The sequence below is a fragment of the Euphorbia lathyris genome, chromosome 1 (genome assembly GCF_963576675.1).
Source record: "Euphorbia lathyris chromosome 1, ddEupLath1.1, whole genome shotgun sequence".
Lineage (NCBI taxonomy): Eukaryota > Viridiplantae > Streptophyta > Magnoliopsida > Malpighiales > Euphorbiaceae > Euphorbia > Euphorbia lathyris.
In genome coordinates, this window is record NC_088910.1 from 95,921,496 (window position 1) to 95,993,584 (window position 72,089).

The following is a 72,089-nucleotide window of genomic DNA, read 5'->3' on the forward strand; positions in this document are numbered from 1 at the left end:
TGATGACGATTAACACATGATTAGTGTGGAGTTAATGATAATTAATGCGGGACTAATGCAGGGATAAATATGTAATAATGAATGAAGGAGTCTCTAGCATTACGCCATGCCATGTGGGCCATGATGAGACACACCATAATAAGATACGCCCCGATGAGAATGGGTAAAAAAGACTCGCCAATGTTCTCAAGGAGAGTGTACATATACCTCGACAATTCAAAGAATACCAATGGACGCCTTTATAACCATCCATAAATGGGAATAAATACATTTAAATGGAAATTAATAGCCATCAGGGGGAGTATGACATGACTGTTCGAATGCAACGTCATTAATGCCAAAGGTTACAAAAACCTATATAAATACCCACACTCTGAGGTATTCTAGGTATGCTTACTAATTCTCCTAAAGCTCTTGTCAATTATTTTTATTATTCTCAAATAATATACTAACTTTAGTATTGGAGTGTCCCCTGTTGATCCCAACGGCACCTCACATGAAGGAGATTCCAGCCAAGGAAATTTACACAATTATCAACTTCTCCCAAGGGTTGGGAAAGAAGTGCTTCGAAAAATTGTTCTTCAAGCGATTCCCACCTATGCGATGGATGTCTTTCTTCTGCCTTTGGGCATGTGTCAAGAGCTCGAAAGAATATTTAATTGATTTTGGTGGTGTTCTAACGGTAAAGGTATTCGTTGGCTAGGCCAAATAAGTATGGAGGGTTGGCTTTCAAGAAGATTTGAGAATTTAATCTTGTGATGTTGAGCAAACGGGGTTGGGGATTTATTTTAGAACATTCATCATTTGTTTCTCGTATTTTCAAAGCTCGATACTTCAGAGATTGTGATTTCTTAAATGCTATTAAAGGGTCCAATTTGAGTTTTGTGTGGTCTAGCATTCGAGAAATGTAGAGATTATCACAATAAGGTTGTAGGATGAGAGTTGGTAGTGGTTTGAACATCAAAATTGGTTATGATTCATGGGTAGTTGGCAATCAGTTGGGGATAATTACTTTTAATCTCCATCTTGAAATTTATGAAACGATTGTTGCTTCCATGTTTGAGGTGGTGATAGGGGTCAAAAACCCCTATCTTTGGGTACGGTTTTAGGATGGTTTTTAATGTTATTTCGTGAATAAGCGAACAATTTTCGCATTTATATGCTTTTGTGTGAGTTAGTTAGAAATTGGAAATGTTTTATTAACTTTTCGTTGTTTAGGCTCGTTTTCTGATCATTTTAGGCAAATATGGCCAAAATGGCATGTATGTTATAATTTCGTTATCTTTTATAGCTTATTGATTCGCCAAAAGTCGCACCAAACAGAGCGTTTGCTCAAAATGAGCGATTGGCGGGTCAATTTAGCCTTGAGACTAATGCTATTTGGAGTTTTCGTGCATGCGCAGGGATAAGTTTGGACGAAAGTTACATTATGGGACATCGAGCAACCGCGCAGAGGCGTGCAGGGCAAAACTGCTCGTCGGACTGGCCTTTTTAGGCCAGCTCACCGAGCAGGCCTCCTGGGGCCAGCTCGCCGAGCAGTGCGCCCTGCTCGGCGAGCTGACCTGCGGGAATTGGTCAAAAATCTCAATTTTGCCCCCACAACTCCACGATCGATCCCACGACTTCCTACCTGCATAAGGACACGAAATAGGTCAGAAAGAGGGCTCGAGCTACGTCTATAAATAGAACTTTTTCATTGTAAATTAGATATCTTTTATCTTTGTAATTTTCTTAGCTTTCACCTTGAGAACTCCTCTCCACCTCCTCCATATCCTTCAAACCTCCATTGAAGACACCTCCGAAGCTCCGCTCACCGAGGATTGCTCAAACTCCATCCTTAAGTCATAGGAAGACGCCTGCATTGGTAGACAGGTTCCCTGAAAGGGATTTTTCTTCTTTTATATTCTGTCTAGCCTCTGATCCATGTTATGAATCCTAGGCTCATTGTATCTTCGTGACAATACTTTTCATCTTTGATATATATTATAGTTTTGTTTATTCAATTGTTTTATTGCTTTAATCTTTGTCTTACGCTTTGTCTGATTGGTTTAACTCATTCGATAATCCCAAAATTAAGTTGGCACATATTGCGAGCTGAATCTGACCTAGTCAGTGCCTATAGGATTGACGACCCTATAGAAGATTAAGCCCAAATTGCTGAGCCTTAGAGCTAGTTTCGGCCTTACAAGAGAATCACGAACTAGGGACCTCAGGAGGATAGGTAGGGTTAATCGCCTCGGACACAAGTGACTTAGATTAGGTTTTAATTCCGTTGTCTAAACAATCTATTTTCATTATCATCGTATCCCCTCATGTTCCTTCGGATAATTACATTGGTAAAAGATCACATAGGAGTAGTTTAACTTAATTAGGGGTAGAAGTAACTTAATTAGGCATAGAATAACTTAGTTAGAATTAGATAACTTAGCTAGGAGTAGTATAATTCAACCTAGGAGTAGATTAACTTAAGCAAAACCAAACTCAAAACCCCCAAAGCCTAGATAACACCTGAGACCAAGTAGCTTGATACTTGCAGAAATAAATCCTATGGACGATACCTGAACTTTTTCAGAATTTTAAACGACGGGGTACACTTATCCCTTAGTGAGTCTTCACCGAAGGCGCATCAGGTGGGTCGAAGAAAGTGGGATGAGGTTCATGGATCTTAAAATGACCGTTTAATTAAGACGAGTACAACGGTATAAAATTTTTTTAAAAACGAGGTTGAAAAAATCGGGAAAATGCATTTTAAAGAAAAAAAATAAAACAATTTTCTCTTTCATTTTATTTACAAATTTGCCACCTCCTTTTGGTTAATTATAAAATTGGTCCTTGTCACACAATAAAGCTTGTCACACCATAAGGGATGTGTCACACCTGATCTCTCCTCTATATATATATATATATATATATATATATATATATATATATATATATATATATATATATATATATATATATATATAAATTTAGGGGATGACTCTTCATCCCCTTCCTCACCTTCTTCTTCTTTCTTTCTTTCTTTCCTGCTTTCTCTCTTTTCTTTTTCTCTCACAACCTAACCCCCCAAATCCACCATACTAACCCGAATTCAACAAACAAGGTATGGATTCTTACCTATTTTTGATTTCTAACATGTTTCTAGGCTTAGATTTTAGTTTAGGATGTTGATTTTTGAGATTTGAGGTAAACCTAGGTTTTGGGGGTTTTATCTTTTTTCTCAAATAATCTCTTATTTGCTTTTAATTCTTGATCTTCTTGCAATATATGTTAACATTATGATCAATATGTGCTTTGGGTATGATTTTGGTTCTTAATTTGTGAATATTTGGAGAAATTGCTCAATTTGGGTAAAATCTCCATTTTAGCTCAAAGTTCAACTATTCAGTTTATAGTTGAAGACTTGCCAATGAGGTTCTATTTCACATTCTTAACGCATCTTGGTCACTGGGCATCTTTGATTTTGCACGAATTTGGAATTACGGGTAAATTTACTTAGGGACTGAAAGCTTATGGTTTTGGTCCCTAAGTTTCTAAACTATGGTTTATGCCTGTTTGTTGGTTGTTTGGGGGTTTATGTTTATATTTTATGAAGAAATTCTAACTAGTCCGTTTGGTCTATCTCTTAGGTACTATGGGCAGAAAAGGCAAGGCCAAGGTCATGATTGACAATGAAACCGATTCTGACATCGAGTTCAACGATGCCCTGCAAGCTAAGTATAATCCTCCTTTTGGATTAGTCAATGAGTGTGAGGGGTTGTTATATGATCGGTTTTCTAAGCAAGACCTTGCCACACGAATCGTCATTGATCCGAGGTGTCTAGCATCTCTAGGTTGGGAAAAGGATTTCATTTGAAATCCTGAAATTCCAGGGGTGGTATAAACTAGCCACAAAAAGGACCCTAGCCTATTATGCATACACCATAGAATTTCTGACCACCTTGAAAAAGGAAGGACCCATAGGAACTGATAAATACTCCTTCAGACTGAACGGTACACCTTATCATCTCAGTGATACTACGATAGCAGCTTTGATGGGAGTCCGTAACTCACCAGGGGCAGTCTCGGGATTTGAGGAACCTGTGACATTGTCTGATGCTTGGCTCTAATTAACAGGGTCATCAGATTATGACTCCCGCACTGCTAGCCCTGTCTCTCTCCTAGACCCAATGATAAACCTTATACACAAGTTTGTAGCACACAACTTACTAGGCAAAAACGAGATCAATAAGGTCTCGTGCACAGAATTGCTCATACTGTGGTGTGTGGCCAATCACAAACCCGTTGATAATGTCAAAGCTATCTTCGAAGGCTTTCAAAGCCAAACAAGTAGGAAATGCGGGTCGATTAGTCTTGGATATTTGGTAACCAACTTCCTTAGTAGCCAATTCAAAGATTTGGAAATTAACGAAGATGGTTTCCACCCTACTTTGCTTGACTCCAAATTTTTGGGGAGATCTACTTTTCATGCAGTTGTAAATAGGGACCCATCTGGAGGAGCAAGCTCAAGCGGAAAGGCACAGAAACGAGCACGGAACCCACCACGGCAGGGAGAGGGAGAGCATGAAGAAGCTGAAGAGGAAGGAGCTGCAGCTGCAGCAGCAGGAGACCACGCGAAACACCAAGAGCCGGGGACGGAGGCCCAGTTCCAAGCCATTAACACCATGATGGCAGAGATGAGAGACCTTAAACTTCGGACTTTCAACACTGTTCAACAAATGGACCAACGGTTCACCAACTTCGAGCAGAACATGGATCGGAGACTCACAGGTCTCGAATATGTGGCGGCAGACTACTGTGACCGCTACAACATGCCTTGGCCATACCCCCCAGCCGATCAGTAAGTTATCTTCTCCACCCTAACTTTTTGCACTTGTACTTCATGGTTTGTGATGCAATGTTGGAACTTATTGCATATTTTTAGTGTGAGGAGGAGGGGTAGACAAACTTACAAAAATTGTATATTTTTAAATTTTTTGTTGCGTCGTGTCTAGTTTAGTTTAGCGTTTTCGGGTTTTATTTATGTTTTCGCATGTTTAGGACCTAAAACCGTGAACCTCCTTCGAATCTAAACTTCGTTATTTGTATTTAAGGGCCGAGAACCGAATCTAAGATTGCATGACAACTAGTTTAGGTGTAGGACACAATCCTTGTATCTGTAGAAGCATGAGCTAAAGTTTGCATTTAGACCCTACTTTTGAAGAAATGCCAAAATCATTACTTAGGTAGATAACTTAAGAATTGAAGGTATGTGATATTAAACTTGAGTTTGGGGAGAACTAGTAAGCACAAAATTGAAACCCAAGAACTGTGAGTTGAATTTGAGCCCAAGAGCGAACATCAAAAAGCTCTTTTTCTTGACATTTTTGTGTGAATGCTTTGACTTGTGTAAAGATTACAGATTTTGCACCTAATACTGAGTTGAACCTACATGCGGTGATTTGAGATGATAAATGATGAATCGGCCTCATTAGAATTAACCTTTTTCTTTACCTTATTTTCTCTTTTTCATCTACTCTAGGAAGCCCCTTTGAGCCTGTATTTTTTGTAGTTTATAGATTTTTCTTTCGTGCTAACCCATATTTTCGCAAACCATCACTTGGTTTGTTGCTTGACTCGAGTTTTTACAAAGCCCGTATCAAGCCTTTATTTTCTTCTAGCGCTTTATCCTTGTTTATGGCACCATAGTAGCAAGCCCAAAGGCTAAGAAGTGACTGAGCATCACTACCCAAAAGAAAAAAAAGGAGAAAATTAGAAAAGGAAAAGAAAAAGAGACGAACAAAAGAGGAAGAACTCTATCCCCCAGTTCTAAAATTAGAATGTCTCAGAAAAATATGTGAATAAAAAGCTCAATCACTTCACAATTTGCTAAAGCCATTTTAAACTTTGTTTTTCTAGCGCTAGAACTCCTAACCCTTGTCGTACCTTTAACCCTCTAACCATATTACAACCCCAATTCGAGGCTGTTTTTGATATCATCGGAGTCATATAGCATAGTAGAGGAACTCGGATGAACATACAAAATCAACGTAACCCTAAGCAAGAACATAAGCCGAGAGTAAACACTTTAGCCACCAAAATTGTGTGAATTGAGTGAACTACATATGGTGAGGTGTTTTACTTAGCTATCCCCTTAAGCTCGTTTAATTGAACATGTGTCCTTTTTCTTAAACATATGACCTGTGATAATTGAAATGCGGCTTTTGGATATCGTGTCTCTACTTTGTATTTCCGAATGCATGTAATTACAGATGCTCGAAATTGTGTCAAGCACCTAGTCAAACCAGGAGGTTTTCTAGCTTGCTTGTGATTGCGGGTTTAGTTTTTTAGTTTACTTGGGGACAAGTAAAGTTTTAAGTGCGAGGAGATTTGATAGGGGTCAAAAACCCCTATCTTTGGGTACGGTTTTAGGACGGTTTTTAGTGTTATTTCGTGAATAAGCGAACAATTCTCGCATTTATATGCTTTTGTGTGAGTTAGTTAGAAATTGGAAATGTTTTATTAACTTTTCTTTGTTTAGGCTCGTTTTCTGATCATTTTAGGCAAATATGGCAAAAATGGCATGTATGTTATAATTCCGTTATCTTTTATAGCTAATTGATCCGCCAAAAGTCGCACCAAACGGAGCGTTTGCTCAAAATGAGCGATTGGCGGGTCAATTTAGCATTGAGACTAATGCTATTTGGATTTTTCGTGCATGCGCAGGGATAAGTTTGGGTGAAAGTTACATCATGGGACATCGAGCAACCGCGCGGAGGCGTGCAGGGGGAAAACCGCTCGTCGGACTGGCCTTTGTAGGCCTGCTCGGGCGAGCTGGGGGCCAGCTCACCGCTGGCCTGCAAGGGCCAGCTCGCCGAGCAGCTCGCCCTGCTCGGCGAGCTGACCTGCGGGAATTGGTCAAAAATCCTAATTTTGCCCCCACAACTCCACGACCGGTCCCACGACTTCCTACCTGCATAAGGACACGAAATAGGTCAGAAAGAGGGCCCGAGCTACGTCTATAAATAGAACTTTTTCATTGTAAATTAGATATCTTTTATCTTTGTAATTTTCTTAGCTTTCACCTTGAGAAATCCTCTCGACCTCCTCCATATCCTTCAAACCTCCATTGAAGACACCTCCGAAGCTCCGCTCACCGAGTATTGCTCAAGCTCCATCCTTAAGTCATAGGAAGACGCCTGCATTGGTAGACAGGTTCCCTGAAAGGGATTTTTCTTCTTTTATATTCTGTCTAACCTCTGATCCATGTTATGAATCCTAGGCTCATTGTATCTTCGTGACAATACTTTTCATCTTTGATATATATTATAGTTTTGTTTATTCAATTGTTTTATTGCTTTAATCTTTATCTTACGCTTTGTCTGATTGGTTTAACTCATTCAATAATCCCAAAATTAAGTTGGCACATATTGCGAGCTGAATCTGACCTAGTCAGTGCCTATAGGATTGATGACCCTATAGAAGATTAAGCCCAAATTGTTGAGCCTTAGAGCTAGTTTCGGCCTTACAAGGGAATCACGAACTAAGGACCTCAGGAGGATAGGTAGGGTTAATCGCCTCGGACACAAGTGACTTAGATTAGGTTTTAATTCCGTTGTCTAAACAATCTATTTTCATTATCATCGTATCCCCTCATGTTCCTTCGGATAATTACATTGGTAAAAGATCACATAGGAGTAGTTTAACTTAATTAGGGGTAGAAGTAACTTAATTAGGCATAGAATAACTTAGTTAGAATTAGATAACTTAGCTAGGAGTAGTATAATTCAACCTAGGAGTAAATTAACTTAAGCAAAACCAAACTCAAAACCCCCAAAGCCTAGATAACACCTGAGACCAAGTAGCTTGATACTTGTAGAAATAAATCCTGTGGACGATACCTGAACTTTTCCAGAATTTTATTACTTGATAACGACGGGGTACACTTATCCCTTAGTGAGTCTTCACCGAAGGCGCATCAGGTGGGTCGAAGAAAGTGGGACAAGGACATTATCTGTCATCTGCTAAGATCATTGTAACATCCTTAACACTTAACTTGTTAGGCATACTAATATAGACACTTAACATCCCTAAAGTTCGTAATTTGCTTGTTGCTCTTCTAAGCAAACGAATTAATCTTAGCCCTATGTTTTTGTTGTGCAATTCTGAGGTTGAAACTAGTATGCATGCTTTTTGCTACTACCCCCATGCTTTAGCTATTTGGAATATCTTGAGTACCAGTAGGATGGTTGAGGTTCAGTTTGATAGCACTATGGTTTGGATGGATTTTGTCTTCAAACAATTGTCTCCTAATAAATGTCCTATATGAACTATGATGGTTTAGGGAATTTGGACATGAAGGAACAAGTTCATTTGGGTAGGGTTGTGTGTGCCTGCTAGTGTTGCTTTTAATTTGATTTGTATGTGCTTTAAGGATTGACAAGATGTTTAACTCAAACATTCTATCAGTATTGCTCCAAACTATGGAAATTTGGGTGAAGGGGATCAAGGTTTGACTCGCTAGTTTAAGCCAATTTCTTATGCATTCAAACTAAATGTAGATGCGCATGTGGTCCTAGGGTAAGTTCTGCTCGGTTTGGGGGTGTTATTTGCGACATGAATGAGGTGTTTAAGCATGCTTTCTCTAAGCTGATTCATGGTAATTTTTCTCATATGGATGACGAGGCTATTGGTATTCGAGAAGCCATCAGTTGGCTCAAAATTTTTGGTCGAGACAGTTGTGTTGTGGAGTTTGATGCAGCACTGATGGTGGAACATTTGCAGCAAATTTCTTTCATCCCGCCTTATGATCTTATTCTTGATGAGTGCAAATGTCTTCTTCAATCTTTTTATGATGTTAGGTTCAATTACATAGGTCGCTCTACGAATAAGGTCGCCCATCAATTAGCGGGTGTTTCTTATTTCTCGTCTGGGCTTTCAGTTTGGTCCTAGCGACCTCCTTTTTTTTTGCTTAATGCTTTGTGATATGGTAATTAACAGATTATAGGCTTAACAAACTAAGACTCAGGCCCATTAAGTAACTAAACATTGGGCCAGCCCACTAAGAAGGCTGTTTCCAGAAACATGAGTTGAGGGGAGTTTCAGGCTTCAAAGGATGCGCTCAACTCTATTCATTGTGGAATTATAGGGTCCGAAGCCTATAAGGAGTTGACACGTGTACAAACACACAAACCCAAAGGTAAAGAATGATCTATAAATAGCACATAGATGGAAACAATAGGTACATAATCTAATATCACTTTACTTCTACTATATTGCTTTCAAGTTAGTATTCTCCTTAGAATACCTTCACTGACTTAAGCATTAGAGAGGATTCGCCTGATTCCGACCCTCTGTCTGACGGTGTTTTATGTTCTTAGGTCACCTGAAGTCATCTCTCAAGACAATTTGGATATTTTGATGTCACTTTGTATTTTAATTCATCTTAATAACATGTCTTTCAGTTAAAAAAAAGCTCACGGTTATCATAAAAATCATTTTTGAATATAAAAGTCATTTAACAAAGTATTATTCATTTTATCTGTGGTCATAATATATATTTTTAACCAATTAAAATAAATCATTTATATATATATTATATATCGATAAAAAAACTGTAAATTTTTTTTTATTTCAAACAGTAAAAATAATAATTTTATACATTTGAATTAAATTAAATATTCCCAACAAATTAATTAAAAAAAGTAAATGCTTAGTATGAGAAAAAAAATGATAACAAGTCAAATATATTAAAATAAAATATCAAAGATCATTTTTTTGAAAAGAAAATATCAAAGATTTAATCCAACAAAATTAGATTAATCAGGACTTAACAGTACCTTCTATGCTTACTTTGTTTTTTCTACTATTTGATAAACTTACTTTGTCAAAGTTCATCACTATTAATGGTGAAAAAAATAAAGTAAGGTTTATTTTGTCAAAAACAAAATAAGCATCGTCCTAACCCAGGACTCAAAATACTACTCCCAAATAATTATACTACTCTTTTGAAAAAAAAAAAAAAACTAAATTATACTACTTAATTGGTTTTTTTACTAGACTTAATTGGTTCAATGAGTATTAAAACAATAGAGATTTTATTTATTTATTTTAACTAAAAAAAAACAAAAACAAAACCCTCCCTATGCTTTCATCAGTACTGTGTCATTTTCATTTCCATCTCCATTCCAATCAGTTAATTAAATACTCACCGACGCGGAAATGGATCCATTTTAGATCTCTTCTGTCTTCTGTCTGTCTTCAATTTTCCTCACTTCGTTAGCATTTGAACCAACCCACAAATTCAGATCCTCAACTTTCTATGGCGGTCGCCGTCCGTGGAAGCCGAGGAGTTGGCAACGGTGGATTTAATGCCGCTCTTCGCAGCTTCTTCTCTTACCGGATCTTGGTCTCCGCCATGTTTACTCTTCTCTTCCTTGCTACTCTTTCCGTTCTTCTTACCTCTCGTCCTCCTACCTCTCATGATCCTGTAAGTATCTCCTTCCTTTTTACTTTCTTTTAGAATTGCGGCTTTGGAATGATTCAATTGTTACTTATTATGCTGAATTTCTTTTTCTTTTGGCTCTTCACAGTCGATGCCAATTAGTGGTAATGCTTATGTGCAGCGGACTTTCTTTGCATTGAACTCGGATCCTTTGAAAACCCGGTTGGATTTGATATATAAACAAGCTACTGACCATATGACTTTAGTGAATGCTTATGCTGCCTATGCTAGACAGCTTAAGCTTGATATCTCTAGGCAATTGAGAATGTTTGATGATTTAGCTAAGAATTTTTCAGATATAACAGCTAAACCCAACTATATATCTTCCTTGTTTGAGTCCGAGGGTGCTGTAGAAGAGGACGTTTTGAGGCAGTTTGAAAAGGAGGTGAAGGAAAGGGTGAAAATTGCACGGCTGATGATAGCTGAGACCAAAGAGAGCTATGATAATCAAATTAAGATTCAGAAGCTAAAGGATACTATCTTTGCTGTCAATGAATTGTTGATCAAGGCAAGAAAGAATGGGGCTTTTGCCAGCTTGATTGCTGCCAAATCGATACCCAAGAGTTTGCATTGCTTGGCAATGAGGCTTGTGGAGGAGAGGGTTTCGCATCCGGAGAAATATAGGGAAGAGGAGCCTAAACAAGAGTTTGAGGGTCCAAGTCTTTATCATTATGCCATATTTTCAGATAATGTTATCGCAGTGTCTGTGGTGGTTAGGTCTGTTGTGAAGAATGCTGAGGAACCATGGAAACATGTTTTTCATGTGGTTACTGATAGAATGAATGTAGCAGCTATGAAGGTGTGGTTTAGGATGAGGCCTGTGGAAGGAGGAGCACATGTGGAAGTTAAGGCAGTGGAGGATTTTAGTTTTTTGAATTCTTCGTATGTTCCAGTTTTGAGGCAACTAGAGAATCTTAAACTGCAGAAGTTTTACTTCGAAAATCAGGCAGAGAATGCTACCAAGGATGCCAGTAATATGAAGTTCAGGAATCCTAAATACCTATCTATGTTGAATCATCTTCGATTCTATCTGCCCGAGATGTATCCTAAGTTGCATAAGATTTTGTTTTTGGATGACGATGTTGTGGTTCAGAAGGACTTGACTGAGTTGTGGAAGATTGACTTAAATGGAAAGGTGAATGGGGCTGTTGAGACCTGCTTTGGGTCATTCCATCGTTACGCACAGTATTTAAACTTCACTCATCCTTTAATTAGGGAGAGATTTAATCCAAAGGCGTGTGCTTGGGCTTTTGGAATGAATATATTTGATCTTGATGCTTGGAGGCATGAAAAATGCACAGAACAATACCATTACTGGCAGAACTTGGTATGTATCTGCAGTCCTTTTAAACTCCTTTCGTTTTTAATGTTTATAGGGAAACTGGATGTGATGTTTTCAAAAACTTTCCTGATTTTATTGGTTAAATGGAAGTAATCCATACAAGAGCTTGTTTATTTTGTAAATGATAATGACTTGATTGCATGAATTTTGACTGCCACGGAGATATATAACGAATTAACTTTGTTATTTTCAGAATGAGGATCGTACTCTATGGAAATTGGGTACACTCCCACCAGGCCTGATCACCTTTTACTCAACAACAAAGTCATTGGACAAATCTTGGCATGTACTTGGTCTTGGGTACAATCCAAGTATTAGCATGGATGAAATCAATAATGCTGCAGTCATTCATTATAATGGAAACATGAAACCTTGGCTTGACATTGCCATGAACCAATACAAGAATCTCTGGACTAAATATGTGGACAATGACATGGAGTTTGTTCAAATGTGCAATTTTGGCCTATAGATTAGCTCTGCGCCTGCTTCATTGGCTAGGTACACAGGTAAGTTGTAAGTGACTAAGCATTCATACTAGGTTGCTTGTAATTCTTACAACATTTTGGGTATCATCATTAGTTGTCCTTGAAAGTGGTTTAATTGTATTCAACCAAAATGGTTATATATACGCAGAAACAATTCTTTTGAATTGAAAATTGTTTCTACTCATGAATGAATTGACACGGAAATTTTGTTAGTCGTGAAACTTGACCAAGTTTAGAACATTCAATTTAATCTATTGATTGAGGTGCATTCTCGTTTCTCAGTGAGAAAGCTGGTGATCTTGGCATTACAAACAGGGTTAGATCATCAGTTTGTACTACAAAGATATAATATTATATATGATAGTAATTTCCCGTTCAAAACATTATTAGCTTTTCCGCACTGGAGTCAATTTAATTATACTAGTCATTCTGCTTGTGGTTGCCAAAACAGTCACTGGTGTTCATCTATGGGCAGAAGATTTTAAACTTGTGTTCCCATCCCACCTTGGCCACTTTTGTTCATGCAAAAAATGTTTGTGTTTTACTTTTTCCGAGACTTACTCAATGGGCATCCATGTTTGCAATATGATAATAAAAATTTGTTACAGCAATTAGAAATTTAGAACAGAATTAATTTGTTTGATTTAGTTATTGTGATATTGATTAGTGGATAAATGTGAATGACTTCGTATTTTTATTATTATATTTGTGACTCATATTTTCATGACAAAGATGGGGCTTTCATGCAGAGGTGATCAATTAAGAAAGGATTAATACATCAGGGCCCTTTGTAATTGCCAAGATTATCAGATGGTCAGAATTTTGGAGATGTCTTGTTGGCCATCTGAATTTGTATTTGTTTAAAGTGATCTATTGACTCCTTGAATTTGCTTAAAGTGGCCTATTGACCCATTGAATTTGTTTAAACCGATGCATTGGTCCCTGAACTTGCTCAAAGTGATATGTGCTTCAACTTGTTCAAATCATATTTTGTTCTGCTACGTAGCACTTAAGAGGTTAATTATGTCACTTCAAACGAGTTCATGAGGCTAATAAGACATCTCCAAAGTTCGGGGCAATAGGAAGATGCTGAACTTTAAGTAACTGTAACTTAGGATTTTGAATCATGAAATCTGGAACATTTGGATTGGAAATACTTTGTTTATTCATGTTTTTGTTGGCGCTTTGAAATTTCATTACCTTGAAAAGTGAGTTCCATAATCCCTTAGTGTCTGCTTGGATGGGGGTTAGAGAAGGTTCATTAAAGGGAGGTTATTTTCCTAACTTTGTTTGGGAAGGAGTTTAAATGGAGGTTATTTTTTTAACCTTGCTTGGGAAAGAGTTTAAGTTTAAATGAAGGTTAAATGAGGGTTAAATGGAGGTTCAAAAATCTTGAAATAACCTCAATTTCAGTCCCACCAAATTGGTAGGATCTTGAGGTTCTCTAAATAATCTCCCCTCCTCTTCCTTTAATGAACCTTGTGAAACCTTCATCCAAGCAAACCCTTAAAGACTGACACATGTTTTGGACTAGAATCCCATAATGCTTTGTCTCCTTCCAATGGTGTGAATAAAATTGCGTAACTTTGTGTTATTGAAAGTCTGCAGGTGGTTTAACATTGGATGAATGAATGTTGCGAAACTTGGGTTTAATTCCACTCCATTGGATGAATTTAGTATGCGAAAATCTAGGTTTAATTCCACTCCATATTTTTTGACAAAACTACAGGAATAAATTAAAATATAAACTCTGTGGTTTAAAAGTTTATAATCAGATATTTTGAGGTTCATTTTGTTAGTAAATACAAGGGTTAATACACATATTTGCCCTCGTGTTTTCTTGGAAAAACACATATGCCATTGTGTTAAATAAACTCACTAAAATCTCATTGTACTTGTCACAACCCTACAGATATACCCCACACTAACGGAATGATGATTTGACACAAACGTCGTTCCACGTGGAACGCCACGTCATGCCACGTCAACTGCCAACAAATTAAAATGAATCCTACGTGGCAAAATAAAAAGGGTTAATACACATATTTGCCCTCATGTTTTCTCGGAAAAACACATATGCCCCTGTATCAAATAAATCCACTAAACTCTCCTTGTACTTGTTAATAAGTTATCATGCCACGTCCCTTTTTTAAAAATTTAAATAATTAAAAATATGTCTACATGGCAGTTCAGATAAGTAGCAAAAATTAGAATGACTCTCTCTCTCTTTCTTTCGACTTCCTAGGAGAACTAAAAGAACCCTTCGACTCCTCTCTCTCTATCGCAGCGCTTCTTCTTCTCATGGATTGACAAAAAAACGAGTGCGAAACCCTATCTTCTTCTGGTTTATTCGACGCAATGGAGAGTGAATAGTTACTCTGCAGTGGAGTGAACAGTGGATTTATGAAAAACGAGTGCGAAACCCTATCTTCTTCTCCTTGGATTTATGAAAATATTACAGCAGTTGCTACATTTGAAAAAATTGTTATAAGCAAATAGAGAATTGAGAACTAACATGGATGAAATATTATGCTTATAAATCCAGGACGATTTAGAGGCTTTAGGGCAAATTTTTGCACTGCTTCCTCTTCCAATTCTTCAGCAGCACCACCACCAATTTTCAGCTTTTTTACCATTTCCAAAGCGACATCTACATTTCAAATGCTGATAACTTATTAACAAGTACAAGGAGATTTTAGTGGGTTTATTTGATACAGGGGCATATGTGTTTTTCCGAGAAAACACGAGGGCAAATATGTGTATTAATCCTTTTTACTTTGCCATGTAGGATTCATTTTAATTTGTTGGCAGTTGACGTGGCATGACGTGGCGTTCCACGTGGAACGGCGTTTGTGCCAAATCATCATTCCGTTAGTGTGGGGTATATCTGTAGGGTTGTGACAAGTACAAGGAGATTTTAGTGGGTTTATTTGACACAGGGGCATATGTGTTTTTTCGAGAAAACACGAGGGCAAATATGTGTATTAACCCTAAATACAATCTAAAAAAATAATGGTATGAAATAATGATGTGTCAAATTTAATCAAACGGCCAAAGGGGCTACAGACACGGGGTCGGAGGACCGATGAAGAAAATCTTTCGATAAAGGATCTGAATCAGTCGATTTAAACGAACGAAAATCTGTAAGAGAATAAACAAAGAGCAGTAATTAGACGGGCATGGTAACTCGGGTTGGTCAGGCAGTATATTACAAACCTGAATCGGACAAGTGACGAATGAGAAATTAATGCTCGAAGTGAGCCACTTGAAACAGTTTTGGGCAGAAAAAAGAACAAAAATAGGCTTTCTAATTCCACATAGGAAAGAAATGAAAATGTGAGAAAGTTTATAAGCACATGGCTTTACAAACCCCTAACCACCTACTAGAGGAAAGACTATCTCATGCGCATGGGGGAGGAGGGTGCAGCCAAATAACCGTCGGGTTATGGGTGTTCCAACGGTGATTTAGGCACGCACTTGTAAATAAATGGTTTTGGGAGAAAGATTAGCTTTAGACTTTGACGTATATAGCTTAGGGGTATATACCATTTGTTGTAATTTATTACGTTGATTCACGTTTCTACTTCTCTTCCCTCCTCACGTACATTAATTCATTTATTCAAAATGAGTGATTCTTCTAACTAAAATGACTTTCAATTAAGATGCTCAAAAACGATTTTCAAAACGAGAAAAAAGGGGTTTCAAATGAATTTAAAACTTAAAGAAATATGTGATTATACCGTTAGCGTCTAGTAGTGTTAAGTAGGAGACCGGTGGTTCAAACCGGGCGATATCGAGGTGCCTAATAGCTTTTCTCCGGAAAGGAGCTAACCTTCTCGGCTCGTACCCAATTTTCCGAACCCAACCGATCTCCCGCAAGGAATCCGGTGTTCATTTCCCATTAGTGAGTGACGACTCTTCCAACTCCGAGCTCCGGTCCTGCCGAGTAGCTTGATTTCCAGATTGGTTGCTTTCGGCGTCAATCACATCATTGTCGTCAACGGTATCATCCCCTCGGGTTCACCGGGCGAGGCTTAACACCTACAAGGGCATTATTGTCTCTTTTATTTATTTTATAATTCAACATTTATATAATATTTTCTCACTCAATTTACCATCTTCAATGGCAAAAATCATGTCTTCATCATCCTTTAAAAACTCATATGCTTTTTTCAAACTTTCTTCACTCAATTTGGAATTGACTTGAGATTTTGAGATCTAGAATTTACTTGAGATTTGAAAAAAAAAGGAAAGAAAATTGTAGGATATAATAGCAACTTTCGATTTCAAGCTATCTACCTTGTCGGAGCAATCACATCACAATGGTCTCCCTATATGTAGTGGTTATCGCTTTTCGATCTCTTTCTACATATTTATTTTTGCTGGGTATTTTCGATTTCTCCATATACGGTGGTTGTTTTTGCAGAGGTTAAGTTCTTTTATCTGCTCTTTTTGAGCTAGGATTATGTAAATATGATAGGTACGAGGAAGCGAAGAAGTTACTATTTAGAGTGGTAGATAAAAGTATAAACACTAATGATGTTAGTTTTACTATTTTAATTGACATATATTGCAAGGGAGAGATCTTGGTTGAACTAGAGAGGCTTTTTCGAGAAATGAAGAAGAAGCCAAAGAAGTCAAATGTTGTTACATATAATGCTCTAATTAATGAAGGTTATCAATTAAAAGACATACATGGAATCGAATGGAGTGAGTGCAAGCATTTGTACATATACATCACTTCTGCACGAGGAATGCAGGTTTAGAAAGATAAAGAAGGCTCTCGATTTGTTTATCTGAACCAAATGATCTTCCAGAATCAGACTGTTAGAGAGATGTATTGTTATTATCTAATCTAATGTGAGATTCTACATTTCTTGTTGAAGTTCTTTTATCTGGTCTCTTTGGCACGCCCAATGTGACCAAGTCACAATGTCGCCAAAGAAAAATGATAAGAGCAACAAAGATCCTCTAACCAGCGCATCCAAAGAGGAAGAGATCATGGCAACATGAAAGGTTCTACGTCTAGTGGAACAAATTAAAGAGAAAAGAATGCTAGCCTCAAAGGACAATCACATATCTCTACAGAGATAAAAAAAAATTCACCATTCTTAGAGAAATGTTTCAGTTCCATTGAAAGGAACATAGAATACCTAAGGAGTGACATGGACCAAAAGATTGGCTCCATCCAAGGGAATGTGGAAAAGATCCTCCAAAAGTTGTTTAAGTTAGGGGTGATCAAATGCCGTCCTATTGTAGATGGAAACCATGCTTATAAAGGAACCTTAGAATCAATCTTGCTAAAAGGCTGGGTGTTAAGAGGCTCTCTGTGGAGTCTGATAATTTGGAAGCAATCAAAATGATTTCTGAGAATCATTCTATGGGTCTTAACAGTCGCAACCTCATCAAAGCTATTATAAGGCTTTGCTCCTCCTTTGAGTTCGTAGAGTTCAGACACATTTTTAGAGAGCAGAATCGTGTTGCTGATCGCTTGGCGGCGGCGGGCCATGAAGGGACGTTAGGCGTTACTACCCTTCCTGTTTCCCCTAGTTTCATCTCTCATCTTCTCTTAGAAGATAGGATTGGGGTTAGCTTCCCTAGGCTAATTCCTGGGTAGTTTGTTGTTATTCGTTTTTCTTTTCCTTTTCTACCAAAAAAAAATAAAGGAACCTTAGAGTCCAATGAAGGACATGGTGTGTCTAGAGCTAAGAAGTATCAGATTCCACCATTGAGGAAGACGATAATCTTGCATAGGTTCGCTAATTCATCAGCCCAAGAAAATTCTAGAAAGTCACATATTCCTCAATATTTTAGAAACACTAACCCTACTTCCCACACAACTTCATATCACGAGGAGGCAACATGTTATCATATTACTAGGGAGATATGGGGAAACTATAAAGGAAATAGGAGGAACATTGGATCCTTCACATATCATACAACAAAATGATATCCATCAAAAAAATCACGCATTCATTATGGAGACAGTCAGAGAAGTTGTTCAATATTTATATGGGCATAGCCTCCGTCAAGTTGGATTCCCTGAGTTCCACAAGACATACCCTTATGCTATTGACATGGAGAAAATTTATCTAAAAGGATACATAGTACCTAGCTTCAGTATATTTTTTGGGGAGGGTGGTTTGTCAACCTTGGAGCATGTATCAAGATTCACAATCCAATGTGGGGAACTTTCCAACTACCCCAACACCAACCATCTTAAATTGAGGCTCTTCCTAAATTCTCTAACGAGAGCAACCTTCACTTGGTATGCTACTCTTCCTAGGAACTCCATTGTTGGCAAGATATGGAAAGCCAATTGCACACTCAATTCTGTAAGCCATAGTTAGAAGTATGTGTTGCTGAATTTCATAGGCTTACTCAAACAGAAGGAGAAAGAGCAGACTAATTGATTGCTCGTTTCAAAAAGATGAGAAATAAATACAAGTTTATCTCCTAGAGGTGGAGCACATAAAGATGGCCTATAGGAGACTTGACATCGAGCTAAGGAAGAAGTTCCAAGGGATGAATTTTATGGACTTCTATGAGTTAGTTGTTAATGGGATAGAGTACGCAGATCTGTTGAGGGAAAAGAGTCAAAGAAAGAAGAGTGACATGGGAACCTATTGTCAAGAAGTATATCATAAGGTCGTAGTGGTAGATCTCAAAAGTAATGGGAATCATGTTTCCTTTTATTATCTTAGCCCATCGGAGGACATGAGACATCAAAGAAATCTTTTAATGATAACCCTCTTTAGTTCAACTTTGATGTTTCTACGGTTGAGATTCTCTTTGACTTTCTCCTAAAGGAAATGTTTGTTACTTTGTTTGTAGGTTATACATTACCAACAAATAAGGAAGCAAGAGGAAAAACATACTGAAAATACCATAATTCGTGAAATCATTCAACCAAACTGCCGGGCCTTCAACAATGCTGCCCAAGATAGGATCAGAGGGAGAATACTCAAATTCCTAAAGAAAAAAAAGAACCAATGCTGGTAGATAAAGAACTTTTTCCCTCGTGGTAACTATGAACATAGTGGTTGTAGATATGCAAGAAGTCATCAACTAAAGGAAAGAATATCTACATGTGAAGCTTATAGAGTCGAAGAATGAGAAGGACATAAATTATCATACATGGATCCCTAAGGATTACTTCAAAGGTAATGAGGAACCTCCACCCAGCAATAGCAAGCAAGAGGAAAAATACCAAACATTCGGTAGAAGTGAAGAGTGTCTGAAGAAATCCTTTCTTGCATATCTATAACCACAATGTTCATAGTTATCATCAAAGGAAAAAGATAGTTATTTACCAGCATTACTTCTTTGAAAGTTTAGGTGAGGAGGGATCAAAAGCCTCAAAGAAGAGAAGTTCATCAAAAACTATATAAGGTTCCATCATCAACTTATCAGAGAAGACATCACTTTGGGTGCCTCCTCCGAAAAGTTTTGGTAACCAGTAGCACATAGTTCACCATAAAAAAATTCCCTCAACCTCGTATGAGAACATAAAAGAGAAGGAAGCAATGAAAAAGAGCAACTAAAAGGAACCATTCTGAGAAATAGGATGGAGAATAACCTGTGGCAAAGGAAGAGGTGAAATCATGTGAGTCAAAGGATTTAGAGGAGAAGTTTACACAAGGAAGCCAAAGGAAAGCATTCAAAAGGTGCATGATTATATCTATTAGATGTGCTATACCCTTAGTGACATTGCCAATAGATTTCCAAGGGTCTCCAAGTAATGATCATGTTAATGAAAAGAAGAACCAACATATCCATGATAAGAGGGATTCATTCACTAGTAGAGTCATTATTCAATCAAGTGGCCTAAAAGAACCATATAGATTAGGGTTTGAGAAACTTGCAGATAACATGGCCAAATACATCAGACCTTTATACATTAAAGCACACTTAAATGGCAAGCCAAAATGGAAATTGTTGATCAATAATGATTTTGTTGTGAATATCATTGCCAAGTGTCAACTTTCATAGGGGAAACCACCTAAACATCAGGAGTTTTGCTAGTAGAGGTCACAATTGGAAGCAAAACATCTATGACGACATTCATTGTCATTGATTCAACAACAAGACACTAAATCTTGCTAGGGAGAGACTAGTTTCACACCAATTGGTGTGTGCCGTTCTCACTCCATCAATTCTTGATTTTCTAGAAAGGAAATAAGGCATAGGTTGTCTGGGCAGACGAGAAACTATTTGTTACCGAAGCTAATTCCTTAGAAACACAATATTATGGTGGAGGTGTGGATCCCATAAAGTTTATGGGTGAAAGCAAAAGAGGAGGACCCAAGAATATCACCTCGAGGAAACAGCTTCAATAGAAAGGGAAACCTATTGTCCAACTATCATCTGCCTTCCATGCAAATCTTTAGGGAGCAATGGAAGTACCTATCATTGAAGAAGTCAACGAGTAGTAAACACAAAGCGGACTCCGTGGTCTATATTTTTTTTGTCACTTAACGAAAGACATTGTGACACTTATAAAACCTAACGCCACGACTTTTGAAGAATCATGCATGAAATTTTTTTTCTAGGGAAGAATTTTTAGGAAACTTTTTATGAGAAGAACTTTTTAGAAAACTTTCTTGATGTTTTCCTAGTGCACCACATTCCATTCTTGATGCATTTCACTTCCTTGGTTCACCATCCCTAATGTACCCTTTTATTTGGACATTCCTTGGGCGGACCTCAATTTCCTTGAGGGAAACCACCCGATGGAAACCACCTAAAGGAAACCATGTAGAGACCTTAGAGAAACCTCTTGAGGAAAACATATGAGATCTGGGGGAAACCATATGAGGCAGGTAGATGCTTATTGATTAAGATAGTCTTCGTCCTTGTGAGACAACAACCAAAGGTGCATGATATCCATTTGGGATGAACCATGTGGAGACATGTAGGAAACCATGCGAAGACTTGAGGGAAACCACATAAGGAAAACCATGTGGAGACCTGAGGAAAACCATATGGAGATTTGAGGGAAGCCTCTTCAGGAAAACCACCTAAGGGAAACCATATGGAGATATGAGGGAAACCATGAAGATACATGAGGTAAACCACCTTTCGAAAATCATTTGAAGGGAACCATGAGGAGACATGAGAGAAACCACGAAGAGACCTAGACTAAACCTAGGGGGGAATCATCTATGTATAGGCTGTTGGGGTTTATGTCATATAGACAATTGTTTTAGGATATAAATATTAATGAATAAATTGTTTATTTAATCATTTGTTTAATCAGATATATAGCATTAAAATGTAACTATATATATAAAGGCACAAATCTTTCATAAAGAAAGCAATCCTAAGTTTATTTAAGTAGTTATAAAGTGTTCATACAAGCATGAAGTGAGACAATACTTTATAATAGATCAATAGACTTAAAATCAACCCAAGTCAAGTAATATGTTATAGGGGTTGGCATATTACTATTGAGACTTGCATGTAACAGTGTTTTCTGTCGAGACAGAAAGCTGATCTCACAAGCTTTAGATATTCAGATATCTAGACAGTTACATGGATCCGGTGAAGAAGTTCATTAGGATTGGGACCCGACTTGAGATAACAGAATGGATTGATTTATCTAATGTGTCAACTTTTCATCTCATTGGTATTAGTAGGTATAACTAATCCTCAGACTCAAACATTCGTTAATTAGTGATTCTGGATTATGGAGTCTGATACTTTGATTCTGTGCGAGCACGATCCAACAGGTGAGAGCCTAGGGTGTGTGAGAGCAGGGTTGGGTATCACACAAAGTAATTGCAGAATAGTTAATGTTAGATTGAGCATTCGTCACTCCCGATAAGTGGGAGATATATCCAAATGGCCGCTTGTGGTGAATTAACTGAAATCCTTGCAAGGTGATAGAGTTAAGAGTAGAAATGGATATTTCACTTAACTTATCTTTCAGAGTGAATTCAACCTGTACAAGTAAAACAGACTCTTTGTTATATGTAACCTTGACACGTTCCATGGTTATAAGGAATTGACCGACAGGATATAGTTGATGAAGGATCGTATTATACTGTACCTAATGCAGAAAGGTTAACGTCAATTATCAACCTGACTTCTTAATTGCTCTGGGGGAATATCATAGGTTCTGCTAGTAACAGCTCGCGACGGTATTCTGTTATATATATGTTGGAATTAATCGTGATGAATAATTTCAAAGGATATATACGGCTAGTGGCAATAAAGAACCTAATGGGTCGCATATGAGACTTGAAATCGGAGGACGAAAATGTAATTAGTGAGACACTATATATGGGACGAAATTTACATATTAATTAGGGATAAATTAATTTGATTAATAATTATAATTTGATTATGATTATGAATTAAATTAAAAGATTATTTGATAATATTAATTAGAAGTTTTTATGTGACTGAAACTCTAATTAATTATCCTTAACATTAATTAATTATTAATTTGATTAATAATAATTATCTAGATATAATTAGTTATTATTTAGATAATAGTAAAGTGTTTATTTAATTATCTAATTAGGAATCCTATTCCGAATAAGATTCCAATTATTTAATTACATAACACAACTGGGATTAGGGTTTAGAGAAGTCTATAAATAGACTCCCTAACCCCATAAATTCGGCCAACACAAACAGAAGGGCTAGAGGAATCGTTCCGCAACCGTCTCGGCTAATTACAATCTTTCTTACTCTCTCTTTGATCTCGTATCGATTTCTGTTAGAGGCAATCATTGTGATTGCTATTATTAAGGTTGATTACTAATTAGTTAACTTTTTCTGTGTTGTTTCTTTTGTTGTTCGTGCTACACGGATTAAGAGTTGTGGGCACTTCATTTACAACCGTAGATAGTTCTTCACCGAAGGTATTACTTTCTATCCCTCTTTATATGAAATAACAATTAACAGATCTTGGAAAAGGAAAATAGATAAAATAGATAAAATAGATAAAATTTTATTATCCCGCTGCGCCTAAGCTTGTCTATTTTCCTACATAGGCAATTTAATTTTTAAAACGTTTTTTCCAATTAAGAAGAAGGAAGTCAAAGATGTCAGAATCAATTCATCATGGAGATCAGAAACTATAGGATGGAGCAATTACTTAAGACGTGATCTGATGGTAGAAAATAAGACTTTGTGGAAACCAAAAGGTTACCTCTAACATCTATAAAAGGAGGAACATCACGATGAAAAAGTCTCTCTACACACACTCACATAAAAAAGACGGGAAATTCTAGTGATTTAAACTTCTAACAAATTTACTTTAGACTTTAGTTCATAGTTTGTCTAGTTTTCTTTTAAGTTCACTTGTCCTTTGAATTTCTTACACGGTTTGTAAATATTTAGTTCAGTTTCAATTTAAATACATCATATTAAGTTATTGATTTTGCTCTCTAATAATCCGTTTGATTTTAGTATTTAGTAGACCTACGTAATTTAATTCCATAATTTGATTATACTATTGATAACTTCCAAATATTATCTTTGGAGCAAAACCATAATACTCTGCAAATAGGAAGGATCAAACGGGGATAAAGCGCCGCTATCACACATGTATCCGCCATACGAGATAATGGTGTATCTCAGAAGCCATACGCTATGAGAGATCCTATGATGAAAACGCCATTCGCCACCTGAGGACCCATGTCCGCCAGGGAGACAGATATACACCATCACAGGGAGATCCGCCTATGGTGTCACTAAGTCGTTGTAAAAGGAACTGCCCTCATTAAATAACATTAAACAGTTCCTTTAAAGACGCTAGCAGTCAGACATAAAGAATGTAGCATTAAACTGCATTCAAGAGCATTCAATGAAAGATTACTCCGATGGTTACAGAATCCCATATAAATACACACACAATGAGGTATTCACGGTATACATTATTCTAACCTTACTTTGTGATTAATATTTTCTTCTCTCGAAAATATCACTGACTTTAGCATCAGAGTGTCCCCGGCCGATCCCAACGGCACCTCATAGGGACGTAATCCGATGAAAAAAAATCGACGAGATATCAACTATAATTCTCTAGCACACCAATAATTTTTTAAAAAGAGCCAAATGATTTCTTATCATTTAATATTGGCTTAAAGCACTATTTGGCTCCTGGTCTATCCAAAATTTTGTCATTTGGCCTCTGACCTATTATTTGGTCACATTTGGCTCCCGATGTATCCCAAATTGGTGAACTTTCACCCAATTTGGATTAAACCTTAACCGAATCATTATCTTATTGATAAGTAGCGATATTTTGACACTTGAACTTAATAGATTTTAGTTTAGGATTTGTTTTTTGTTTTTTTCTTTTTTTTAATCTAATTAATTATTTCCATGTGGAAAAAAAACTTTAAGAAATATCACGTTTCAAGTTTAAGTGTCAAAATATCGTTACTTATCAATGAGATAACGATTCCGTTAAGTATTCATACAAATTGGATGAAATTTCACCAAATGGAATAGGTCAATGGCCAAATGTGACCAAATAACAGATCATGGGCTAAATGATATAATTTTGGATAGATCAGGAACCAAATAATGCTTTAAGTCTTTAATATTTCAAACTTGATTTTCAAAATCGTTTTGCAATATTAATAAGTAATTTCTTTTCATTTAATGGGTCAATGATGTACCATGTCCATTGGAAAATGCTTTAATGGCAAGTCAATATTTAAGAAAAGGTCTAATGCTTCTCCAACCCCCTCAACTTATTCAAATTGGTCATTTTACCCCATCAACTTATTGAATATCCTATTTACCCCCTTAATTTCATAAAAGTGGTATTTCTCACCCCTCAACTTGTCCATTTATCCCCCAAACTCATAGAATGTTTTAATTACCTCATTAACTCAATAAAAGTGGTATTTTTCACCCCTTACAATCCGTTATCGAAGCCTAAATTGATAGTTTTTTTTAAACGTTAAACCTATATTTATGCTTAAATTGATAAATCATAGGCCTATTTTGGTACATTATCCATACATATAATGTATTTAACTTGTTTATATTAATGTTCTTGTTATTTGTATTTTTTATTCGTTCTTTCTCTTTTCAACTTTTTTTACTACTATAAATGGATAAGAAATACTATTTTTATGGAGTTAAAAGGGTAAATATTATCATAAGTGATGAGAAATACCACTTTTATGGAGTTAAGGAGGTAAATAGAATATTCGATGAGTTGAGGGGGTAAAAATTTCATCAATGGTGTACAACTTTTGCCCCATTTCACACTTTGGTGTACAACCTTCATTTTATCTCACTAATATGTATGAAGTTATAGGTGACTCCCACTTTGATGTACAACATGTGAAATATTTATCTATATTATTTGATTGACCCGTTATATTTAAATTTAAAATTTGACAAGTTAAAATGCATATTATCAATAAATAATTATAAGGGATAAGGTACCAAAGTACCAAAATAGTTTATAGTTTTTTTTGAGAAGTATCAATTTAGATTTCACGTATAAAATAACATCAATATAGCCTTAATGTTTAAAAAATGGTACCAATTTAGGTCTCGATAACGGAACGTGACACGTCATTCATATTACTCCGTTAAGTTCTGATTTCTTTCTCCACGTACAATTGATAGAACTTAACGGAGTAATATGAATGACGTGTCACGTTCCGTTGTCGATGCCTAAATTGGTACATTTTTTAAACATTAAACTATAGTGGTTCTATTTTGTACGTAGAGCATAAATTGATACTTTCCCAAAAACCATAGACATATTTTAATACCTTATCACTTATTATAAAAGTTAATATATTATTTTAAAAATTTAAAGAGTTAATAAATAATTGTAAATAAGTTCAAGAATAGATGTGACAAAAATACACACGATCTGATTACACGAGACGAAATCGACATGCAATTTTAGTATTTGAGTTTAACTTAGCAGGTAATGTATCATTTTAGGTTGACATGAAATTGTAATGTAAATTTTTGGATTGAGTTAGGGTTGACATGCTAAATCGAAAACGATACGAATATTTAATACTATTGTTATATTTTCTCATACTTTTATACGTCAGTTTATTATTAATAATAATAAAATTATAATTATTACTTGCAAATATGAATCGAAAATCCTAAATTATTATAAACACATTACATGATCCCCTAACACGATATTAGCAGAATTTTCGATAACATATTAATCTAAAAATGATATAAAATATTTAAAAATAGTATTATATTTTCTTATATTGTTAAAAGTTATCATTAACATATATTCATAATAAAATTACATTTAACTCGAAAACATGATACAAAAATGATACTAACCCATACAAGTTAACACGATTGTAACACAAAAGGCTTTAGATTGGATTTGAGTTTATTTTTTTTAACACGATTCCAAAAATAATACGATACGAACATAACTCAAACCCGATAATTACCAGAAGCTATTGAAAAGAAAATTGGTAGTGTCCGTATAAACAAAGTAGCCTCTAATATAATATTCACTCCGGTCCACAATAGAAGTCTTTTAAGGTTAATGCACACTAATTAAGAAATGCAATTAATTTTAAGTAAAAGACTTTGTTACCCTTGTAATAATTGTATCCACTTGTAACTTTATCTATTCCCAAGATAAAAAGTCAACTTAAATATGAGTATATTTGATAAAAGTAAATTAATGTGCATAGATTTAAACAAAATGTCATGTATTGTGGAACAAAAAAAACTCTCTAGAAAAACTTCTATTGTGGACCGGAGGAGTATTAAGCTTCTGTTTCTCATCAAAAAAACAAAAAATCTTCTGTTTAAAAAAAGTTTGAAAAAGAGAGACTTTTCTTTCTTTAATTAATTAAAAAAAAAGAGGGAGACTTTTCTAATTCAAAAGAAAATGCCATGTCAGCGAAATAAGATGGTGGAAGATGATGAGATGGCAAAACATGAGATGAAGTGTCAAAATTCAATTTTTCCAACTCTGCGCGTTTAACTACCAAAAAGAAATAATAAGTTAATAACAACTTAAAAAAGGGTCAAATTGGAGCAGCCAAAAAAAAAATGGAAAAATTGCAAAATTGGATCAAATATGAGACTTGTTTACATATTTAATCCATTTACTTAACCTACTATATATATATATAGATTATATTTGTGTGACTTTTTCAAAATATCCTTACCTTTTCCATCTTTCCCTTTCCCTCTTCTGGTTAGGCTGATTCCCATACCTTTAATCTTCATCTCTTCCTTTAAATTGTCTGAAATCTGCACTATTTCTCCACATCACCATGTATTTCTCTTCTTCATCTTTTCATCTCTTGATTCTCCACCTTCCTAATCCTAGAAAACGAAGTCATGATTCTTCATCTTCCTGTTCATGTTCATTGGTTTCTTTCTTCTTGTGACCATCGAAGAAATTGTGATTCTACGTTATTTTCATCGTTTTTCTCAGTTTATCATATTATTATTTTTGAAAAATGTAAGTATATACTATTTTCTCTATGTTTTTTTTTTCCAGAAATTCACCTAACGTATGCTGTTTTCGCGAATGTCTGCGAGGAAAAAGAACCTAAAAAGTATCGATTTAACTTCGCGAAACGATGATTACGTGAAGTCTGACTTTATCCTCGCAGACTTCACGTAATCATCGTTTCGCGAAGTTAAATCGATAAATTTCTCCCCGCAGATTTCGCGAAATCATCGTTTCGCGAAGTTAAATCATCCTCTTCCTTGCACATTCGCATACTTCGCGAATCCTCATTTCGCGAAGCTAAATCTTCATTTTTTCTGCCTAACACGATTAAATTTTTCTGAAGATGGTTGAATATATAACATCCCGCAAGAAGGCGGTGTCCTCCGATGCAGATGAGATGACTTTCCTTCTGATATAGGGAAAAATTCCCACCAAGATTGGTCACATTCACTTCTGTTAGGAGTTTATTACGATAATCTTATTGTGTGCCATGAGAAATATCCATCCCAACAGGGCTGAACTTCCAATACAGAGAGAAATTTTCGTCCAGATTTGTCACGTTCGCTTTGAAATGATTTGTTAGGAGTTTATTGTGGCAATTTTATTGTAAATTTTGATAATGTTATGATTTTAATATTGGAATCGCTTGTTGTTGTGCCTTTTTTTTGTTGTGATATACCACTTTGCAAATTTTATTAAAAACACATTCAGATTTTACTAATTAAAATCATCAACTAAACCAACCATTAGCTTCGTATACTTCGCGAAATCATCGATTTCGTAAAGTCTGATGGGAGGGAGGGAGGTGCACTATAAAATTACAAATATTTTAAAGGTATTTTGAAAAATTCGCATAAATATAATCTAGATAGGTAGTAGGTTGAGTAAATATATTAAATATGTAAATGAATATCATTTTTACCCAATTTTATAATTTTCTCTTAAAAAAAATATAGAGATGGCCATTGGCCTGGCCTGGGTCATTCAGTCAGAGATTCTATTTCCACCTACTGTTTGGACACGCTAACCAAACTCTTCCCCCACCTCACCTCTATATCTTCCCTGTGTCTTCCCTTCTTTTTCTCCAATTACCCATTCTCACCTAACTTCTACTTTCTCTTTTCGCTCCATTACCCAGATCTTTGATTTAATCGCTTCCTCTTCTATTTCTCCCAATTTCACTTCCCAGGTATGTGCTTTCATCAATGTTGTTACATTTTACACTTTCTTTGATTTTGTTGCTATATTCTTAGCACCCTTTTGACTTTACACTTATTCGCATCTGCTCGGATGATTCTGTTTTTCAATTTTTGAGTGTTGCAATGATAACTTGTTGCCTAAATTCATTCTTCATTTGCTGATCTGGTTCTTCAATGTTATCCACTTTGCAATTTGTTCTTAGATTTCGTGATTTGAGTTTTGCATGATCTTACTCGCCAATCTGGTGGTGGATTATACCAGATTTGAACAAGTTAACCATTTCTATTTTGCTTTTTCTTCTCTAAATTGATGGATTTCATTTCAGATTCCTGTGTGTCCATTAGTAACAATTGAACGTCATCTAAGTTAGAACTTACAGTTAGCCATGAAATTAAGTTTGTCCATTTAAAAATTTATGATTCTAGTAATAACAAGGAAAGTAACAGTGTTTTATTATTATTACTATTATTATTGCTTCCAAAATTAGATTGTGAGGATAACAAATTTTCTGTCTTTATTTTCATTAGTATATTTACTATATTAGTTTGAAAAGTATAGTTGTTTAATCAGATCAAACTCAAGATGTAAAGCGACATCCATATATCCCTCAAATGTGTATATAAACAGCTTCTACTATGACTCCCTACCAGTAAGCTTCTTGTATTGTTAGAAATAGCGATGAACATTTCCTCCTGATACTGGGATTCCAAAAATTTTACCCAACTTTTCCCTTTGGGTTAGGCCTGAGGGAATTGATTCTATTTGACATATAAATTGTAGAAAAATTTAATCACATCTAGATTTCAAGATTTCTAATATTCGCCTTCCATGTGATATTCAGACATTTTGATTTTCCTGTATATAAACATAAATACAAATTCTTCCTATTCTATTCTGTTTCTATGTCATTCATTCCTTACTCTATCATATCATCACATTGAATACAAATGGTACCATGGAAATCGTCATTTTAGACTATATGATGATGCTTAAGACTATTTTTGTTGAAAAGGAATGAGCATTTAGTATTTAATGCCTGTTTTGTTCTCCTTATAGTACTTCCTTTTTGTTGTTTTACTCGAAACAGTATATATAGCATTGTTTTGGTTAGTAGTGACATTAAGTTTGTTCATTTAAAAATTTGAGATTCTAGTAACAAAGTAACAGTGTTTTTTATTCTTGGCTCTAAAAATAGATTGTGAGAATAGTAAATTTTATGCCTTTGTTTTCATTAGTATGTTAGTTTCTAAAGTATAGTCGTTTAATCAGATCAAAACTGAAGATGTAATTGTCATCCAGAAATCCGTCAAATGTGTATATAAATAGCTTCTACTATGACTCTCTACCAGTAAGCTTCTTATACTGCCAGAAACAGCAATGAACATTTCCTCCTGAATGGGGTTCCGAAGCAATTTTTTACCCCCTTTTTTCCCATTGGGGAACTGATTGTATTTTGACATATAAATTGTACAAAAATATAATCACATTTAGCTTTCAAGATTTCCAATCTTCTCTTTCCATGTGATATTCAGCATTTTGTTTTTCCTATATATAAACATACATGCAAATTCTTCCTATTCTATTCTGTTTCTGTGTCATTCCTTACTCTATCGTCACATTGAATACAAATTGTAGTATTGTACCATGAAAAATGTCATTTCTAGACTATACGATGATGCCTAGGGCTATTTTATTGAAAGAAAGAGCATTTAGTATTTAGTGGGATGTGGAACCCGTGGCCATTTCCTAGGATCTGGAATGAATATGTAGAGACCTACTCATCAGTTACAGTAGTACTAGTGGCCTACTAAGTCATTATCTGTCTGTAGTGTTCCCTTCACAGATCAATTGCAGTAATTTTCTTTTTCTGGTGTTTGTTTATTTTTCCTGATATTGGTTAAGATTCCTATGCAGCCGACCCCGAATCATTTCGGGACTAAGGCTTTGTTGTTGTTGTTGGTTAAGATTCCTATGCAACTCTCATTGTTCACATTCAGTGTCATTCTGCAAAACTTGAATTTATTTTGTTAGTTTAAGACTTTAAGTTCAAAAGTCCATATGGATGCTTAAATGCTTGACTTCTGCACTAATTTCCTGTGATTTATCTAATTAGAGATTTTATTCGACAGGCAAAGGTATGGCTGCACCTCCAGAACCAACAAGAATAGGCCTTGCAGGTCTGGCTGTCATGGGCCAGAATCTTGCCCTTAATATTGCAGACAAAGGCTTCCCCATTTCTGTTTATAACAGGACTACCTCCAAAGTTGATGAGACTGTTGAAAGAGCTAAAAAAGAGGGTAATCTTCCTCTATATGGCTTCCATGATGCTGAGTCTTTTGTTCAGTCAATACAAAAGCCCCGTGTGATAATAATGCTAGTTAAGGCTGGGGCACCTGTTGATGCAACAATAAAGACCCTCACTGCCTACATGGAGAAAGGTGACTGTATCATCGATGGAGGGAATGAGTGGTACGAGAACACTGAGAGGAGAGAAAAGGCCATGGCTGAATTGGGCTTACTCTATTTGGGCATGGGAGTTTCTGGTGGTGAAGAGGGAGCACGAAATGGACCCTCTATGATGCCTGGAGGTTCTTTTGAAGCCTACAAGAACATTGAAGATATTCTTCTTAAAGTAGCAGCTCAAGTTCCTGACAGTGGTCCTTGTGTGACATATATCGGCGAAGGTGGATCTGGTAATTTTGTCAAGATGGTTCACAATGGAATTGAATATGGTGATATGCAGCTAATTGCAGAGGCTTATGATGTCCTAAAATCTGTTGGAAAGTTATCGAATGAGGAATTGAGAAATGTTTTCTCAGAATGGAACAAGGGAGAGCTTCTGAGCTTCTTGGTTGAGATCACGGCAGATATATTTGGAATTAAGGATGATAAGGGAGACGGGTATTTGGTTGACAAGGTTTTGGACAAAACCGGTATGAAGGGTACAGGTAAATGGACAGTACAGCAAGCTGCTGATCTATCAGTGGCAGCTCCTACAATTGCATCTTCCTTGGATGCAAGGTTCCTTAGTGGTCTGAAAGAAGAAAGAGTTGAAGCTGCTAAAGTCTTTAAAGCAGGTGGCTTTGACGATATTTTGAATGATCAAACGGTGGACAAACAGAAGCTAATTGATGATGTGAGACAAGCTCTTTATGCATCCAAGATTTGTAGTTATGCACAGGGGATGAATCTGATCCGTGCAAAGAGTATTGAGAAAGGATGGGGCTTGAAGTTGGGAGAATTGGCTAGGATTTGGAAGGGAGGCTGCATTATCCGGGCCGTGTTTTTAGACAGAATCAAGAAGGCTTATGATAGGAACAGTGATCTTGCTAATCTTCTTGTGGATCCAGAGTTCGCCAAGGAAATGATCGAGCGTCAATCTGCCTGGAGGAGAGTTGTATGTCTCGCTATCAACTCTGGTGTTAGCACTCCTGGTATGTCTTCCAGTCTTGCCTACTTCGACTCCTACCGAAGAGAAAGGTTGCCGGCAAATTTGGTGCAAGCTCAGCGTGATTACTTTGGTGCTCATACATATGAAAGAACTGATATTGAAGGATCTTACCACACTGAATGGTTCAAGATTGCAAAGCAGCTGAAGAATTAAAGTGTTGTTGTGAAGTGCCTAGATTAACCAGAACTCTGAATAAGCATAATAATTTTCTGCTCTGGATTTATACCGGGTAGAACTTGCACCAATCCTATTCGGTTACAATTTTTCTCAATCAAATTCATCAAAGCCAAATTATATAATCTAGGCATGTCTTACTCCTTGTTATGTTGTTGTGTCTATGTTTGTTAATTCTCCTGGTTTTTTCTCGATTAGATATGTATGGTTGACATTTGTATTGCTTAATACATTGAAATTTGAGCAAGAATTTTCTCGAAGTGTTAATTCTTATTATTCAGCTCTTTATCTTTACAACTCTCGTTTACATCCTGCAGCACATGCATTAAATTCTTTTCGCTGTCTTACATTTTGCCTTGTGTCAGATACTCTGGAAATATGCAATTTCCTAGGATAATGTATAAAATTAGCTAAGTTTATTGAGGTAAGGTTTTCGCTGTAGATGAAGCAATCTCATTTTCTGTTAATTTGGTTCTATGGTTGTGCCATCTAAACTTCACTAACATCCATGTGTAATCAAAGTTAGTGCTAATATTACATGGTTTTATACTTGAAGTTTAAATTTGTTCTCTTCCAATACTTGAAGTTTAAATTTGTTCTCTTCCAATAAACGTAGGATTAAATTTGTATCTTAGGTGGTTTGTATCTTAGGTGGCGTAGACGTGAAGCCAAATTAACGGGAAACAAACTTCTTCTGTTAGATCGGCTGTTAATGGAGTATGAAATTATTCAATCTACAAAACATTTAGTGCTAATGTTGCAAAGTTTTATCTGCATTAGGATATTGCATGTCATAAAAGCTGAGATGACCTTGGATAGTATCTACCAGAACTGGATCCATGTTTTATGATGAAAAGGGCCCGTTTCAGTTTTGCTTCTTGTTTTCAGTAGGAGAACAAATGTAAGTTTCCTAGAACATTCTTTCACACCAGCTGATTGTTTTTTATAAAATGGGGAAAGCAGGTATGACGATCCCTCTGATTCTAGGACTTTCTTTGGAATCTACTCCTAATCCATGTATTTGAATAATAGGAAGAATGAAATTAGATTCTTTAGAATGTTGTTGGACAGCACATAGTTGGAAGTTTCCAAGCTGTTGCATTTGCAGAATGTGAGTTATTTAGCTACTTACTCAAAATATTCTGTTATAGAAAAATGTATGTTTGTTCCTTTCCTTCCTTATGGTTGGCATTTGTCTTTCTATGCTCCTTCCCATCTTCTTTCCAGCACGAAATACTCTGTCCTTCCTTTCATATTCATTGCACACAACCACTCACACACTCACTCTACTAATAAATATTATATCTCTAAAACTTCAATATCCATCCATTTAGATCAAAATATCCATTTCCATGTTCATGTCTCTTTTTTTTAACAACAAAGAAAAATAGAACATGTGATATTGATCTTTCCAGCAAAGCACACTATGTTCGTTCATTCATTCTAACATGGTTACATGAAAATTGTGTGAATCATCTGTGATAGTTATTGCAGCATTGAAAACCCTTTAGTTGCTTCCTGATAATGAATGAATATACAATATACAATATACATGGTTCTAATTTCCTTTAAAACTGCAGGATTTTAGACCATGACCACCACCACCTATGAAGTTTTCAACAATAAAGAACCAAAAATAGAAAAATACATGATTGTGAAAAAATGTATCTGTGAAGTGGGATATTAGACTACTTGGTGTTTCTCTTGTTAGCAGTGAGCCTTGTGTTCTTGTCATTGCTGGTTCTATCATTCTTTTTCTCCTTCTTGTTTGGTTTTGTAGCAGAAGAAGAAAAAGGGTTGAAACTTTTGGACTTAGAGGGTGCTTTTGCAGCATGATCATCTTGATAACTCTCTTGTTTATGGTGATGATAGGGAGCGGAGGACGCATCGGAAGCCATGGAATCATCGCTGTCTTGGTCGTCTTTGCTATTAATGGGAAGCGGGTAGTGATAGTTTTCAATTACATCATAACTGCATTGATCTTCTTCTTGTTGTTTCATAGGAGAGGAAAGGTACATTGTCCATCCAGATTCAGTGCTGCTACATCCTTCTGTGCCTAACTGGTGTTTGGATGAATCCATTACAGAAGAAGAAAAGAGAGAAAGATGAGAAGAAGGAAGGAGATCCCTACAGAAGGAGAGCTAAATTGGTGTTTGAAAGCTTTATATATGTAATAAAACTAAAGGCAGAACAGTACAGCTTATCATAACTAACTACAAACTTGAGGTCATTAACACTTGCATTTTCAGTGTATTACACATGTCTATTGCCTATGTATTACACGTGCAATTACACACTGTCAATACAACAAACCTCACATTTTATAAAACAAAAACAAACCTCATATTTTATAAAACAAAAATAAAATTAAAGCAAATATTGAGGCCATTAATAATTGCTTACAGTTCTTTCCAAAGAAAGATAGTTATAAGTAATAACAGACAAACAGTAATTAATAACAATATCAAACACCAGAACGAAAAAATATATATCAACAACTAAACTTGTTCTAAGAGCATATTTGGTTGAGCTAGTGATACAGTAGAACCTCTATATAGGAATACTCTATATTAGAATAACCTCCTAATTGTTATATAAAAGTTTGGTCCCAAGTGCTGAGAGTCTTTGTTATACCAACCTCTATATAGGAATAACCTCCAAATTGTTATACAAATAGTCCGGTCCCAAGTGTATTCCTATATAGAGGTTATACTGTATCTATTATTTTATGTTGCCGGTATAACTTAGGAAATTTTCCTCTCCAAATAAATATCGTACATAAGTGGGGAATGCATTTTCATCTCAGTTCCTCGATTAGTTAGAGATTCCTCATCTCAGTGAGCTAGATGGGGACAAATTTATCCCTGTCCCCATCTCCACGGAGATCTCCATTTTCCGTTTACATATGTTCCAAAAACCTTATTCTCATTCCCTATTCCCCATTCTCCATGGAGAATCACCGTTTAGTAAAAGACTAAAACATTTAAGAAATAGTAGTTAATGATTTCAAGTATTAAGGAATCATCATTCTCAAATTTTCCAAACTGCAAAAAAGTAAAAATTGAGAACAACCAAACACCTGATTAAAATGTATTTTAATCATGAAAAAAATCAATTATCACAAAGAACAATTAGGAATTTTTATAGGGGATTAATTGCAGGGAGGGGATACCTTTCCCATCCCTATTATAGGAACAAAATTATACTCATCCCCGTTCTATGAAGATCCTTATCGGGAATTACTGTTTTCATCAGAGCGGGTCACCAAGGGGGACGGAGAATCCCTATCCCATTTACATTCCTACTATTTAGAGTGAAAAAACAAAAAGAATTAAACGGACACTAAAATAAAATGATAAATTAGGCTAAAAACAAAAGCTAAATTGTAGCTTTGCAGGAAAGGAATTGGGCCTTATTAATTGATTAGACAGTGAAGGATAAAGTGTCTATTGCAGAATTAGCCCAATACCACTTTAGAGCAACCTAATATACTAAAATTGCATAACAAAAAATGATGCAATTATTTGTAATAAATTAATAATGTAACCATAGAAAGTGCTTTTTTTTTTTGTTTTTGTGAAATGAAAAACTATGCATCTTCAGTTAATAAGATTTAAAATTAAAATTGCATTTATATATATGATAAATGTTAAATTTAAAATTATTTTGTTTTGTACTTAAAAACTAAATCCGCTCTACTCCGATAAGCATATTAAATTTATACCTTGTAATATTATTTATAAGAAAAAAGTTGTGACTCTATGAGGCTGGAAAAGGCAAAAGCAGTTGAATCTGGATAGAGAGATGGTTGTTATGTTATGTTATGTCTAAGTGAAGTGTTTTATGGAGAAAAAGAAGAGAAAGCCAACTGGTAATTGGACAAAACAAATAGTTCAAAACACACTGAACCAACTCAACTTGTTTGTGTTGTGGTGTGGTACCTTTTTTTCTGTTTTACATTTTATGTTATACTAAAGCTGGCTGCTGTCTTTTAGCTCATGACATCAGAATATTGCATTATTCATTTCAATCATATCATACATCACCACTTTCCTTCCTTTTCATTATCACTATTTTTAAATAGATTTACATCTTTCCTTTTATCGAACATCAAGTCAAGATGGCCGAGTTGGTCTAAGGCGCCAGTTTCAGGTACTGGTCCGAAAGGGCATGGGTTCGAATCCCATTCTTGACATTTTTTTTTTTTTTTTTTTTTCCTTTCTGTCTTACTCTGGTTCCAATTATGGTTGGTTTGTCATATATAGCAAAGCCTGAGCAGAGCAATCAGTAAAAGCAAATTCATTATTTAAAATCCTAATGGTATATATATATATGGTTTTCAAATTCATATAAGAAAAGCTGATATGAATTTTGAACTGCTATATCTGAAAAACTGGTAAAGCTTAAATTTGAGCTAAAATAAAAACAAGGGGAAAGTACGGAAAAAATGCTTGTGGTTTGCCCATTTTACAAATAGAGGCATGTGGTTTAAAAGTTTACAAATAAAGATTTGTGGTATGTTTTATTTACAAAACAAAGTATTACAATTACACAGTTAAGTTCTGATTACAATCAAATACATTTTTATCTTTAAAATTTTTTTCTTACATATCAGCATAACACAACCCCCGAAAAAAACAACTTTCTAAATCGAAAAAATCAATAATATGTTGGAATTTTACGTTTTTTTACTAAACTGACAGTTTATTAACTAAATTGATATTTAAGTTCATTTTACAGTTGCAATTTGATATTGGTATCTGTATTTTGTCAATATATATACAATGTAACCGAAAAAAATTCAAAAAATGCTCTTATTATCATCGATTACTTAAAAATGTTAATTTTAAATACTTTGTTTTATAAAAAAAACATACCACATACCTTTATTTGCAAATTTTTAAACCACGGACCTCTATTCGCAAACAAAGCAAACCACGAGCATTTTTTCGTACTTTACCCTAAAAACAAACCAAAATAATAGTTGAAGGGTCGAATTTACATGATTGTCTCAAATTGATCACTCAACTTCAATTTGTCTTAATAAAATCATTCAACTTTAAGTTTTGTCTCAATTAGGTCACTCCGGCGATTTCAATGGTTAAAATAGACCGAAACAATGACATGAATGACATATGAACATGAGTCAACTTAAATATATGATCAAAACGACACATGACATCCATTTATGCGCCATCTTGCAGGCACATGCCTGTTATTTTTATGGAAAAAAATTTATTTTTTTCCATAAAAATAACCAACATATGGTTGTCGTGCATCTGAGTTAACTTATGCTCACGTGTCATCCATGACATCATTTCGATCCATTTTAACCATTGAAATCACCGGAATGACCTAATTGAGACAAAACTCAAAGTTGAGTGATTTTATTGAGACAAATTGAAATTGAGTGACTATTTTGAAACAACTATGTAAATTCAGTGACCAACAGTACATTTAGCCCAAAGTCGAACGTTAACTAAAACAACAAAAAGGTGAATTTTGAGTCAAAGTAGATAGCATTTGTATACATATTACGGTAAGTTAAATACTATGAAACACTGACTCAGATGTGGATGCGGATGTGACAAACGACATTTTAAAATTCATATGAAACACGAGTATGGTGGGACACGACAAATTTCTATATAAATAATTATATATAAATAACATAAATAACATTTAAAAGTCATGATCACAAATAACATCCATTAGTCATTACTTATGAAACACCAACTCTTCCAGGGTTGTAATGGCCATGTTGGACTCGCCAGAAATAGGGACACGACCGGACTCGCAACGGACACAACAAAAATGTGTTCCGTACGTTTTTTTCCTTTTTAAAAAATTGGACACAACAGAGATACAGTTTCTCAAATAATTGGGTAAGGGCTGTTACATTAAAACTTATATGGTTTCATTTCTTGTGTATTAAAACTTAAAAAGACAAATATGAACAACAAAAATAATAGAGATGATGACTTAATTGGATTGAAACTTAAGACGATAAATGTGAACACCAAACATCTTGAATGTTTTTTTATGGGCTGTATGAAACACTGTTTCGGATGTTAACACAGTACAGATGCGTCAAATGACATTTAAAAAAAATGTGAGATACGTAGTTTAAAAATATATATAAAAAAAAAATTCAGGAAGTTTGTTGTTCATTTGTTGCGCTTTCCTATTCTCTTAAAGCCTTTGTCTGCACTTTGAATTAATAACCTTTTTCATTTGCCTCCATTCCAATTAAATCAGCACCAAATTCATTTCCGATGACATATCCTATGTTCCATCTGTTGGATTAAATAAAGAAGAATGAAGTGCAGGCTCACGGAAGCAACTATACACTCAAGTTTAGAAGATTATATCTTTCTCTCTTTTGTTATTTTCTGTTTTGGGTTTGTTAGAAGAAGAACATTCTAGAGGGAAGGTTAGTTACACAAATTAGATATTTTGTATAAATATCTACCTCTTGTAATCATTGTTTTCCTAACTTCAATAAACAAGATATTTTCATTTCCAATTTGTTCAAGATGGTATCAGAGCTTTTAGGTTGAGAAAATTTCTTGTTGAAACTCCATTTTTCTCCTTCTTAATTTTTCTTCCGATCATCTCTGTATGTGTGAGTGAATTCTGATTCTGATGAAGATGAGAGATCAAAGGAGTTTTGCTGAGGTTCTACAAACAGAGGAGACATGACAGACTAATTCCGGCAGCGGAGGAGGTGTCGGTGGCGGATCCCTAAATTCTGGAAATTCTGGATCCTTAGGCTAGAACGCATCTGGTAATGCTGATAATCCTGGATTAATTCTTGTTCATAATCCACTTAATGGCAAAAACTACATAACCTGGAAAAGATCTATGATCATTGCTTTGAATGCTAAAAGGAAATTCAATTTTGTTATAAAAGAAAGTGCTCCTAATGATATTGAATCTGTTGAATATGAGAAGTGGAAAGAAACTGATGCATTAGTATTTTCATGGCTGATAAATTCATTAACTAAAGATCTAGCTGAGAATCTTATGTTTGCTTCTACTGCTAAGCATATGGGAAGAAATTGAACTAAGATATACCGATTATATTCTATCTCAGGAGAGAGATTAGTCTTCTCAAACAAGGAAATCAAACTTTAGTTGAGTTTTTTAGCAAAGCTAAGAGGTTGTGGGATGAATTAACTGTTTTAAAGCCAGGTCTTAGTTGCAAATGTGGTGAAGCCAGGAAAGAAGCACAGAAGAATAGTGATGAAGAACAGTTAATGCAGTTTTTGAGTGGATTGAACCCCGAGTATGATCATATTAGAGATCAAATCTTGATCTCAGAACCTTTACCTAATGTCAACAAAGCTTTTTCAATGTTGTTGAACATCGAAAGACAAAGGGAAAATGCTGTAGATAATCAGTCCTCTTTGTTCATAATGCTGTCACTACTTCTAAAGATTTTGCAGGCACTAGTGAAGGCAAGAAGAAATTTGGCAAGAATAAGGCCAAAAATGATAAGCATTGTAGCCATTGCAACAAAGATGGACATGAGAAGGAGACTTGCTTCAAATTGAAAGGCTATCCAGATTGGTTCAAGGGGAACAGATCTGGATCTAGTGGCTCAGGTGGTAAATCATCATCCAGTGCTCATGCTTATGTGGCTAAAGAGACACATACTCCTCTGGATGGTTCTGATTCTGACTCAGAGAATGAGAAAGAAAGAATGATGCAGATGATGGTTCAAAAAGAAGTCCAGAAGTATCTCAAAGGGAAGATGGTACAGGAACAAGCTTTCAATGCTTTTGCAGGCAATGCTTTTGCTGGCACCTGTACAGGTAGTTCTCTCACTGATACATTTGGTCTTGATTTTTGTTGGATCATTGATACAGGTGCCTCTGCACACATGTGCAAATCTAAACAAATTATGCAAAATATAAAACTGGTGACAGATACCAGGAAAGTCTATTTACCTAATGGTTCATACCAAAAGGTAACTCATGTTGGAGATGTCATATTCAATGATAAGTTGTGCATAAAAGAGGTTATGTACATGCCTCAATTTACCTACAATCTCTTGTCTGTTAGCAAATTGCTATCAGATTCGGCAGTGAAGATTTGGTTTCTTGCTAAGCACTGCTTATTGCAGGACCTGGTTTCTAAGAGATTAATAGTAGTAGCAGAGATGCAAAATGGCTTATACAGACTTACAGCAGAGTCATTCAAGCAGGATATCTTGAAGAATTTTAGTGCCAACACTCAAGTCAATAAAGATCATATAGCTTGTTCTGTAGTTATAAATAAACCATCTGATGTTGTGCTTTGGCATAATAGAATGGGTCATATGTCTCATATTAAACTCAAGCATACTTTTCCTTTATGCGATTCTACATCGGTGAAAGATTGTTCAATTTGTTTACAAACGAAAATGTCAAGAAAGTCCTTCTGTAGTAGTTCAATTTCTTCAATGGAAAAGTTTGAATTACTTCATGTTGATTGTTGGGGTCCTTATAAGAAGAAGTCACTAAGTGGTGAAAGATATATGTTAACACTTGTGGATGATTTTACAAGAACTACTTGGACTGTCCTTTTTAAATCTAAGGATCAGGTTCATATGCTGCTAGATCAATTTATCAAGATGGTTCACACTCAATTTGACATTAAAGTTAAAAAGATAAGAACTGATAATGGCCTAGAATTCACAGGAGCTAATACTCAAACAGTGTTTGCATCTTATGGGATAATTCATCAGAAAACATGTGTGTATACACCTCAACAAAATGGAGTGGTTGAGAGGAGGCATAGAAGTTTAGTGTCTGTGGCAAGAGCATTACTGCATCAGGCAGGCTTAAACACAAAATTTTGGGGCGAAGCTCTCAGTCATGCTACTACTTTGCTGAACATGATGCCCACAAAGATTCTGCATTGGAAGTGTCCATATGAATTACTTCATGGTTTAAAACCTGATTATGGTCAATTAAGAATCTTTGGTTGTGCTTGCTATTTTACTAACAATGTTCCTCACAAAGACAAATTTGCAGATAGAGTAATTGCAGGTATCTACCTTGGAGGTTCTATGGGGCAAAAAGGCTTCAAGGTTTATGATCTACAGGATCACAAACTACATATTACTAGAGATATTGTTTTTCAGGAGCATGTTTTTCCATACCAAAACCCACAACTGGCATCAACAGATATCTCCTCTAATGATTGCTGCATACCAGTCTTGCCCGTGTCTATCACACCAGAGAATATTTCATCGCCTTTGAGTTATCAACCTCATCCAGATATGCAGCAACATTCATCTTCTCAAAAGGATTTTGATGATTCAAATGCCTCAGGGAGTTCATCCTATTCACATCATGAAATACTTGAATCAACTGAAGTTGACAGTTCGAACCTCCATATGCTAACTACAACAGATATATCTCCATCATTGTCTGGTTCTTCTCAGTTACCAATCACTACTACTATTGCTGCATCTCCATTGATTCCTACCAGGGTGTCAAGTAGAAGCAGTAGAAAACCAGTGTGGATGGATGACTTCATAGTCAACTATACTAATGTCATGGATCCTGCAAATATATCATTTGCCCCAGCATACACAGGTTTCCTAGCTAACATACAAAAGATTCATGAACCAGAAACCTATAAAGAAGCCAAACTCAATCCCCACTGGATTACAGCTATGAAGCAGGAAATTGAAGCCCTAGAATTGAATGATACTTGGCAATTGGTACCATTACCACCAGGAAAGAAGGACATAACTTGTAAATGGATTTTCAGGGTCAAATACAAGCCAGATGGCAGTGTTGACAGATACAAGGCACGATTGGTTGCCAGAGGTTACAATCAGCAGTTTGGGATAGATTACTATGAAGAACTCTATATGGAAGCACCAGAAGGGTATCAAGTACCAGCAGGGGCAGTTTGCAAGCTTTCCAAGTCCCTTTATGGTCTGAAACAGGCAGGAAGGCAATGGAACAAAGCTTTTACACACAAGTTGTTAAGCATTGGTTTTGAGAAATCAGTGCATGACTATTGTCTATTCACTAAGAAAACTCAAGGTGAATTTATCTGCTTAATTGTGTATGTAGATGATGTTTTGATCACTGGAACTTCAGTGTCTCTCATTGCAGAAGTTAAAAAGGAGTTACACAATGCATTCACAATTAAGGATATGGGATTGGCTAAATATTTTCTTGGAGTTGAGTTTGCCAGGTCCAAGGCAGGAATTTTTATATCTCAACAAAAGTACATTCATGATCTGTTATTAGAAGCAGGTTTAACCAATGTTTCTGTAACATCCAGTCCTTTTCCTGCTGGGTTGAAACTGGATACAGAATCTCAATTATATGGAGATGGGGCAAGGTACAGAAAGATCATTGGAAAGCTGTTGTACTTAGGCTTCACAAGACCAGACCTTTCCTATGTTACACAGCAATTGAGTCAATTCATGTCAAATCCAACTCAGTTGCATATGGATGCTACTATCCATGTTCTTAGATACTTGCAAGGTACTAAGGATAAGGGGCTTTTCTATGGAGCAGCTAATGATTTTAACTTAGTGGCATACTGTGATTCAGATTGGGCTAAGTGCAAAGATTCCAGGAAATCAGTGACAGGTTATTGTGTGTTCTTGGGAGATGCATTAGTGTCATGGAAGTCTAAAAAGCAAGGAACAGTCAGCAAATCATCTGCTGAAGCTGAATATCGAGCTATGGGAACTACTTCCTGTGAACTAAAATGGCTCACTTATGTTCTGAATGAATTCAAGGTTGTGCCATTAATGCCTATACCCTTATTCTGTGACAACCAGGCTGCAATCCATATTGCTGCCAATCCTGTCTTTCATGAAAAGACAAAACATATCGACATTGATTGCCACATTATCAGGGATCATCTTTCATTTGGTTTTCTCACTACACCTTATGTGGATTCGGCTCATCAATTAGCAGACCTGTTCACAAAGCCATTAACTGCCAACCAAATGGTATATGCTTTATCCAAGATGAAGTTAATTTCGATTCTTACTACTTCATCTTGAGGAGGGGGTGTTGGATTAAATAAAGAAGAATGAAGTGCAGGCTCACAGAAGCAACTATACACTCAAGTTTAGAAGATTATATCTTTCTCTCTTTTGTTATTTTCTGTTTTGGGTTTGTTAGAAGAAGAACATTCTAGAGGGAAGGTTAGTTACACAAATTAGATATTTTGTATAAATATCTACCTCTTGTAATCATTGTTTTCCTAACTTCAATAAACAAGATATTTTCATTTCCAATTTGTTCAAGACCATCTTATTCGACTTCAAATGTGAGAGTATAATTGGTATGCTGGAATAAGTTTTAACGTATCAACTCTTATCTAATTATATTAGAAACTATATCCCAACCGTATTCAGTTTTTTAAAAGAGAAAAAGACAATGGACACATTTCTTCCGTGTCGGGTGTGAGTCCGGGCGAATCCCATGCCACTCCGACTTCGGAAGAGTAGGTGCTTCATAGGTTAAATACAAGAAAAGAAGATTGCAGTAAGTTTGGGACATAATTAGGACATTATAACGACATACATCACTAACATAGCTACGTTGACCGTCGAAAAACTGTATAATTCTTACAATAATTTACCCATTTTGATTTTCATCCTCAATTAGTGCTCTAAATAATGCCCAACCTTTTTCTTTCATTGCATATTATTTATCTTTTAAAAATAAGCACTGCTTCATTACTTTTTTTCTTGTTCTGTTTTCTTTTTAAACTTGAATTATTTTGAGATAATTATTTGATATTAGTAAGCTATTACTTGATATGCTTAGAAACTACTTTCCCTTGAGTCAAATTAGTTTGGAATTAGGTGCAAAACCTTAATATCTGCTCCTTCCATCATCATTCCGCCGCAACTGTTCGACACAGTGGCGGAGCCAGAGCTCAAGGTCCGGAGGGGTTCAATTGCATGAAGATTTTTTTTTAATAACGACTTAAGGCTTTGATTCATAGTAGTCAAATCGAAATTTTCAAATTTTTGATAATATAAGGGTAAATTTGATCATAATTGGAAAAATTAAGGTACAAAACAACTGAGATTCAATATGAAGTAAGGATAAGGTGCAAAAATACTCTAATGTTTACACCTAAGAATAATTTTACCTCTAACGTATAAAATGGTGCAATTTTACCCTTAATATTGGGAGCCAAGAGCAATTTTATCCCTAACGTTGACAAGTTTGGTCAATTGGAGAAATTATTCATCAAATTATTTTCTCGGTAATGAATTTTGTAACTACAAAATATAATTAAAAATAATAAAGGAGAATGAGGTTAATAATGATTAAAAATGATATTTAATATTGATATTTTTAAAGGAGAATGAGGTTTAAGGGAAAAAATTAAAATGAGATATAAAAAGTGAAGAGAGGGAGATTTGAACACAAGACCACTTGAATATAGAGATGCCTTTAATTATCACTACAACCAACTATGCAAACTTAGTTTCATGTTATATAATTACATTCTACATTATAAGTATTAATTTTAACTATTTTGGGGGGACTTCTCGGGACTGAACCACTATTCGTCAAGGGTGTTCCTGAGGGTCGGAGGGTCGGGAGACCCTCCCTTACCCCCCTAGATCTGCCCCTGGTTCGACACGCCACCAATCATCCGAGGAGGATCCAATTCTCCCTTACATTTGAACCCGCCCCGCTCTTTTAAGGACACTATTGTAAGAGATACAAACGGAGGAACGCATGCCCATTGACCTAAAAAAAAGACTGGTTTCAATCAAGTTATTTGTTGATGATAACTGATTGAAGCCTCAACTTTTACTTGTGCGTCAAGCTTGCCCTGTCGTGGCGTGATGCCTTCGTCGTCAAGCTTCTTGGCCGCATCATTGGCTTCATTACACTGCAAAAGCGTGCCCTAGAGTTATGGAAACTTAAGGGCAAAGTTGATATCATGGACCTTAGCAGGGGTTTCCATCTCGTCAAATTTGAATAGGATGAGAATCGAGAACGTGTGATGTGCAAGAAGGTCATTGGATTGTCCAAGGCCACTCGTGATTATTCAATAAATAAAAGTCTTTTGAATTTTATCATTACACAAGTGGAAATATTTATTGTGGCAAAAAATAAAAATGAGATTGTTTTTGAACAATCAAGAGCTTATTCAATAATAAAAATCATCTTATAGGATATATGAAGAGATTTCATTAAAGTACAAGATCCATATATACATATCTGCATATGAAGAGATCATGTGTTGATATGCAAGGTAAAATTATAGAATAACTTAAACAATTTTGTCTTATAACCGAAAGTAGTTTTGAAAGTAAGCAAACTTAGGTTAGATGTGGGGTACATCTGAACCAATGTGTTTTGAACATGTATGCATTGTTTTTAGGAATAAAAAACCAATAACATAACACATTTGTTTATATCATGTGTGCTGAGCGACCTCGATGGAAAAAACCGATCTCAACTTTTCCTAGTATAAGATTCCTTTTGTAATTAAAATTATTACGGTTTACGAAAAGTTATCCTTAGAATCTTAACTTATTTTGAAAGTATACTTTAAGTGTGGTTGTCTCAAAAGGATTCTCTCACGTGCTAGGTGATAATTCAGCTTGGAAAGAGGCTGACTAGATAAACGAATTAAAATTATGATGAAAGGAATAAAGTTGAAGAAATGATTATCTTTTACACATTTCAAGTTTCTATATTTCACAGTCGGACATCTATACTAAGGTGTATAATTGTAAAAATAGAAAACTGTAGAATCTAAGTAAAGTTACAAGGAATGTGATGTGAAATCCGGGATAATGGTATACAATCTTTCGATACCTTTTGCAATAGGCTATATATCCTTGACATGTGTGTAATACTCTATTATCGAGACACTAGTATATAGCACTGATATTCTCGATGGTACTGCTGATCACACGATTTATTTGCAAATATGATAAAACATCGGAAACGAGTGTATCATGTGCAAGTGGAAGATGTAGGAAATATCCGTCCGTATTAATTCGGATCGGTTGGATTACGGATTCGAGTTTTATCTAATTGAGTTATTAGATAATTAGGAATCCTAGTTATAATGAAAGATCTATTTCTATCTAATTTAGTGTTAGAATTAAAGTTAATTAAAGAATCTTATTCTAACTAAGAAGTTAGAACCTAATTAACTTTAGGATGAATTGTTTAATTCTAATAGGATTAGTACTATTAAAGGGGAGTCTCTCTAAGGGGACTTCGCATTTAGATCATGGAACGATCGCTCTTCCTCCCGAACAACGTTGGCATAGGAATAGCGAGACTAGTAATACAAGTTCGTGGTTCAAATTCTTCCACTACAATCTCAACAATAATATGTGCTTCAAGAAATAACTCAATAAACCCGTGTTTTAACCCGTACGATTAATTGAGTAAAAACCTTCAGCAATGAATTCTAGTTAACTTAATACAAAATAAGTATTGTAAAGATAATTTATGGCAGTGAAGTTTCAATTATGGAAGTAATAAAACCGACCCTTCTTGTTTTATAATTTTCGGTTTTCAATTTTTCATATTTTTACTGATTTTACCATTTCTTGTGTGGTTTTCCATTTATACAGTACTAGTTTTTGACCCGTGTGATGCACGGATTCATCTTAATATATAAATATTAACAAAAATATAATCTAATAATTACAATTAATGATATAAAAGTGCTATTCAAATTAATTATTATTTTATTTTCACATTTAATTTAAATAATCTTTTTATAGATAAATATAATAATATAATTAAAATTAACATATTATATTATATTTTTTATCAGTAAAAAATGAGGAAGTGACACCCCAGCTCCATCGTTACTGTTTTATATTATATATATAGATATGCAGAGAATTAAAGAGATTTTAGGGATTAATTTAAATTCTGTAGAACTCTTAGATATAGTACGGATAAAATAATCTTTTTATAGATAAATATAATAATATAATTAAAATTAATATATTATACATTATATTATGTTTTTTATCAGTAAAAAATGAGGAAGTGACACCTCAGCTCCATCGATACTGTTTTATATTATATATAGATATGCAGAGAATTTGAGAGATTTTAGGGATTAATTTAGATTACGTAGAACTTTTAGATATAGATATGCAGAGAATTAGAGAGATTTTAGGAATTAATTTAAATTCTGTAGAACTCTTAGATATAGTACGGATAAAATAATCTTTTATAGATAAATATAATAATATAATTAAAATTAATATATTATATTATGTTTTTTATCAGTAAAAAAAGGAGGAAGTGACACCCCAGCTCCATCGTTACTGTTTTATATTATATATATATATAGATATGCAGAGAATTAGAGAGATTTTAGGGATTAGTTTAGATTATGTAGAACTTTTAGATATAGATATGCAGAGAATTAGAGAGATTTTAGGAATTAATTTAAATTCTGTAGAACTCTTAGATATAGTACGGATAAAATAATCTTTTATAGATAAATATAATAATATAATTAAAATTAATATATTATATATTATATTATGTTTTTTATCAGTAAAAAAAGGAGGAAGTGACATCTCAGCTCCATCGTTACTGTTTTATATTATATATATAAATATGCAGAGAATTAGAGAGATTTTAGGGATTAATTTAGATTATGTAGAACTTTTAGATATAGATATGCAGAGAATTAGAGAGATTTTAGGAATTAATTTAAATTTTGTAGAACTCTTAGATATAGTACGGATAAAATAATCTTTTATAGATAAATATAATAATATAATTAAAATTAATATATTATACATTATATTATGTTTTTTATCAGTAAAAAAAGGAAGAAGTGACACCTCAGCTCCATCGTTAATGTTTTATATTATATATATAGATATGCAGAGAATTAGAGAGATTTTAGGGATTAGTTTAGATTATGTAGAACTTTTAGATATAGATATGCAGAGAATTAGAGAGATTTTAGGAATTAATTTAAATTATGTAGAACTCTTAGATATAGTACGGATAAAATAATCTTTTATAGATAAATATAATAATATAATTAAAATTAATATATTATATATTATATTATATTTTTTATCAGTAAAAAATGAGGAAGTGACACCCCAGCTCCATCGTTACTGTTTTATATTATATATATAGGTATGCAGAGAATTAAAGAGATTTTAGGGATTAATTTAAATTCTGTAGAACTCTTAGATATAGTACGGATAAAATCATCTTTTTTATAGATAAATATAATAATATAATTAAAATTAATATATTATATATTATATTATGTTTTTTATCAGTAAAAAAGGAGGAAGTGACACATCAGCTACATCGATACTGTTTTATATTATATATAGATATGCAGAGAATTAGAGAGATTTTAGGGATTAATTTAGATTATGTAGAACTTTTAGATATAGATATGCAGAGAATTAGAGAGATTTTAGGAATTAATTTAAATTCTGTAGAACTCTTAGATATAGTACGGATAAAATAATCTTTTATAGATAAATATAATAATATAATTAAAATTAATATATTATATATTATATTATGTTTTTTATCAGTAAAAAAAGGAGAAAGTGACACCTCAGCTCCATCGTTACTGTTTTATATTATATATATAGATATGCAGAGAATTAGAGAGATTTTAGGGATTAGTTTAGATTATGTAGAACTTTTAGATATAGATATGCAGAGAATTAGAGAGATTTTAGCAATTAATTTAAATTTTGTAGAACTCTTAGATATAGTACGGATAAAATAATCTTTTATAGATAAATATAATAATATAATTAAAATTAATATATTATATATTATATTATGTTTTTTATCAGTAAAAAAAGGAGAAAGTGACACCTCAGCTCCATCGTTACTGTTTTATTATATATATATATATATATGCAGAGAATTAGAGAGATTTTAGGGATTAGTTTAGATTATGTAGAACTTTTAGATATAGATATGCAGAGAATTAGAGAGATTTTAGGGATTAATTTAAATTCTGTAGAACTCTTAGATATAGTATGGATAAAATAATCTTATTATAGATAAATATAATAATATAATTAAAATTAATATATTATATATTATATTATGTTTTTTATCAGTAAAAAAAAGGAGGAAGTGACACATCAGCTCCATCGTTACTGTTTTATATTATATATAGATATAGATTTTGCATTTTTCACCTTTTTTGTTTTTTTGTGGTTTTTTTTTTTTTAATTTTTCATGTTTTCTTTTTCATTTTTCACGTTCCTTTGTTTTGACTTTTTTGACGTTTTTCCTTAAATAACATTTGAATAATCAATGGTAATAATTAAAATTTTAAAATAAAATAAGAAATTATATTTGAGAGTAAAGTTGTTTCTTTGAACTACAAAACTAGTTACTTTCAGGGGCGGATACAGGGGGCCCGGGCCTCTCGGGCCGCCGGAACCAGCATGACCATGAGTAGTTTCGGCCCTCCTGTCTCCACAAAATTTGAGATTGTGTTGGTTCCGGCCCTTGTATCCAAGAAATTTTGATGGGTGCTGAATTAGCACCCTAAAATTGGCTCAAGTCATATTAGGTACTTTCTAAATCCAAAATTTTAATTTTTTTTTTGCTTGTTAGGTCATTTCTAAATCCAAAGTTCTAATTTTTTTTTTGCCTGTTAGGCCCTCCTTACATCTAAATTTCTAAAAATTTTAACAAGTTCGATTTAGCAAATTTTTTTATGTGTGTGTAAAATCGGCCCCCCAACTGACTAATTACTCTATTTATCTCATTCTATCAACATCCCATCAATCAAATAACTTTCTAAATCGAAATCCCAGAACCCTAATATAAGAACTAGAATAAAACACTAGCTAGTAGGTAATAGTTTTGAACAGTAGACAGTGTATCTGATTATTTTATTTATAGACTTTTAAGGAATCTAATGAAAGCACAAGGAATGTAAAAATATGACTAAACTTTTTTACTGTTTTTTTACATACAAAGTATTTCCCCTCTAAACAATTTTGCAAACTACAATATTAGAGATGTTAAATTGTCTTACATTTAGATACCGTTTATTTACCCGAAAAATATATTTTTTTTTTGTTTTCGAGGTTTATTCAAAAAGTAAATATATAAAATTTTACTCTTTTGATAGTAAACATTTTTCCAAGTCTTTGTTCACCACTCCATTTTTTCCGATCCTTTTAAAATAGAAACCATCCATGACTACTTCTTGTTTTCCAGTTTGTAGCCAATTATCGAAAAAGATTTTATTTTCTTAACAAAATTCTTTTCCTTAACTAATATTAATCAAAACATAATATTTTTCGATAAATAAATTAGAACTTAAAAAATAACACATTACATCTTTAATTAAAGAATAGGACAAAATATATATAAAAAAAGTTTGCATTTTTGCTTTATATATATATAAATACAAGCATATGTGGTTTAAAAATTTACAAATAAAGATATGTGATGTGTTTTTTTTATAAAACAAAATATTTTGAATTACACCTTAAGTTTTAATGACAACCAAAATCATTTTTATCCTCTAAAAAAATGACATTTACATATTGACAAAACATCTGTCTCCAAATTGAATTGCAACTATGTAAAATGAATTTTAAGCATCAATTTAGTTTATAAACTGTCAAATTAGTAAAAAATTATAAAATTTACACCATATGATTCATGGTTTCAATATAGGAGGGACTATGTTTTATCGATATGTTAATAAAATTTATTTTTGTAAGATAAAATGTCATTAATTGTAATCAGAACTTAACAGTATAATTTAGAAGTACTTTATTTTGTAAATAAAATATACCACATTACTTTATTTGCAAATTTTAAACCACATTCTATATTTGCAAATTAGGCAAACCACATATATTTTTTTATACTTTACAACATAAAATTTGAATAACTACACTCATGTCACGACCAGTAAACTTTACTCATTGTTTCATGGTACGGCCACTAAACTTCAAATAGTAACATAAAAGTGACTCAACTTTACACTTCATAACATTATGACTAATAAACTTTAACTAACACCTCAAAATGAAAATTTTAAAGTATTAAATTTATTTAGAATGACAATTAACACGAAACCACATTTTTTAATTTCCAAATTCATCATTTCTCAAGCTTTAATCTCTAAAAATTCTATTTCTTTCTCCTAACCAAACATCCAACTGATCTCAAAACAAAATTTTTAAAGAATTAAAATTGGTTAGAATATTATCAATTCTTTGATTTTTTTATTTATTTTAAAGCTGTCAACGGTTATTTTGAGGTATTGATTGAAATTTAATGGCCATAACGTTAAAAAATGTAAAGTTAAATGATTTTTATGTTATATTTTGAAGTTTAATAATCATACCGTTTAATTAACATCATTAAAAAAGCTTAATTAACATTAGATAAAACGTCTCTGATTTTGAAAGTAGACCTATTTAAAAATATATATAATCAAGGTTCTCGAGGTTTTTCGCACAATCTGATTAAGACAATCTGGAGGATTCAGCAGGAGTTCGATCAGATCGAGTTTTCCCATGTGTTTTGTGAGCATAATCTAGTTGCTGATCGTTTGGCTTCAGATGGTCATATTGCGGCTCTAGGTGTTTCAACTCTCTCAAAACCTCCGGAGTTGGTGTCTACCTTGCTTCTGGAGGATATCGTGAGAGCCTGTTTTCCCAGGCTGTTGTCTGGCTAGTTTTGTTGTGTTCGTTTGTTGCTTTCTTATCTTAAAAAAAAAAAAAAAAATAATTATATCTAGATTTCTTTAACTATTCAGTAATACTGTAATATATAGATACCTTAACACTTACATTTTCATTTCTTCATTGTTTTTATTTTTATTTGAATGGTAGGTATATAAAATGTTTTGAAATTATTGAAAATTAACGGATCTCTGAAAAGCATAGACCCCAAAAAATGATCAATCTGAAAAAACAGTAGAATGACGTGGATATGTCCTAATCAAGGACTCCAAATGGGCTTTTATACATCGTTGCTCACTTGCTCTTATTGTGTGTTTTTTTTTTAAATAATTATATGGGAAAGGTAATTTACCTATTGGGACAAATATTTTAAGTGGGTTACTAAACCTAGCCACTAATTTATACTTCTAGCCCCGTGAATTACCCGAATTACCTTTTGCACTAAATTTGCAAAAACCTAAAACCTCTCAAGAGCCCTATACGATTTTTGCTCAAATCCGGACAAATTAGTGAACTGAATCATGGATGGTGACAGAAACCGTAAAGGAAAAGCTAAAGTGGTAAGATTTACCGCTTTATTTCGTTGATTTTTAGTTCGAAACGAATCTGTGAGGTGTTTGTATAAAATCACCGGAATCGCAGTCGGGCGTGGCCCAATTTGCGGTTCGGGCGTATGAGTATCACGCCCGACCAGTGGCGCGGGCGTGATAGCCACATGCCCGCACCAATGGTAGGGCGTGATACGCATACGTCCGAACCACTGATCGGGCGTGATGCTCATACGCCCGCACCACTGATAGGGCGTGATGTTCATACGCCCGACCAGTGGTTCGGGCGTGATTCCCTTACGCCCCCGTTGTTTTTTAATAAAAATTTATATTATTTAAAATTTTAGTAATTTAGTGTAATTTTATAATTTTAGTTTAATTTTAGTATAGTATTAGCATGATTTTTACAATTTTATTAATTTAGGGTAATTTTATAAACTTAGTATAAATTGATTATAACTTTAGTATAATTTATTATAATTTTATAATTATAGTATAATTATAATTATTTACAATTGTATTAATTTAGTAGTATTTTAGCATAATTTTATAAATTTAGTATAATTTATATTATTTACAATTTTATTAATTTAGTGTAATTTTTTTTTGTAGACGGAGCGGCCTATTAGGGGTGGGAAATCCATCCTGCCATCTGCTCGTCGTCTAGATATGGACGGCGAGGATGATACACCACGACATAAGAGATTGCGTGGTATTGATATTTCCGGTCGTAGACGGAGAGGGGCTGCGACGGACCAGTTGAGGAGGGGATCGACTATGGAGCAGCCCGATATAGATGGATCGGAGGGGGCGACCGATTATGATGACAGAGAGCCTAATAGTGATTCTTTTCAGGACTACCTGGATGTGGCAGCCCGGACAGTGCGACAGTCTGCAGTTGCACATGATCGCGAGGTTGATGAGAGCGATGAGCAGCCGACCCCGGGGAGACAGCCGACCCAGCGCGTAGGAGGTCGTTTTGCGAGTACAGGTATTTTTTATAATTTTAATATAATTTTAGTACAATTTTAGTATATTAGTATATTTTAGTATATTAGATATTTTAGTATATTTATAATTTTAGTATATTTTAGTATATTAGTATATTTTAGTATAATTTTATAATTAAGTATAATTTTAATATATTTTAGTATAATTTAGTATATTTTAGGATATTTTAGTATAATTTTATAATTATAGTATAATTTAGTATAATTTAGTATATTTTATGATATTTTAGTATAATTTTATAATTATAGTATAATTTAGTATAATTTTAGTATATTAGTATATTTTAGTATATTAGTATATTTTAGTATAATTTTATAATTATAGTATAATTTAGTATAATTTTAGTATATTTTAGTATAATTTAGTATATTTTAGGATATTTTAGTATAATTTATTATAATTTTATAATTATAGTATAATTTTTTATAATTTTAGTATAATTTAAAATATTTTAGGATATTTTAGTATAATTTTATAATTTTCAGGGACAAGCAAACGTCCCAAAGCTAGTGAGGACGAGAGCTGGGTAGTTACTGCACCGGTTGATGGTGGTCCCGTTGATGGTTCCGTGATTCCTAGTTTTCTAGGACATGTTGCCTCACAGATGTTGGGGGGAGAGATTCGGTTGTTTCTTACATGCTACAACAGATCATCAGCATGCCGAGATTTGTGTCAGTGGTTTTCTGGTGCGAGGTAAGAATAATATAGTGTGTCAACATTTATTGTAATTTGTATTTTTAACTATAAACATAAAAAAACATTCAGTAATTGTATAAATTGTATATGTGTCATTTTACAGCTGAGGGAGATGATCGAGAGGGCTGGTTTGTCTCACCTTCCACAGGCCATGTTTAAGAACCTCGACACTCCGCTATTGACTGCGTTCGTGGAGCGGTGGTAGCCCGATACGAACTCCTTCCACATGCCGTTCGGGGAGATGACTATCCAACTACATGATGTGTGGCAGATTCTTCGGATCCCGATCGACGGTCCGATGGTGTCCGAGTCTCCCCCTACTGACGGGCTTCATGCCATATGCATGATGATGTTTGGGGTGAGTCAGGCTGAGCTTCTATTGCCGACCCGACATTTATGGGGTGGTGGAGCTGTACATGGGCTTCTCACCGAGGGTAGGGATGACGCTACTCGGGCCACAGCGTGGATGTGGCTTATGCTTCGATCCACTTTGTTTGTTGACAAGAGTGGAGATAGGATTAGGCTGGCCCATCTTGCTGAGGTTTACAGCGGTGTCAGCGGGGCAGCTGGACTATCATGGGGGTCTGCTACACTAGCCATGTTGTACCGGCAGCTGGGGATAGCGAGCAGAGGAGACTATTCAGGTATATGCGGATGTTTGACCCTACTGCAGGCATGGATATACGAGTATTTTCCGATGTTCCGACCGCATAGAGGAGCTCACTTGATCCCAGCTGACCATGCCCGTGCACTGAGATGGGAGGTCGGGGTACCAGGCAAGACGACCACCCGACTAGATACCATACGCAGGCAGCTGGACCGTATGACGGCGGCAGAGGTATTTTATAAAATTTTAGAATTAATGTAAGTATTATTTATAGTATATTATTATTTTTTATTGAGTATTATTTTTTTCCAGGTGACGTGGTTGTCTTATGGTCCTGTCCCCGATGATGATCGGCTTCGAGTGTCATACGCCGGTTGGATATAGTGTAGAGATATCGGCGAGCCGTATATGCCCGATCGAGCGCTGCGACAGGTCGGATATACTCAGCCTATCCCAGCTGAGCGTATTAGACCTGATAAAGCAGTACGACCATGGAGATCTATAACGTATAAGCTCACGCATTCCTTAGTCACAATTGAGGATACCTGGCGGAGATTTCCATTGGCTCGAGGCATTGATCGGAGGAGATGCCGACCAGTTGGATACGATCCCACTGCCTGTGATCCTGCTTATATGGACTGGTATAGGCGATATTCGTATCCCCATCTCCTTCATGCACCACAGGCTGGACCGGTACAGCATGCTCGCGCCAACAGCGAATTTGTAAGTTTATTATTATTTAATATTATTATTTAGTATTAGTTTATATGTGTTTAATTTTTAATATTTATTTATTAATTTTTTTTTGCAGTGGGTTAGTTGGTTGTGGCGTGTCACCCAACTATCGGCTACCCACCGATCTGACGAGGATGTTCCACGCATTAAGAGGGAGATGGATGAGTTTATGGATGCGTGGCATCAGGCGAGCTGATTTTTTGTTGTAGAAATTCATACATTTAAACACTTTTTGTTGTAGATATTATATTTACTCTTTTACGTTTATAAATGTTTATGTTTATTAATTTTTATGTTTTTAAATTTTATTTGTTAAGTACAATTATGTAGTTACGGGCTTAACGGCCTATTTATGGGTTTAACGGCCTATTTACGGGTTTAACGAACTATTTACGGGGTTAAAAAGCTATTTTTTTGCTCTCCCAACACGCGAGCGTGTGTCTATCACGCCTCACCGCATGGTCGGGCGTGATAGCCCCACGCCTCACCGCGTGGTCGGACGTGACAGCCAAATGCCCGACCTTGCGGTGAGGTGTGTAGAGATCACGCCAGACCACACGGTGAGGTGTGGGGCTATCACGCCCGACCACGCGGTGAGGCATGATAGACACATGCCCGCGTGTCGGGAGAGCAAAAAAAATAGCTTTTTCCTCCCCAAAACCCATGAAAAGGTAATTTCGTCCTTTCACGGGGCTAGGGGTGGGAATTTGGGGCTGGGTTTAACAACACCCTATTTTAATCACCTTCAAAGATCGAATTTCCAAACCTCTAATTTTTTCAATACCAAGGCCCTGTTTGGGAATTAGCTGTTAGTTGATTACATTAGCTGTTAGCTGATTACATTAGCTGATTTGACTAGCTGTTTGTGTAGACCTGTTTGGTAAAAATTAGCTTATTGATAATAGTGGTTTGTGCAAAAAGATGAATAAGGACATTAATTTTGGCGCAGGAGAAGAGGGAGTCTATCTATTAGGGTTAAAGAAGTCCATTAATTTTAATATTGCAAAACTCTAATTGAAAAAGCTCCTTTTAAGAGCCTTTTCTAAATTAGCGTTTTCATCCCAAAACTCTCTCCCAAACCTCTCTCCACCAAACACTCCAATTAGCGGTTTTGGTGGTCAAACCTCTAAAGTTGGTCAAAACTGCTCTTTTTATCCCAAAACGCTCTTTACCAAACAGGGCCCAAATACAATACAATATTTTTCTTTTATTTATCAGAAAGCAGATATATTAAAACTTAAGCATTAATGTCAATTACATCAGATTGAACAAAAGCAGAAATACAACTAGAAACAGCTTGAAACAGGATTTTCATTTGTTAAAGAGTTCCAGCCCATGATGCTAGATTGTGTGCTGCTACATTGGACAGACGCTTCTCGTACAACCTAAGGGTGGTAGAGAAGCAGCTAGTTATTTCCAAAATGTCTCCCATTAAGACTTCCAGCCAGTTTGAGCAAGAACTTTTGCCTAACAGCAGGTTGATAGCTATTAGCGAATCAGAGGCGCCGATCACATTATCCAGAACTGCTTCCTTTGCAACCCGACAGCTAGACAATATTGACTGCAATTATGCATGAAGAGCACACACCGCCACCTAATAATTGAACCCTTCCCAATTCATCGCGGATTATGAAACCAAAAGAGCTGCGTCTGCTACCCTCTAGGAACGAAGCGTCACAGTTAATTTTGAGAAAGCCGACCGGTGGCGGTTGCCACTTTTCCTCGAGCTTAGACATCACAGGTTGCCCCGCTAAAGCTGCTGTTTGCTGCAAATTATATCAGTTAGACGCAGCACCACCGATCAGATCTCCTACCTTTTGCAAAGCCTTGACACAACCCAAAATTTTGTTTCCGTGAGCCCTGCCGTTGTGCTCAGAGGAAATTATCTAGATTACCCTACAGCAAACGACCAACTCTCTCGACGTTAACTGTGAGCATATGTTGGAGAACCATTCCAGAATGGAGCTGCCACCAATTTTGTAAACCTTAATGCTCAAATTAGATGTTTTCCAATACATTTTTGAAACCTGACAGTCACGAAATAGGTGGAGCAGACTCTCAGTGTCCCTGTTACAGAGCTGGCATATTGGATTAGCAGGGACATGATTGGCCCTAAGAGCTTCTGCACATGGTAGAACATTTTTAAGGGCACACCAAACTGTGTGAACTATTTTTGGCGCCGGAAGTGCCCAAAGACGGTAAGGGTGAGCCGTTATTGAAGAGGAAGCTCTCTGACTCAATTCTGAACAGTATTCTGTCACCACCCAAAACCCAGACTTCACTGTGATAATAACCAAATCAACAAGTTTTCCCGATCTATCTTAAGGAATTAATAGAATCAAATAACAAACATAAATTGGTGATAACAAACCAATCCCAAAGAATTAAAGACAATGAAAGGAGATCTGACCTTACACCTTCGAATAATTAAATTGGAACCTGAGTGTTTGGCGATTCACAAGTACCTTACCAAAATACTTGTTCACGATCAAGATAATATTGCAAGAATGATGACCCGGTCTCTCAAGCTCACAATAAAGAATTCAATCCCGGATTGAAAATAATTCCCAAAGGAAAAGAAGAACTTTTGTTCATAAAAATATTGATTTCTGATCCATCAAAATAATGAAGAATACAAGCCTTTATATAGGCTACAAAATAAACCTAAACCTAAACTAAAAAGGAAGTTGAATCCTAGTGCACCAAGGTAAAAGAAATCCTAATTAGACAAGGAAAAACATTAAATTCGTTTTTGTCCTTTAGAGCCCAATTTCAGCCCACTAATTAACATTATTTGGGCCTTTTAATTAGCTAGAAATAAGCCCAATCAAACCTATAAGGTTATAGCATTAATTTTAATGAGTCCCAATGGGTTTTGCACATGCCAAACACATGCAAGTCCAAAGCTTCTCTTAAAATATGATCAACCTTTTTACATATCACTATTATGGGCTTGGGCTTGGATACAACACAAAAACACACCATCTTTAATGACTTTGCTAGAATTCATTCCTTGTTTAAAGAAGCTCAAGATGAGTCCATTAAGCATTTGTTGGTCTTTCTTTGCACGATTCTTCGTCATAGGTCCAATTGACAGCTCCAATGGATCCCTCATGCTTCTACTAAGCTCCTTAACTCCAAGCTCCTTTGTTCCATGCTCTTGTGCTTTTGATATCACATCATTCCCTCTCTCTTGAAAAGGATTTGTCCTCAAATCTTCATCTCCTACATCAAACAAAGATAAATCAGCCACATTAAAAGTTGCATGCACACTATACTCACCTGGCAAGTCGAGCTTGTAGGCATTATCCCCAATTCGTGCGACTACTTGAAATGGACCATCGCCTCTAGGATGTAGCTTTGATTTTCTCTGAGCGGGGAACCTTTCCTTGCGCATATGCAACCACACCCAATCACCGGGTTCAAATAGAACACATTGTCGACCCTTGTTAGCTTGCTTTGCATAATGCTCATTCTTCTTCTCCAGTTGTTGTTTCACTTGTTCATGTAACTTAAGCACCATTTCTGCCTTTTTCTTTCCATCTAAACTTTTCCTTTCATCAACAGGCAAAGGGATCAAGTCTAATGGTGTCAAAGGATTAAAACCATAAACAATTTCAAATGGTGAGAAGTTAGTAGATGAATGTATAGCCCTATTATAAGCGAACTCAATAAATGGTAGGCATTCTTCCCATGACTTAAGATTCTTTTGAATAACTGCCCTAAGAAGTTGTCCTAAAGTTCTATTTACTACTTCGGTTTGACCATCAGTTTGAGGGTGACAAGAAGTAGAAAACAACAGTTTAGTCCCCAATTTATTCCACAAAGTCTTCCAAAAATAGCTTAAAAACTTAGGATCTCTATCACTAACTATACTCTTTGGCATCCCATGCAGACGAACAACCTCTCTAAAGAACAAGTTAGCAATATTAATAGCATCATCAGTTTTATGGCATGGTATGAAATGTGCCATCTTAGAAAAGCGATCTACAACCACAAATATGGAATCATTACCTCTCTTAGACCTAGGTAAAGCCATCACAAAATCCATGGATATAGCAGTCCAAGGTTCATTCGGCACAGGTAATGGAGTGTATAAACCATGAGGCATAACTCTAGACTTAGCTTTCTTACAATTAATACAACTAGCACATATTCTTTCCACATCACGTTTCATATGAGGCCAAAAGAAATGTTCAGAAATCATGTCCAAAGTCTTAGCAACCCCAAAATGCCCCATCAAGCCTCCACCGTGGGCTTCCCTCACAAGAAATTCTCTATGTGAACATTTAGGCATGCATAATCGATTATCTCTAAATAAGTAGCCCTCATGTCTATAAAATTTTCCAAAAGCAGTAAGTTCACAAGCTTTATAAATAGATGCAAAGTCTAGATCATCAACATATAATTCTTTGATATACTCAAATCCTAAACACTTAGCATGCATCACATTCAATAAGCTAACTCTCCTACTTAATGCATCAGCAACTACGTTTTCCTTCCCTTGCTTATACTTAATCACATAAGGAAACGTCTCTATAAATTCCACCCACTTGGCATGTCTTTGGTTCAATTTTTGTTGACCCTTAAGATGTTTCAAGGATTCATGATCGGTGTGGATCACAAACTCTTTAGGCCATAAATAATGTTGCCACATTTGCAAAGCCCTAACTAATGCATAGAGTTCTTTATCATAAGTGGGATAGTTTAAGGTTGCACCACTAAGTTTTTCACTAAAGAAGGCTATAGGTCGACCCTCTTGCATTAAAACAGCACCAATCCCTACTCCCGACGCATCACACTCAATTTCAAACGATTTATCAAAGTTTGGAAGTGCTAAAATGGGGGCAGAAGTTAGTCTTGCCTTAAGCATCTCAAAAGCATCCTCTTGTGCTTTGCCCCACTTAAAGCCAACATTCTTTTTTATTACCTCGGTTAGTGGTGCGGCAATGGTACTGAAGTTCTTCACAAACCTCCTATAGAAACTCGCCAAGCCATGAAAGCTCCTCACCTCGGTAACTGAATTTGGCGTTGGCCACTCTTGAATGGCTTTCACCTTTTCAATATCAACAGAAACTCCTTGTGCTGAAACAATAAAACCCAAAAACACAACTTTCTCCATGCAAAATGAGCACTTAGAAAGGTTAGCGTATAATTTCTGTTCTCTCAAAACATCTAATACAACCTTAACATGTTCTATGTGTTCTGCCTCAGATTTAGAATAGATAAGAATGTCATCAAAATAAACAACAACAAATTTACCTATAAACTCTCTCAAAACATGATTCATTAATCTCATGAAAGTACTAGGTGCATTTGTTAAACCGAAAGGCATAACTAACCACTCATATAAACCATGCTTAGTCTTAAAAGCCGTTTTCCATTCATCTCCTAATGACATGCGAATCTGATGGTACCCACTCTTAAGATCTATTTTAGTGAAAATAACAGCCCCATTTAATTCATCCAACATATCATCTAACCTAGGGATAGGATGACGATACTTTACCATGATTTTATTGACGGCTCTACAATCGATGCACATCCGCCAAGTTCCATCTTTCTTTGGTACTAGGATGACTGGTACAGCACACGGACTCATAGATTCACGAATCAACCCTTTTGCCATTAGTTCCTCGACTTGCCTTTGTAGTTCTTTTGTCTCCTCAGGGTTACTTCTATAGGCTGGTCGATTTGGAATTTGTGCTCCGGGAACAAAGTCAATTTGATGCTCAATTCCTCGAATCGGGGGTAACTTATTAGGCATCTCTTCGGGGAATAAATCCTTGAATTCCTGCAAAAGAGGGGAAATACTAGAAGGAAGGTTAGACTGACTTACAGAAGATAAACAAAAACTCTTACAATAAAATAATAATAAATTTTTGTTTTCAAAATCAGCTTGCTTTACATCCCTCAATTTAGCATATAAAGATAGATTTTGGCTTTTGTTAATGCTCCTCTCTTTTTCTCTCCTCTCACCCTCATTTCTCGACCTCACTAATGCCTTTTCACTCACCTCTTCTCTCTTCACACCCTCACTGATTTTATCACTCTTATTTTCTCTCGCCTTAACCTTTTCCCTTCTCACAGATTGTTCTTGTAACATTCTTTGCATGTAGAGCTGATCTTCAAACACTTCAGCAGGTGATAAAGGTGGCAAAATATACTTCTTCCCATCCTTAGCAATAGTAAATTTATTTGTTCGACCATGATGTAGTGCTGATCGATCGAATTGCCAAGGCCTCCCCAATAACACATGACATGCTTGCATAGGTACTACATCACATAATACCTCATCAGAAAAAGAACCAATAGAAAAGTTCAGAAGCACCTCTTTAGTAACTTTGAGTTCGTTACTATCATTCAACCATTGTAACCGATAAGGATTGGGATGTGGAATTGTTGATATCCCTAATCGGCTTGCTAACACATTGCTTACCACGTTGCAACAACTTCCTCCATCAATAATTAGTAAGCATGTTTTTCCAAGTATGTTGCAATGAGCATGAAAGATGTGCTCTCGTTGCTCAATGTCACCACTCACTCCCATCTTCAATGTTCTACGAGTGACTAAGTTAACTCCATGTCCTCCTTTACTATCCACCTCTTCTATATCACTACAATCTTCTAAGGTGGGCATATCATCTGATTCATGTTCGGACTCACTTTCGGATATTAACTCACCATGCTTCATAACCATCGCCTTTTGATTCGAACACTCTCTTGCATAGTGCCCTCTCCCTTGGCACTTAAAACACACAATTTCATGAGTTCTTGTGGGTTTTTCAGTAGTTTTGTATTTTGGAGTAGTTCCACCAATTTGCAACTTCCCAAATGCTTTTGAATCAACCTGAGGCGTTTGGTCACTTTTAGAGCTAAATTCAGATTTAGTTTTGAAATTACCTCTTGGATCTGACTTCCATGGAGTGGAAGTAGTGCCTTTGAACTTTGATCTCCCTTTCTCAACCTCTTGAAGTTGTCTCTCAATTTTTATCGCTTTATGGAGCATCTCGTCCATGTGGAAATAAGTTTGTAGCTCAAGAGGGTTGCGAATCTCCCTCTTCATTCCCATGAGAAATCTAACCATGGTAGCTTCCTCATCTTCTTGTATATCAGCTCGGATTAGTGCCATCTCCAATTGTTTGTGATAATCTTCAACAGATTGGTTACCTTGAGACATGGATTGGAGTTCTTTCAACAACTCCTTATAATAGTGAGCCGACACAAATCTCTTTTTCATGACCTTCTTCAATTCACCCCATGTTCTTATGGGTTCATCACCATCTCTTTTTCTTGTGCGCTTTAATTGGTCCCACCAAACAGCCGCATATTCAGTTAGTTCGGATACTACAAGTTTCACCTTCTTCTCCTCGGAATACTCATGTATGTCAAAGATTGTTTCAACCTTTCGTACCCAATCAAGATACGCCTCTGGGTCACTAGCTCCTCGAAAAGTAGGCATTTTAAGTTTGATAGCATTAAGATTACTATCTTTTCGATCGTTACCCCTTTTTCGGTATCCAAACTGCTCCTCCTCTTCAGACTCGGATAGTTCATCATCAAAATTCAATCTCCCGCGTCCTCCTTTCTTTTGGCTTGATTTCTTTTGGTTTGAAACCAAATCAGCCACAATAGCCCCTAACCTCTTCATCTCACCTACAATAGCTTGTTGCCATTCTTTAGAATCAACATCGTTAACGTTGTCCTTTTTAGGTTCGTTAGACATGACAAAATATATAAAGAATGAAAGAAAAGTGAAATCTAGTCTAAAGCAAGAAAAGAAGAAAAAGAAAGTAAAAGAAGTACCTCACAACCGGTTCAATCACTCTTTTATATTATCTTGATAGATCACAAGGATTATCTCGGGTAATATAAATGCCAATGAAGCAAAAGAATGACAAAATAAAGTAGAGCAGAAACTAGAAGCAAAGAAGACTAATATTGTAACGATAACCAAAGTTTAGCACACTAAGAATAGAATAAAAGACGATTTTCGAAGAAGAGACAAATGTTTGAAAGAAATTTTAAGAATGTGTGTTTAGCATGCAAATTCTAGAAAACTTGTAACTTTAGTACAAACAATGAGCCGATTTTTTTTTTTTCCTTTTTTTTTCCTCTTTTTTTTCCTTTTTTTTCTTTTTTTTTTTCCTTTTTTTAAACTAGATTGGAATTGATTAACAAATTAAACTTGCACTAATGATTTAGCATGCAAAAAAAATTGAAGAAATTCACACACATAAATGGGTTTGGCTAGTAAGAATAGAATCCAAAAATAATCAGTTCGCTACAACTAAGAACCTAAATAACTAGATGCAAAGATATGAGGAACTCGATCAATAATTAAAGACTCTAGATTGGGGTAATTTTTTTTTTTTAATTTCGACAAACAAAACAAAAACAACAAATTCTTTAAGAGCCAAAGCTCTGATACCAATTGATGTGATATTGGTTATGAAAAAGAGATAATAACCAAATCAACAAGTTTTCCCGATCTATCTTAAGGAATTAATAGAATCAAATAACAAACATAAATTGGTGATAACAAACCAATCCCAAAGAATTAAAGACAATGAAAGGAGATCTGACCTTACACCTTCGAATAATTAAATTGGAACCTGAGTGTTTGGCGATTCACAAGTACCTTACCAAAATACTTGTTCACGATCAAGATAATATTGCAAGAATGATGACCCGGTCTCTCAAGCTCACAATAAAGAATTCAATCCCGGATTGAAAATAATTCCCAAAGGAAAAGAAGAACTTTTGTTCATAAAAATATTGATTTCTGATCCATCAAAATAATGAAGAATACAAGCCTTTATATAGGCTACAAAATAAACCTAAACCTAAACTAAAAAGGAAGTTGAATCCTAGTGCACCAAGGTAAAAGAAATCCTAATTAGACAAGGAAAAACATTAAATTCGTTTTTGTCCTTTAGAGCCCAATTTCAGCCCACTAATTAACATTATTTGGGCCTTTTAATTAGCTAGAAATAAGCCCAATCAAACCTATAAGGTTATAGCATTAATTTTAATGAGTCCCAATGGGTTTTGCACATGCCAAACACATGCAAGTCCAAAGCTTCTCTTAAAATATGATCAACCTTTTTACATATCACTATTATGGGCTTGGGCTTGGATACAACACAAAAACACACCATCTTTAATGACTTCGCTAGAATTCATTCCTTGTTTAAAGAAGCTCAAGATGAGTCCATTAAGCATTTGTTGGTCTTTCTTTGCACGATTCTTCGTCATAGGTCCAATTGACAGCTCCAATGGATCCCTCATGCTTCTACTAGGCTCCTTAACTCCAAGCTCCTTTGTTCCATGCTCTTGTGCTTTTGATATCACATCAGGGACTCCGCTTTGCGGCTTATTCACCAAAACTTGTTTGGCTAAGAGAGCCAAATTAAAATTGTAAATGTTGCGAAAGCCAAGTCCACCCTCCTTTTTGGCTACACATAACTTGTCCCACTTAGTCCAGTGTATCTTCCGCTTTCCAGAGTTGCTATTCCACCAAAAACTGGCCAGAATCTGTTGAATCTCATAGCAGAATGTTTTGGGAAGAAGGAAACAACTCATTATGTACTGTGGTATTTCTTGCCCAACTGATTTGATCAGAACTTCCTTACCCCCCGAGATGACCAATTCTCTTGCCAGCCACCTACTCGTTTCCATAACCGTTCTTTGAGGAAACCAAAGACAGCTTTCTTGGACTTCCCAATGACTGCAGGAATACCCAGGTACTTCGTAAAAGTTTGAACCTCCCTAACATCAACCCTTCGTATCAGTGGCGGAGCCAGAGCTTAAAGTCCGGAGGGGCTCCATTGCATGAAGATTTTTTTTCTTAATAACGACCTGAGGCTTTGATTCATAGTAGTCAAATCAAAATTTTCAAATTTTTGATAATATAAGGGTAAATTTAATCATAATTGGAAACATTAAGGTACAAAACAACTGAGATTCAATATAAAGTAAGGATAAGGTGCAAAAATATTCTAATGTTTACACCTAAGAACAATTTTACCCCTAACGTATAAAATGGTGCAATTTTACAGAGCAATTTTATCCCTAACGTTGATAAGTTTGGTCAATTGGAGAAATTATTCATCAAATTGTCTTCTCAGTCATGAATTTTGTAACTAAAAAAATACAATTAAAAATAATAAAGGAGAATGAGGTTAATAATGATTAAAAATGATAGTACTTAATATTGATATTTTTAAAGGAGAATGAGGTTTAAGGGAAAAAATTAAAATGAGATAAAAAAGTGAAGGGAGGAAGATTCGAACATAATGTAGAGATTCCTTTAATTATCACTCCAACCAACTATGCAAACTTAGTTTTATGTCATATAATCACATTCTACATTATAAGTACTAATTTTAACTATTTTGGGAGCTGCTCGGGACTGAACCACTGTTCGTCAAGGGTGTTCTGGAGGCTCGGGAGACCCTCCCCTACCCCCCTAGCTCTACCCCTGCTTCGTATGAGTGCCCTTCGACTATCATTTGCCACCATCGAACTGAAGCAAATTTCAGATTTGTCGAAGTTGATGCATTGTCCTGAAGCGTTTTCATATTGTTGCAATATCCCATTGAGATTCTCACATTCAGAAACCGACGCTCGACAAAAGATAAGTGAGTCATCTACAAAGAAAAGGTGTGAAATGGTCGGACTGTTTCTGCTTATCCTGATACCATGAAGTGACCGGTTAACCTCAGCTCTCCTTAGCAATGCTGAAAGCCCTTCTGCACAGATAATAAACAAATATGGTGACAGAGGATCTCCTTGACGGAGGCCTCTGGTTGGCTGTATATCGCCTTTCGGGACCCCATTTAAAAGGAAAGCAAAGGACACTAAAGTTAAACAGTTCTGAACAACATCAATCCACTGAGCAGGGAACTGCTAAAACCCCCTTAACTAAGGCTAAAAGCGGATCTTAGCCTTAATTATATGGTAATTACATTTAACCTATTTAAGCTATGTTTATCCTTTTTTTAGGACTAACTTATGATTCTTAATGCTTGTAGGTGATGGGCCAAATTCCTACTTGAATATAATTAATCATTTGTTTATATTGACCGTGATTAAATTGATTAATCGAAATTCATAAGTTGGACCTAATGACCATTTAGTGTGGCTTATTGGTTTTCCAAGGTTTTTCATGGATCTTATTACAAATCTTAGATTTATTACTTGAGCCGGACCAAGGGAAAGTAATAAATCGAACATTTGGAACTTAGAAAACTTAATGCTTCTTTGGATTAATTAATTGAGCTGGACCAAGGGAAAGTAATTAATCGAAAGTTTAGAACTAATTACTCGAGCGGTTTTTCTTGAATCTTAAGTAATCACTTTAGCCGGACCAAGGTAAAGTAGGTTAAAAAGGTTTAGATTAATAAAACTTAATGCTTCTCTAGGTTAATTACTTGAGCCGGAGCAAGGGAAAGTAATTAATCGAGAGTTTAGAGCCAATCTCGAGAATATATTAGTTAATAAAAAAATCGTCATCTTAAAAAGGATAAAACATCTTAAAAGGGGTTAAATGTTATTACCAAGCAAAGAGGTTAAGTAAAGCTAGAAGCCTTAGTTTCTTTCAATATAAGTAATCTCTCACCTAATTTGTATAATTTTCATTTCATTTCTTTGTTAAGTCTTAGTTTGGTTGTCCAGCAACTCTAAATTTTGATTGTTTAAATAATAGATAGTAAGCAAATAGATTAGTAATTGTAATCACCATCCTCGTGGGAATGATACTCTTCTTTCACTTTATTACTTGATACACTTGCCTTCACATGCACGTATACGTAAAACGCGCATCAATAACACATCATATAACTCTAAATTTTACGTCAAGTGAATTACCCCTTTATATTTAATTAACATAGCTATCTCTAATTGCCATTCATGTTGAATAACCGAATTAAAACATACGATAAAAAGTAGGTAAAAGCTTCATCATAAGGATTTGTGATTTCACTAATTCAAAATTAGTGTTAAATCCTTGCAAGAATTTAATAATAAAATCTTGATCCTAGTAAGCACGTAAATTTTTTTTATAGCAACCCAATTCTATGTACTTGTTGGTGTATAGGTGCAAGAAGGAATCACCCGGAAATTAATGAACTCCTTCCTTTGGCAATGACGTTCCAGTAGAGGCTCCAGGAACCGAGCCAGTCGTGCCTCCGAGTGATGTTGCCCCTATTTCTGAAGCTCCGGCCGCTCCATCGGAAGCCCCCGAGACACATGCAAAAGAAGAGCCAACAGGCGCCCCTATGAGAAAGAAGGGGTTATTCGAGTGTATCTAAATAGATACTATGTTTCTATATGGATCTCTCCGTCGTTACATTCCATTTAGGATTCCTGTGATCTGTATTTTTTTTGTAATAGTTAGTAACACACATATCTCATTGTGTAATGGGTAAAACCTCATCATGTAATTCAACAACATGTATAACATCTCCTTGAGAAAAATGATTTTTCAAAATTTTTCAAACTTGAGCAGGTGTATCAAACCAAATTATTAGATGGAGAAAGAAAGTGGTTTTTCCATAAAAGAACCATCTAATTACAATGACACTAGGCACGTTGATTTATTTCAGGAATCACAAAAAGATGCAAAAAAAACCATTCACAAAGCAAAACTTGTTATCATAGCAAGTAAATAACCTTTAAATGATCGACTCTATGAAAAATAGTTTCAGCTATTCAATGACTGAGTAACTAACACAAGACTAGGGTTTTCTCATGGATGAATAAAGAAATCACTCGAAGGATTTTAAGAGTTGTCAATAAAATTCTGATTCTCCGCAGCTCCTGAATTCCTCATAGACCTCTTTGACTATGTACTATCCCGATTTGCGTTCGTCGTGTTAACCCTAGAATTTACAGTTTGATTATTGGTGCCAAAATTACAACTATATTGTCACACCCGAACCTAAACAACCTCAATCAACATCGGACTATCATAATCAACACTTAATAGTCTCCAAATTATCCAAATATCATAAATTTTACACTTTTCAAGATTCTTCTTTGATATATTCTAAAATAAATCAACATTCCTACTACATTAGTCATCCAAGAACCTCAACATATTTACCAACTTCATTATATTACAATTGAAATACTAAAGTTCTAATGATAATTCTAACAATAAGCAACAACTTCCAATTCTGGCCTAATCAGCCGGTAATCTTCTCTATATCTTATACTTTGTCACCTAAAAACATTAAAACATTTAAAAACGTGAGACAAAAATCTCAGTAATCAATTATCAACTACACAAAATACTTATACTCAAAATAACTATATATATATATATATATATATATATATATATATTAATTTCCAAAATGCATTATATAAAATTCATTTTCTTAAAAATGAACATTTTATGGATTAAACCATAATAAAATACTCAAATAATACTCTTAACCAAAAATACAATTTAAAATATTGTAAGATTGATATGAACATTATTTCTCAAATACCATACATTGTAAAACTGTATTAAAATGCTTAATACCAACACTTGTGTTCAAAATAACCGTAAATCAATAAATACTTAATAAATCGTATATGAGTAAATACTTCATAAACTATATATCAATAAATATTTCATAAATCGCATATCAATAATATCATTAAATACTTCATGAATCGTATATCAATAAATACTTCACAACCCGTATCTCAATAAATACTTCATAAACTGTACATCGATAAATAATTTAACAAATCGTATATCAATAAATACCTCATAAATCATATATCATTAAATACTTTATAGACCGTATCCATCTGAGAGATAATCCCCGTATGTATCGATCCCCATAATATAATAGAATCGAGATATCTCATCATTTTGCCTAACTCTGCATGGTCTTACTCAACACTTCTTTGTCATACCCTATTAGGTCTTTAACTGTGTATACATGTCGTATTTCTTACTAAATACGGACTTTAATTAAAGCCACCTATCCGGATTACTCTTGATGGATACTAAAAATATTATAATTTCATAATGTAACTTAAAATTAGAAATATATATATATATATATATATATATATATATATATATATATATATATATATATGTGTGTGTGTGTGTAATTATCTAACTCATAAATCAACATCACAAAGTTTTCCAAGTACCTTTCTTAGTCAATTTCCAAAATATTCAATCATAAATCATTATTAAACTAAAATCACCAATAAATAATTTATAAATATGCTTATCAATTCTAATTTCAATTTCTTAAAAATAAGCACATAAATCATCATATATAAAAACTTTATTTCATAAATCATAAGTTATCAAAACACTATTTTAACCATCTTAAAATCAAATATTCACCTTAAGAAATAAAATTTAGAAAAATCACTCAACATATATGTATATATATACTCAAAATCATAAAAAGGTAGTTAATAAATTACTTACTTTAGCATTAATTGGGAGAAAAAACACTAAAAACACCAAATCTTCCCTATGATTCTGCCTAGGACGAACCCATGCTTAAGATCTCCAAATCAAAATCACACTGTCAAAATGTGTATTAGGATGTCTAGAACCTACTGTAAAAAAAATCAACTCGATCTGACGGTTCAATCTCTAGATATCAAGGTATAATTGCAGTTTGGTGTGTTTGAATGCTTAAAGGAGAAGAATGGGAGAAGATGAATATATTTTTGGGGATTAATTCAACTTTGGTCTTGTGAATATAGAATTACGAAAATGCAGGTACTGAATATTGGGATTTATGTTTCCAACAAGGGAAAATATCCCTTTAGGTCCCTCTACACTTTTGCTTATTTTAAAACTTACTCTAAACTTTTAATTTTACACTTAAAGCATGAAATTAACCTCCAAACTTTATCCATAATACCCAATTAACTCTCCAATCAATAAATAAATATAATGCAACCTAATATTAAAGTATAATAACTAAAATTAAGGACACGGGTGTGACATCTATTGTAAGACATGATGAAGAGAAAGATCGCAAAACCAAAGTATTGGAAAGAATCTAGAAATGAAAAACCGAAACAAGAACAACAATTAATCACAAGAAAAAGTGCCCAAATTAAGCCCTGATGCCATAACAAATTTGTAGAATGAAGAAAATAGTCTACTTGGATTTGAATAACAAATCAAGAGTTTACGAAGTGGAAAATAACAACCTTACTAAATAGTTAGGTCTATTTTCGTTGTATTATTCATTTTATTCATACTTTAGGACCATTTATTGCTCGAGATTTTTACACCCACTTCACCTTGTTAAGGCTAAATGGCCATATTAGGAGAAGCAAAATAACTTTGGCTGTGATCACTGCCATTATGACTGCTACCTCTATAGAATTTATTGGGTTTTGATCGGTTGATTGATTTGTTGTGAGGAATGAGTGTTTACAGCAAAAGGATAATCCGAGATAGGCTAATGAGATTGCAATGAATATTACCAGTACAAGTAAGCTTTCGTACATGTATAGAATTGGAGATTCCTAAATATTGCTTCGTATGCCTTCCACCTCCATCTTCTTCTTGTTATTATTTCTGTTTTGAAAGTGCAAAATATGAAATGAGGTTGGTGAGGTTTTATTCTATTTATAGGGGAATTACTTTGTATGTAAAAAAGGTAAGGAAGTTTAGTCAAATATTTAAATTAATTTCCTTCCTTTTGTGTTTTAAGAGGAACATTCCATTTGATTTCGAACCAATGTATAAATTATTAGTTAATATAACCAAATACAACTTTCTAGGGTTCAAAATTACTTACCCTAATTCTCGCTTACACTTTTGTAATGGTTAATGCAACGTTACTATATGAGCATCCAAATTGCAGTTTTTTATAAGTACCTCCTAGCTAGTATTTTATTCACATAATAATACTTAGTTTTATTGCGAATTGGGTTTAAAAAAACACAAAACATAAGAGAAATTGTCTTACATTTAAAAGCAATGTGGTTAGATCTAGACTCGATCGGACCAACAGCTCCGATGGGGAACCGGCCAGGTTTCCAATCCGAGTCATGTTGAATTTATTGAGCTTGAACATTCCAATAACAATTTGGGTCTAACTCGAAACACGACAGACCAACAAGCACCCACAAAGATATGAAAGATTTGGTTGTTGAAGATTACTTAATTCTTGAAGACCATAAACCCACTTCAAACATCTCAAAGCAGAACTCTAGAAACTCAACA

The 72,089-nt window shown here is 34.9% G+C and overlaps 2 protein-coding genes and 1 non-coding gene across 4 annotated transcripts; all 3 read left to right on the forward strand.

Moving 5' to 3' along the window:
• The first annotated feature begins 10,140 nt into the window (after nt 1–10,140).
• On the forward strand, nt 10,141–12,492 carry LOC136207797 (probable galacturonosyltransferase 9). Its single transcript, XM_065998770.1, has 3 exons — nt 10,141–10,468; nt 10,572–11,810; nt 12,019–12,492. Exons 1-3 carry the CDS (start codon nt 10,301–10,303, stop codon nt 12,292–12,294), a joined length of 1,683 nt encoding a protein of 560 aa, XP_065854842.1. The 5' UTR covers nt 10,141–10,300; the 3' UTR covers nt 12,295–12,492.
• Nucleotides 12,493–28,782: 16,290 nt separating this feature from the next.
• LOC136207813 (6-phosphogluconate dehydrogenase, decarboxylating 2) lies at nt 28,783–32,837 on the forward strand. 2 transcript variants are annotated; one of them, XM_065998772.1, is made up of 3 exons: nt 28,790–28,941; nt 30,222–30,300; nt 31,082–32,837. In XM_065998772.1, the coding sequence occupies exon 3, from the start codon at nt 31,090–31,092 to the stop codon at nt 32,554–32,556; it is 1,467 nt and encodes a 488-aa protein (XP_065854844.1). In that variant the 5' UTR covers nt 28,790–28,941; nt 30,222–30,300; nt 31,082–31,089; the 3' UTR covers nt 32,557–32,837. The 2 variants fall into 2 exon arrangements, with proteins under 2 accessions (XP_065854843.1, XP_065854844.1); XM_065998771.1 differs by lacking the exon at nt 30,222–30,300 and having other exon boundaries at nt 28,783–28,941.
• A 3,854-nt stretch (nt 32,838–36,691) lies between these two features.
• On the forward strand, nt 36,692–36,772 carry TRNAL-CAG (transfer RNA leucine (anticodon CAG)). Its single transcript has one exon. It is a non-coding gene; the product is annotated as a tRNA-Leu (tRNA).
• Nucleotides 36,773–72,089: the final 35,317 nt, after the last annotated feature.

What these genes read in the sequence shown, in the direction of transcription:
- LOC136207797 (XM_065998770.1), top strand. Translation starts at nt 10,301, where the DNA reads ATGGCGGTCGCCGTCCGTGGAAGCCGAGGAGTTGGCAACGGTGGATTT. An exon ending in CTCCTACCTCTCATGATCCT is followed by an intron (nt 10,469 to 10,571) that starts GTAAGTATCTCC and finishes GGCTCTTCACAG; the next exon opens with TCGATGCCAATTAGTGGTAA. An exon ending in ACCATTACTGGCAGAACTTG is followed by an intron (nt 11,811 to 12,018) that starts GTATGTATCTGC and finishes TGTTATTTTCAG; the next exon opens with AATGAGGATCGTACTCTATG.
- LOC136207813 (XM_065998771.1), top strand. Translation starts at nt 31,090, where the DNA reads ATGGCTGCACCTCCAGAACCAACAAGAATAGGCCTTGCAGGTCTGGCT.